This window comes from Moschus berezovskii, chromosome 20 (genome assembly GCF_049115385.1).
Source record: "Moschus berezovskii isolate FMDL1 chromosome 20, NW_MosBer_1.0, whole genome shotgun sequence".
Taxonomy (NCBI): domain Eukaryota; kingdom Metazoa; phylum Chordata; class Mammalia; order Artiodactyla; family Moschidae; genus Moschus; species Moschus berezovskii.
Window position 1 is genome coordinate 26,310,053 of NC_142479.1, and position 72,089 is coordinate 26,382,141.

At 44.1% G+C, this 72,089-nt stretch overlaps 2 protein-coding genes across 2 annotated transcripts; one reads left to right on the forward strand and one right to left on the reverse strand.

Moving 5' to 3' along the window:
• Positions 1 to 15,468: 15,468 nt before the first annotated feature.
• Positions 15,469 to 17,425, forward strand: LOC129536689 (C-C motif chemokine 3). The gene is made up of 3 exons (XM_055395742.2): positions 15,469 to 15,638; positions 16,497 to 16,611; positions 16,913 to 17,425. Exons 1-3 carry the CDS (start codon positions 15,563 to 15,565, stop codon positions 17,001 to 17,003), a joined length of 282 nt encoding a protein of 93 aa, XP_055251717.2. The 5' UTR covers positions 15,469 to 15,562; the 3' UTR covers positions 17,004 to 17,425.
• A 28,981-nt stretch (positions 17,426 to 46,406) lies between these two features.
• LOC129536697 (C-C motif chemokine 3-like) lies at positions 46,407 to 48,381 on the reverse strand. The gene is made up of 3 exons (XM_055395752.2): positions 48,066 to 48,381; positions 47,495 to 47,609; positions 46,407 to 47,084 (listed from the first exon to the last, which is right to left on the reverse strand). Exons 1-3 carry the CDS (start codon positions 48,139 to 48,141, stop codon positions 46,994 to 46,996), a joined length of 282 nt encoding a protein of 93 aa, XP_055251727.2. The 5' UTR covers positions 48,142 to 48,381; the 3' UTR covers positions 46,407 to 46,993.
• Between the last annotated feature and the right edge of the window lie 23,708 nt (positions 48,382 to 72,089).

Sequence of the window (72,089 nt, forward strand, 5' to 3'; positions counted from 1 at the left end):
CCACATGCCGCAACTAAGACCTGGGGCAGCCAAGTAAATAAATAAATAAATATTTTTTAAATACATAAAAAGCTTTTAAAAGAATATTCCTACATTATAAAAAAGGAATTGGATATACTTGGCAATGAATTCATCTATGTTACAGATTAAGTATATAATCTAATTGTGTGGTGTTCCACAGTCATCCAATTCCTGGCATTCATGTAAAGCCCTGCCTGGTGCAGCAGCTGCTGTGGGCCTGAAAGTGACTATGTGAAGTTTCCAAAGGCCAGGAATACAGTAGTGCATGAATTGGGAAAGTTAGAGTCATAGGATCAAGACCACTACCCACCTTTAGCTCAATCACCTCTGACCCCCTGCTCACCCCCTCTTCCACATTGCCACCTGACTCCCTCTGCTTTGAAAAACAATGAAGAGTGAAAAGAGGGAGCCAGGCCTCCTGGGAACTGTAGCAATATAGCAGAGAAGGAGTCAGAGCATCTTGGAGAATCTGAGTCACTAAATACGGTTCAATGTCACCCTACTTCATCACTCTCCCTGCTCCCTGTCCCCACCACCTACACAGGCACCCAGGCTGTACTTCTTTCCTTTAACCTTTCTGTCCTCTCCCCTTTCTTTCTGTGAGTCTTGCTTCAAATGTTCTGATCTTCACCAAGACCCCCATCCCCAGCTCTAACAGTCTATGATCCCTGATATCTATTGTAAGTATCTCTCAAGGTCTCTCCTGGTTGATGGAGTTTCAACTTCACCCATCTTTTTTGCTTCAAGAACAGGCAGATGTGTCTTATAGCACCTGGAATCTACACAGACTTTGTTATCCGTGGCATTTCCATTCACCCCAAGTCACCTGCTCTCTGTCAGGGCAGACAGAGCTGAATGAAGCTCCATCCCCGCCCTCAAAGAGTTCTTAGCCAATAAGTGATGGTGACAGTGAAGAAATAACTATCTCTTAAGACAGAATATGGTACATCTCATGTCAGAGGTAGAAGCAAAATGTCAGAGAGCCCAAAGTGTGGAGAAGACCACCCCTTGGGTATAAATGAATCATTCCAAGTCAAGGCTAAATCCACAGTGCACTAAGGAAGAGCCCTTGACGTGGAGACCTCAGTCTAAATGAGTGGGGGAATGCTAGTCTTCAAGCCATGGAAGGCTTATGAAGATGCATAAGAAGAATGATAAGAATAGGTGATTAGCCACACAATGAATTTGACTGTTGATTTTTGCCTCCTAGCCTTGATTTGATCTTTGGCTAATGCAGGTAAAAATGTTTTTATTCATTAATACTGCGTTCACACCAGTGAAAGCTTCACACAGAGCATACAAAGGCTTGTGTCAACATGTTTAGCTAAATTAATGGCCTCCAAGATTTATACACTGAGGTCTTTTTTAAGTAATAATCGACTACACAGTCCATGGAATTCTCCAGGCCAGAATACTGGAGTGGGTAGTCTTTTCCTTTTCCAGGGGATCTTCCCAACCCAAGGATCGAACCCAGGTCTCCAATACTGCAGCCGGATTCTTTACCAGCTGAGCCACAAGGGAAGCCCAATAATCAATAGAGAATGATAACAAATGCCTTTTGTATGCACAACCAAAAAATTGCTCTTCTCTCGAGAACCTTCCCTGACCTCTCTTGCAACTGATTTCTGTATCTCCCTCTGTGCTCCTCCATTGCATCATCTATAATATGTCTGTCTACTTGATTGTCTCCTCCCCTATAAAGGGAGCTCCTTGAGGCAGAAATTGTGTTCTGCTTTTCTCTGTGTATACAGCAGGTGTTTAATAAACACTTGGTTAATAAGTGCCCAAAGGTGCCCAAACTTTTAATTTAAGGGGGTGTGATGGGTAACATGAACTCAGGATGTGAACTCAAAGTAGCCAAATGAACTGGGCATTTGACACTTTAACCAGAATGTTTCTGGTGGGGGGGGGGTTGTTTTGTTTTCTAATTTTATTTATTTATTTTTGGCTGTGCTGGGTCTTCACTGCTGGGAGGGCTTTTTACTTCTAGTTGTGGCGCGTGGGTTTCTCTTGTCGCGGAGCACAGGCTCTAGGCTTCAGTAGTTGCAGCTCCCGGCTCTAGAGCACAGGCTCAGTAGTTGAGGGGCACAGGCTCAGTGGCTCCGCGACACGTGGGATCCTCCAGGATCAGGGATCAAACCCGTGTCTCCTGCATTGGCAGGTGGATTCTTTACCACTCAGCCACCAGGGCAGCCCCTATTCAGAATGTTTTGATGGAATAGTAACTCTCCTGCTCGCCCTCCCTCAACCCACATGCCCAGTGGTTTTATGGTGAGGGATCCTATTCCAGGACTCAACTCTTCCCAGGTCAGGCATGTCAGAAGTGACAGTGAGAGTCAACCACGGTTCCGGGGGACCACGTCCTCGGTATGCGCCCACAGTGCATACCGTGAGCTGCCCCCTCACTCCTGAGCAGGGAAGCTCTCCACTTCCCCCTCACTGGTGCTGATAAGAGGTTTCCCCTCCCACGCCCCCCACTGCTTCCCTTCACTGCCACAGCTCTCGAAACTCCATCCGGGGAACTTTCACATCTGTTTTGTCATTTTGTCCTCCCAGCTTCCCAAGGCTGAAAGCAAGACCTCGGACCACAGCCATCACATGACCTTACAAAAGTCCTAGTACTTTTAGTGTGGATTTCCCTCAACACTTTTGATTTCCCTCAACACTTCTATGTCTGATTTTATCTGAGTCCAATCTGTTTCTCTATGCCTCAGATTAGGAAGGAAGACCTAGAGAAGTAAAAAAAAAAAAAAAGAAACAACTTGATTAAGGTTACATAGGATATATGTCAAGACTCAGTTTCTTATAACTCCTGGTCCGGAGATGACCAAACCTCTTTGGCAGGTGTGGCCTTCTGAGACACTTGTGGCAAGTCTCTGTAGGTGCCAGACTCTCAGGAGAAATTACAAAAGCTCCTTCCTGCTGAGGAGCCAAAAGCAGAGGTGGTCAATCCCAACATTCTCAGCTTTTGTTAAAGGGGAGGGCCGAGATGCGAGTGTAGGGGAGACCACTGGGTGCCAAGACCAAGATCACTAGCTGCTAGGAGGCAGAGTGTCCAGAACTAGAGAAATCCTTGTGAGTGAATGTTGAGACTGCAAAGCCATGCTGAGCTAGGATATGTGATCATTCCGCCAAGATCATAAACCAAGAAGAGGTGAATCCTTTGGTCTGGCCAACATGGTAGCCCAACTCCTTGGTGGGAATGGGAGCAGAAAAGGGATTGTAGATTGAAAAAGTAGGGACACAATTATCCCAAGTGCAGGGTTCAGGGTGGAGTCCACAGAATAGTAGCTGGTTGAAGCTGTCCATCAGTGCCTCTTCTTAAAGTAGAAAAGTGCCTTCACAACTATCCGCAGCCTGCTGTTTAGCTGTCAGAGGTGAACGGCAGTGACTTCAGGCGATGTCAGCTTCCTGAGAGGAGTTTATTTGGCGATTTCACGAAGAAAACTTTCAGAATTCCTTCTGAAGCATCTTTCTTCCTTCAGATGACACTTCTACATCTGTTTCAAGTTCTTTCCAGGCTGGTCACGGGGCACATCCAGAAATAGAATAAAATGATTTAGTAAAACTGTGTTGGGGACCTACTATGTGACAGGCATTGGGTATACACGTTAAAGGATTTCAAAAAAGATAATGCTTAATTTTTCAAAAATTCATTTCAGTTTGCTTTTCTTTTTCACGGTATATACATGGTTACTGTACAAAATTTAGAAAATATTGGAAGGCAGAAATAAGAAAACAAAAATTATCCAGCATTCTGTATGTGGTTTTGCATGTTATTATTGTTACTTAATATCCTTTATGGAACCAGTGTATCTTATTGTTGTTACTCTACATTCTTCCATGTTATTAAAGTTATTCAAAGTTAGCATTCATGATGTTTCATTGTGTGAGAATATCAAACTTTTATACCAAAATTTATATTTAACCATTCTGTTACTTAGCCCCCTCAGGTTGTTCTAACTTTATTCTAGATGTAGCTGAGACTTGAAGGATGATTAACCAGGAAAAAAGTGTGAGAGTGGGGTCATTCAGGAAAAGAACAAGAGACTTGTACTTTTTAAAATATATAAAATAGATTACTTGAAGTATTTCAGTTATAATGATAATAGTAACGAACACATAGCACTTAACATGAGCCAGTCATGCTCCAAGCCTTTATACATACTCATGTATCTCACTAATTTCAATCCTAAAAGAAATTAGTCCTGAAAATTCATTGGAAGGACTGATACGAGAGCTGTAACTCCAATATTTTGGCCACCTGATGTAAAGAACTGACTCATTGGAAAAGACCCTAATGCTGGGAAAGATTGAAGGCAGGAGGAGAAGGGGACGACAGAGGATGGGATGGTTGAGTGGCATCACCGACTCGATGGACATGAGTTTGAGAAAGGTCTGGGAGTTGGTGATGGACAGGGAGGCCTGGCGTGCTGCGGGCCATGGGGTCGCAAAGAGTCAGACACAACTGAGCGACTGAACTGAATGTAGTTCATCCTCACAGCAGTCCTCTGAAATAGGTACTGTTATTATCCCCTTTCACACATGAGAAAACTGACGCTCAAAGAGGTAAGGAACCCACCAAAGAACACAGAGCTCATACAAGATAAATTTGGAAATGACTCCAGAGCATAAATAAATCAAAATGAGTATGTGCTTATTATAAACTGGTGTCAAAAGCTTAACTGCCAGAGTTGTGTTATTATGATGTAAAATTTCTTTCAGTTTTGCATTTTGCATGTCTTTAAACAGTGCAAGTCATGGATTTCTCTCTTTTCCATAGAAAATTAAGGGAGTTAAATAGTGGTTTCCTTTATCTGTTCTAAATACTAAGCTCTGCAGCTGTCATGGGATATAATAGAACTTATAGTATTTCACTCTGCCCTGTGATCTACAGGAAGGGGAAATTGTGCTTTACTGAGTGACACTTCATTCATAAAAAGCAGAGCGGAGACCTGCACTTTTAAGGAATCGCCTGCAGTTCAAGAGTACTGAGTCTTTGTTTCCAGGAAGTCTGAAGGTGGCAAGATATGAGGCAAGGGGAAAGAGAAGTCAGGTCAGAGAGGGGAAGCTTCCATTTCATGCTGGAAACAGTGTAGACTCTTTGAAGGGTTTTCAACAGAGACAGAGGCTGACTTGAACAAAATCATTTTAAATGCCTTGTGATGGACAGATTGAACAGAGGCAAAAACTGGAGGGGAAAAAACAATTGACAGGACACTCTTACAGCTGTCATGGCAAGAAGTGATGAGGGCCTGCCTAACACAGAGGCCATGGGAAAGTGAGAAGCAGATACACTCAGTTTCAAGTATACAGCAGAGTCTGTGGCTGAATAGATGCGGGAGATGAGGAGGAGGGAGGAGTCAAGGGTGACTGCCAGGTTTCTGGTTTGGAAGCTTGGTAAGAGGGCATGGTCTTTACTGAGTTACAGAGGGAGGAGCAGGCGGACAGGTGGAAGGATCTAATCCAGTACCAAGATGTGCGCCCCGCTTTCTCTGCATGTGCAGACACACACCACACACACACAAACACACGAAGGCCAGAGGCAAATGACAAGAGGAACTCAAGACAGGATAGGGTCTGGCTGCAGAAAGAAGGGACTGCATTGATGAGATACTGTCTCTCCAGGATGCTAGAAAGGGGCCCTCAGGATACTGTCTCTGCCCGTGTGAAAGGCAGGGCCAAGCCTGCTGCAGTGTGACTCTGAACCACAGCTGAAAACAGCAGACCAAGGCTGGGCAGAACAAGGGTGTCGTTATCAGTGAGCCCCTCCATGGAGCCACTGCTGCCAGAGGGAAAGAGCTGAGATTGATATCTGGGGATGTAGAGCTGCGGGGCTGGAAACCGGAAGGAAACCAATCCGTCGGGGCCAGGGCACAGGAAGCATGGAGGAGGTGAGCAGAGAAGGACGAGGCAGAGTGTTGCAGAGCCTGGATTATTCAGCCAGAATTCCCTGTACTCTTGGCTGGGGATGTTCTGCTGGACCGAAGTGGGGCCTCAAAGAGGCTGGAATGAGCTAGAAACTTTGCACTCAAATCAAACCCCTCCATGCTGAAAGATCCACCAGGTTGACTGTTGGCTACTTTCTGGCTTCACCACCTATGAGATCTTGGGTAGCCCCCAAAATCAAGACCTTGACACCACGGCCTTTCTGAGCCTTTATATCAGTATTTCAATTCCATAGTAAGACTTTGGGCATAATACATGCTGTCAGTCAAATCAATGAATCATTTGTTCACCAAATACTTATTAAGGCATTGTGGTTATTGCTGGAGATGCACTGTTAATTAATGCAGGTACTGAAATGTAAGGGCTTACTGGTGGCTCATTGGTAAAGAATCTGCCTGCCAATGCAGAAGACGTGTGTTTGATCCCTAGGTCAGGAAGATCCCCTAGAGAAGGAAATGGCAACTCACTCCAGTATTCTTGCCTGGAAAACCCGATGGACAGCGGAGCCTGGAGGGCTACAGCCCATGGGGTTGCGAAAGAGTTGGACACGACTTAGCAACTAAACAATAAAAACAGCTGAAATGTGAAGCGGACTAATTCTAACTCTGTGATCCTGGACAAGTCATTTCACCTGGGAACATCAATTTACCAACTAGGAAATTTCTGAGACCCTTCCAGCTCAATCACCCTACAGCTTCCTTACATTATTCATTCAATATGTACATATGAAGCATGCACTTTGTATACAAGTATATTTTTTTCTGATTCACATAAAAACATATATGACCAAGAACTGTTACCTAAGAATTGGTGTTTTTGAACTGTGGTGCTGAAGAAGACTCTTGAGAGTCCCTTGCACTGCAAGGAGATCCAACCAGTCCATTCTAAAGGAGATCAATCCTGGGTGTTCATTGGAAGGACTGATGCTAAAGCTGAAACTGCAATACTTTGGCCACCTCATGCAATGAGCTGACTCACTGGAAAAGACTCTGATGCTGGGAGGGATTGTGGGCAAGAGGAGAAGGGGACGACAGAGAATGAGATGGTTGGATGGCATCACCGGCTCTATGGACATGAGTTTGAGTGAACTCCGGAAGTTGGTGATGGACAGGGAGGCCTGGCGTGCTGTGATTCATGGGGTTGCAAAGAGTCGGACACAACTGAGCGACTGAACTGAACTGAGGACTGGTATGAAAAATCTTACAAACATATAATCACTAAGATAGAATTTTATATTCAATAAATCACCTTTATTAAAAAGAACAAAATTATAAGAATTAGAGGTTATGTCAGAAAATTAACCATTTTATAATCACCGTGTGCTAGAATTTTATTTAAATCCACAAAGACATGGCATGAATTTGGTTTAAAATCAACAGGACATGCAATAGGCGCATGAAAAGATTCTCAACATCACTTATTTTTAGAGAAATGCAAATCAAAATCACAATGAGGTATCACCTCACACTGATCAGAATGGTCATAATTAAAATGTCTACAAATAATAAATGCTGAGGGAGTATGGAGAAAAGGGAACCCTCCTATACTGCTGGTGGATATAAACTGGTACACCACCATGGAAAACAATATGGAGTTTCCTTAAATAATGAAAAATAGAGCTATCACATGATCCAGCCATCCCATTCCTGGACATAAATCTGGAAAAGATGAGAACTCTAATTTGAAAAGATATATAAACCCCAGTGTTTAAGCAGCACTGTTTACAATAGCCGGGACACAAGAGCAACCTAAATGTCCATTGACAGATGCATGGATAAAGAAATAATGCCATTTGCAGCAACATGGATGGACCTAGAGATTGTCACACTAAGTCAAGTAAGTCAGAGAAAGACAAATATCATATGATATTACAGACATGTGGAATCTAGATACTTGTTGACAAAATAGAAACAGAGTCACAGACGTAGAAAACAAATTTATGATTACCAAAAGGGAACAGGAAGAGGGACAGATTAAGAGTTTTGGATTAGCAGAAACAAACTCTATAAAATAGATAAACAACAAGGACCTACTTACAGCACAGGAAACTATATGCAACATCTTGGAGTGAACCTTAATGGAAAAGAATATGGAAGAATATAAATAACTGAATCACTTGGCTGTACATCAGAAATGAATGCAACATTGTAAGTCAACTATACTTCAATAAAAAAAAATATTTTTAATTTTTCAATAAAATTTTTTTAATTTTAAATTAAAATTAAAGAAGACATTCCAAAGAAGACATACAGATGAAAAGATGCTCAACATCACTCATTATCAGAGAAATGCAAATCAAAACCACAATGAGGTACCATCTCACGCCAGTCAGGATGGCTGCTATCCAAAAGTCTACAAGCAATAAATGCTGGGGAGGGTGTGGAGAAAAGGGAACCCTCTTACACTGTTGGTAGGAATGCAAACTAGTACAGCCACTATAGAGAATGGTGTGGAGATTCCTTTAAAAATCGGAAATAGAACTGCCATATGACCCTGCAATCCCACTTCTGGGCATACACACCGAGGAAACCAGAATCGAAAGAGACACATGTACTCCAATGTTCATCGCAGCACTGTTTATAATAGCGAGGACATGGAAGCAACCTAGATGTCCATCTGCAGACGAATGGATAAGAAAGCTGTGGTACATATACACAATGGAGTATTACTGAGCCATTAAAAAGACTGCATTTGAATCAGTTCTAATGAGGTGGATGAAACTGGAGCCTGTTATACAGAGTAAAGTAAGCCAGAAAGAAAAACACCAATAAAATTATACTAATGCATATATATGGAATTTAGAAAGATAGTAATGATAACCCTGTTTGCGAGACAGCAAAAGACACACAGATGTATAGAACAGTCTTTTCGACTCTGTGGGAGAGGGCGAGGGTGGGATGATATGGGAGAATGGCACTGAAACATGTGTATTATCATATGTGAAACGAATCGCCAGTCCAGGTTCAATGCATGATACAGGTTGCTCGGGGCTGGTGCACTGGGATAACTCAGAGGGATGGGATGGGGAGGGAGGTGGAAGGGGGGTTCAGAATGGGGGACACATGTACACCCATGGCTGATTCATGTCAATGTATGGCAAAACCAATACAATATTGTAAAGTAAAAATATATAAATAAATTAATTAAATTAAGTAAATGAAAATAAATTTGCTTTAAAATAAAAAATAAGTAAAATCAACAGAACATCTTCTAAGTTTGTGAAGGGACAGCTTCCTAGATAACTAATTATTGCCCAATGTGGAAAGTGCAGTAATGGTAGAGGGAGATAATCAGAAATGTGATTGATTCAGCAGTTTCCATTTCCTCCTTCTCACCCTCCTCAACTCAAATTCGTCCACTTTCAGAAACTGAATCACGAGTGTGAAGGGGGTTCCCCAAAGAGTAAAGAAGGGAATGAAATTCGAGGAATCGATTGAGGACTGGGGCAGAGCGGGGAAGGTGTGAGGAGGAGGCATTGTCTATGACTAGAGTTTCCAATGAAGCTCTAGATAGACGTCATTGGTGATAGACTCCATTTTTTTTTAATTGACAGTAACAAAGAAAGACAGCTGCATGCTACAGCCCCAGTGAAATCTGATATTGCCCCAAATCTTGCCTTTGCTTCACCTCCCTCAGGACCAGCATCAGGAATCATAGCGATGGATGGAAACACAGCTCATGTGTTTTAAGAGTTAACTGTACAGACATAGGAAGGACAGAATTCCTAAGGTGTGGTCTCAATTGGCTTATGTCTTATTTCCTCCATTATTCTAGCTCCTTTGGGAGAATTCAAAGCCCTCTTGGACTGACCCAAATTTAACTTCTTCACTCATATTTGCTCCTCCATCCTGCAACTGAATCAAAACAACTCACTGCTCTCTCTGACCCAGCAATTTCACACCTGTGGCTCTGCATCAGCTGGTCAAGTCATCTATAGTCACATTGTCTATATATGTTCAAATCCTGTGTCACTTTCAAGACCCAATAATTCTATCCCTTCGGTGACACCTTTCCCTATCCTCTCAAGGAAGCCTATGACTCCCTCCTCCTCTTGTTCTGAGCTTTCTTATATTTATCTCCTAAGAATTTTAGCACTTTCTGCTAAGTGCTATGGTTGCCTGTTTATACTCTACCTGCTCCTATTAGACTGGGGGCATCTAGAGGATAAAGATTGTTAAAAAATATAAACCATAATTTAAAAGAAAAAATATATATACAGTGTATATGCTATATATGCATATATATATTTGTATATATAGTCAGCAAAAACAAGATCAGTTCAGTTAGTCAGTCAGTTCAGTCGCTCAGTCGTGTTCGACTCTCCACAACCCCATGAATCACAGCACGCCAGGCCTCCCTGTCCATCACCAACTCCTGGAGTTCACTCAAACTCATGTCCACAGAGTTGGTGATGCCATCCAGCCATCTCATTCTCTGTCGTCCCCTTCTCCTCCCGCCCCCAACCTTTCCCAGCATCAGACTCTTTTCCAGTGAGTCAACTCGTCGCATGAGGTGGCCAAAGTATTGGAGTTTCAGCTTTACCATCAGTCCTTCCAATGAACACCCAGGATCGATCTCCCTTAGAATGGACTGGTTGGATCTCCTTGTGGTACAAGGGACTCTCAAGAGTCTTCTCCAACACCACAGTTCAAAAGCATCAATTCTTCGGCAATGAGCTTTCTTCACAGTCCAACTCTCACATCCATACATGACCACGGGAAAAACCATAGCCTTGACTAGACGGACCTTGGTTGGCAAAGTAATGTCTCTGCTTTTTAATATATTATCAAGGTTGGTCATAACTTTCCTTCCAAGGAGTAAGCGTCTTTTAATTTCATGGCTGCAATCAGCATCCGTAGTGATTTTGGAGCCCCCAAAAATAAAGTCTGACACTGTTTCCACTGTTTTTCCACCTATTTCCCATGAAGCGATGGGACCAGATGCCATGATCTTTGTTTTCTGAATGTTGAGCTTCAAGCCAACCTTTTCACTCTCCTCTTTCACTTTCATCAAGAGGCTCTTTAGTTCTTCTTCTCTTTCTGCCACAAGGGTGGTGTCATTTGCATATCTGAGATTATTGATATTTCTCCTGGCAATCTTGATTCCAGCTTGTGCTTCTTCCAGCCCAGCGTTCCTCATGATGATATCAGGAGCTGACTATTGCTCAGATCATGAACTTGTTATTACAAAATTCAACTGACTTAAACTGAAGAAAGTAGGAAAAATCACTAGGACATTCGGGTATGACCTAAATCAAATTCCTTACGATTATACAGTGGAAGTAACAAATAGATTCAAGGGATTAGATTTGATAGAGTGCCTGAAGAGCTATGGACGGAGGTTCATAACGTTCTATAGGAGTTGGTGATCAAAAACATCGCCAAGAAAAAGAAATGCAAAAAGTCAAAATGGTTGTCAGAGGAGGCCTTACAAATAGTTGAGAGAAGAAGAAAAGTGAAAGGCAAAGGAGAAAAGGAAAGGTACACCCATCTGAATGGAGAGTTACAAAGAATAGCAAGAAGAGATAAGAAAGCCTTCCTCAGTGATCAGTGCAAAGAAATACAGGAGAACAACAGAATGGAAAAAACTAGAGATCTCTTCAGGAAAATTAGAGATAAAATACCAAGGGGACATTTCATGCAAAGATGGGTACAATAAAGGACAGAAACGGCATGGACCTAACAGAAGCAGAGGATATTAAGAAGAGGTGGCAAGAATACACAGAAGAACTGTACACAAAAAATCTTCATGACCCAGATAGTCACGATGGTGTGATCACTCACCTAGAGCCAGACATCTTGGAATGTGAAGTCAAGTGGGCCTTAGGAAGCATCACTACGAATAAAGCTAGTGGAGGTGATGAAATTTCAGCTGAGCTATTTCAAATCCGAGAAGATGATGCTGTGAAAGTGCTGCACTCAATATGCCAGCAAATTTGGAAACTTTAGCAGTGGCCACAGGACTGGAAAAGGTCAGTTTTCATTCCAATCCCAAAGAAAGGCAATGCCAAAGAATGCTCAAACTACTGCACAATTGCACTCATCTCACACGCTGGTAAAGTCATGCTCAAAATTCTCCAAGCCAGGCTTTAGCAATACGTGAACCGTGAACCAGATGTTCAAGCTGGTTTTAGAAAAGGCAGAGGAACCAGAGATCAAATTGCCAACATCTGTTGGATCATAGAAAAAGCAAGAGAGTTCCAGAAAAACTACTTCTGCTTCATTGACTATGCCAAAGCCTTTGACTGTGTGGATCACAGCAAGCTAGAAAATTCTTAAAGAGATTGGAATAGCAGATCACCTTACTGGCCTCCTGAGAAACCTGTATGCAGGTCAAGAAGCAACAGTTAGAACAAGACATGCAACAATGGACTAGCTCCAAATTGAGAAAGGAGTATGTCAAGTCTATATATTGTCACCCTGCTTATTTAACTTAGATGCAAAGTACATCATGCGAAATGCTGGGCTGGATGAAGTGCAAGCTGGAATCAAGATTTCTGGAAAAAACATCAATAATCTCAGATATGCAGATGACACCCCCTTTATGGCAGAAAGTGAAGAAGAACTAAAGAGCCCCTTAATGAAAGTGGAAGAGGAGAGTGAAAAATCTGGCTTAAATCTCAGCATTAAAAAAACTAAGATCATGGCATCCAGTCCCATTACTTTATGGCAAATAGATGGGGAAACAATGGAAATAGTGACAGACTTTATTTTGGGGGGCTCCAAAATCACTTCAGATGGTGACTACAGCCATGAAATTAAAAGACGCTTGCTCCTTAGAAGAAAAGCTATCACAAACTTAGACAGCATATTAAAAAGCAGAGACATTACTTTGCTGACAAAGGTCTGTATAGTCAAAGCTATGGTTTTTCCAGTTGTCATATATGGATGTGAGAGTTGGACCATAAATAAGGCTGAGCACTGAAGAATTGATGCTTTTCAACTGTGGTGTTGAAGAAGAGTCTTGAGAGTCCCTTGGACAGCAAGGAGATCAAACTAGTCAATTCTAAAGGAAATCAATCCTGAATATTCATTGGAGGGACTGATACTGAGGCTGAAGCTCCAATAGTTCGGCCTGCTGCTGCTGCTGCTAAGTCGCTTCAGTCGTGTCCGACTCTGTGCGACCCCATAGACAGAAGCCCACCAGGCTCCCTGTCCCTGGGATTCTCCAGGCAAGAGTTTGGCCACCTAATGTGAAGAACTGACTCACTGGAAAAGACCCTGATGCTGGGAATGATTGAAGGCAGGAGGAGTAGGGGATGACAGGGGACAAGATGGTTGGATGGCATCACCAACTCAATGGACACGAGTCTGAGCAAGTTCTGGGAGATGGTGAAGGACAGGGAAGACTGGCGTGCTACAGTCTATGGGGTTGCAAAGAGTTGGACATGACTGAGTGACTAAACAACAATGATATACATGTCTGTATCAGTGGGCTTACCAGGTGGCTCAGTGGGAAAGAATCTGCTACCAAGCAGGAGATGTGGGTCTGATCTTTGGGTCAGAAAGATCCCCTGGAGAAGAAAATGGCAACCCACTCCAGTATTCTTGCCTGGGAATTTCCATGGACAGATGAGCCTGGCGGGCTTACAGTCCATGAGATCACAAAAGAGTCGAATAGAACTTAGCAGCTAAAGGACAGCATATGTATAACTGAGTCACTTTCTGAGTACAGCAGAAATTAACACAATATTGTAAAGCAATTATATCAGTAACATGTTTCAAAAGATCATTGGAAAGAACTAAATCTATCTCTCAATGTAAAAATGTGATTTATACAGTAAGTGCCCATTAGTTATCCATTTTATGTGCATGCGTGTGTGCTCCGTCGTTTCAGTCATCTCTGCTCCAGGGGATCTTCCCAGTCCAGGAATCGAACCTGCATCTCCTGCATCCCCTGTGTTGCAGACAGATTCTTCACCATCTGAACCATCAGAGGTGGCCTATGCCCACTAATAATAATAAAATAATACAGGACAGAAAAGAAAATATATGTCTGGCTGAGAAAGTAGACCCTTTCACACCACTGAAAGTATGAGTTGAAAAGAATAGGAAAGGAAAACTGCTCTGAATTTGGCATTACTGATGTTCCTCAAGGAATGCCAAATTCAGACTTATATTCCTGAAGGGCTTCCCAAGTGGTGCTAGTAGTAAAGAACCCCCCTTCAAAGAGTCGGACAAGACTGAAGCGACTTAGCATGAGCACGATGTTCCTCAAAATAATTTGGAGAAATGGAAATCAAGACTTCATTTCAGCAAAGGTATTAGAAAGAAACCTTAGTATATTTATCCAAAAATTCTTTCAAGTTGAACAACTGACAACAACCTACTTTCCAACTGATTGTACTGTAAATGCTTTAAGACAGAATGTGTCCATAAATCTGTGGGCTGACCAGGAAGGCAATACATTTTTACTACCAAAAAATATGAGAAAATTCCAGAAAAAGAGGAAAACAAAATTAATCATCCATTCATCTGTCACACAACTATAAGTACTATTGATGCTTTGAGCATTTATTTCTAATGCTTTTTGTTCTTTCCATGCCTAGATCATATATATGTGTGTGTCTGCACATATTTGTATGATTCTGTATATGATTAGTACTAATGTATTGAGTACTAATTAGTACATTTAATATAACTAGTACATTTTTTATCATACTTTTTGACAACTGAGGTTTTGATTATGTTTTTGCTACTTTATTTAGTTTAATGGTTTAGTAAGAAACATTCCAGTGGACATAGCCTAACTTACTTTATCATCCCCTGATAGAGAAAAATTTATGTTTCCTTATTTTGAGTTGTGACACTGGGGTCAGCACCTTCCTCTCTGAAGACACCTCCGTATTTGGGCTTGTTTCTTCAGAATGCTTTCTTAGAAATGTGATCTCTAGATTAGTGGGCATAAATATTTTTAGGCTCCTGACATATTAACGCCCACATCTAATTTTCCTCTCTGATTTTCAACTAGCGCTTAACCCAGTGGCCCTGGTCACTCAGTGACTGCTTGATGAATGGACAAATGACAGAAACATGACCTCAGACCTCCTGGTCCTCTGGCGGGAATTCCTTAATTCAGTTCCTTCCATCCAAAGAGGCTTGTGCCACCTTCCAGGGCAACATCGCACCTGCCCTATTGGTGTGGTTAGAGCAACTGAAGAAGCACAGCACTTGCAGTTCTGTGGAAAGGTCTGGGATGGAGAATTCATTAGAGGCAGGGACCAGATAGGAATAGCCCTGGGTGGACATACACCCTCTCCGGATGCTCACAGGGGAAACCATTTCCTCACATGAAACCAGAACAAGTCATGCGTTGCGGGCTGACACTTATAGCTGAGAGAAGCTATTCTTGGATATCCTGAGGCCCTGTGGTTGTCGGGGACCCTGAGTTGTGCAACACTCCGCGTGAAAGCACCGCTATGTTTAAAATTTTCCCTCCTCACCCCCAGATTCCACTTCCCCATCTGCCAGGGCTGCCTTTATAAAGAGCCAGGGAGATGGCCTCCCACTGCAGAAGGACAGAGGCAGCAGCAAGCACCGAGTCCCACCTCGGCTCCACTGACGCTCAAGCCCACACTCCATCTCTCAGCATCATGAAGGCGCCCGTGGCTGCTCTCGCCGTTCTCCTCTGCGCCATGGCCCTCTGCAGCCAGGTCTTCTCGGCACCATGTGAGTCTGGGTGGTAGTTGAGGGGGTCCCCACGCCAATCTTGTGGCCTTGAGAGCCCCCAAGAAAAGACAGAGAGCCTCTTTAAGGGTTGCAAAACATCTTGGCTATTCTCTTCAAGATTTTTAATCTTTTTAAAGGGAACCTCAGATCTAGAGCCAGGGTGAGGGAGTTATAGTCCCATTTTACAGATGGCAAAACTGAGACCTAAACAAATGAACTTGTAAGAGGCAGAGTCCAAATCTGGTTACTGCCCAGTGGTGTTAGTTTTCCACTAACCCTTCCTAGGTCTCCCCAAGAATTTGTTCTTTGGATGTCTTATGAGAGACATCCAAAAGCTTTTTTCTTTTGCTGGGATGTGACTTCTTATTTAGGCATTAAGTAGTGTCTAATTCTTTTGCGACCCTGTAGACTGTAGCCCAACAGGCTCCTCTGTCCTGGCAATTCCCAGGCAAAAAATACCGGAGTGGGGTGCCATTTCCTTTTCCAGAGGATCTTCCCAACCCAGGGATCGAACTCGCATCTCTTGTGTTTCCTGCATTGGCAGGTGGGTTCTTTACCACTGGGCCAAAGGCTAAATGATTTCCTGACCCAGACACAAATTCCTGAAGGGAGATGTGGTAAGAGAGAGCCCACAGTGAAGAGTCAAAAAGGAAGAAGCGTTCAGACAGAAATGAAAGACAGAGAAAGGGAAATTTCTAGGCAAAAATCCCCAGCACCTCCCAATGACCGGTCTCCCAGTCTGCACCCTGAGCGGGGCTGTTTCTCTCCCTGTGAGTCTTCCTCACCCTCTCACAGATCACGGGTCCCGCCTTTTCATCTGAACTATGACTCAAGCTCATTCTGTCCCTTCCTCCACAGTTGGCGCTGACACCCCAACGGCCTGCTGCTTCTCCTATACTGCCCGGCAGCTTCCTCGCAAATTCGTAGCTGACTATTTTGAGACCAGCAGCCAGTGCTCCAAGCCTGGCGTCATGTACGTGCCAGTCTTCCTGCCCACCTCTGGGGAGAGGGGGGATTTGGGGGTGGAGAGTGGGGGCGGGGGTCAGCAGCCAAAGCCACAGACAGGCCAAGGGGGCCATCTTGGGAGGCCCAGCCCTCCAGGGCTTATCAAATATATAGGACCTGCGTCTCTGAGGGGTGACCTGACCTGGCCAGGCTTACAGAGTCTGGGAGGGCTGAGCTGCTCAGGACAGAGAGTTGGGGGTGAGGGGGGCCCAGGATCCCCACCCCCTGCTGCATTCCACAGTGTGTAATCCTTCAACTCCTCTCTACAGCTTCCAGACCAAAAGAGGCCGGGAGCTCTGTGCCGACCCCAGTGAGGACTGGGTCCAGGAATACATCACCGACCTGGAGCTGAATCTCTGAGTGGCCCGGAAGCTTTGAGGAGCCCAGTGACCTCAGGGGCCCGACTGAGCAGCAGGGGTCTGAGCCTTGGGAGCACCCCTGTCACCTCCATAGCTACCTCTCCTGTATGCTGGTTGTTGTCAAACAGCCACACTCTGGGACTTGTCCCTAATTTAAATTGCAACTTATTTATATATACTATTTAATATTTGTAATTTACTGGGGTCTGGGACTGTTTGCTCCAAGAGGTCCCGAGATACCTTTTCACCAGCCTTCCCGCCGCCCCTTCACTTGCACTGTGGAGACAGCTGAGCGACTGTCACCAGCTTGTTCTAGACAGAGATGGCACCAATGCCTCCAGACCAACATTGTGCACTGGATGTTTCTGTTCAGTGCTGTGTTCAGCCCAGCGAAATAATAAAGATGCTCTTTTGGAAAGTAAACTAGCTTCGAGTTTGGTTTTGTTTATCTGGAAAATTAGAATCATTGGTTGACTTTCTCTGAAAGACAAACATCATATGATATCATTCATATATGGAATCTAAAAAATATGGTACACATGAACCTACTTACAAAACATGAACTGAGCCACAGATACAGAAAACAAACATGATTACCAAGGGGGAAAGGGGTGGGGGATAAATTGGGAGACTGGTATTGATAAATGCATACTACTATATATAAAAGATAACTAGTAAGATCCTACTTTATAGCATCAGTTCAGTTCAGTTCAGTTCAGTCTCTCAGTCATGTCCGACTCTCCGCGACCCCATGAATCACAGCACGCCAGGCCTCCCTGTCCATCACCAACTCCCGGAGTTCACTCAAACTCCTGTCCACAGAGTTGGTGATGCCATCCAGCCATCTCATTCTCTGTCGTCCCCGTCTCCTCCCGCCCCCAACCTTTCCTAGCATCAGAGTCTTTTCCAGTGAGTCAACTCGTCGCATGAGATGGCCAAAGTATTGCAGTTTCAGCTTTAGCATCAGTCCTTCCAATGAACACCCAGGATTGATCTCCGCATAGAGAACTTTTATTCTGTGCTCTGTAATGACCTGTATCTGACTCTTTGCGACCCTATGGACCCATCAGGCTCCTCTGTACATGGGATTTTCCAGGCAAAAATACTGGAGTAGGTAGCTGTGCCCTCCTCCAGGGGAATCTTCCTGACCCAGGGATCAAACCCGCATCTTCTGTGGCTCCTGCATTGCAGGCAGATTCTTTATGGCTAGCACCGCCTGGGAAGCCTGGATATGTTTATATGTATGGCTAATTCACTTTGCTATACAGCAGAAACTAACACAACATTGTAAATCAAGTATACTCCAGTTAAAAAAATTCATTTTAAAAAAAGAATCACTGGTTGAAAGACATAGTAAGTTAAAGAATAGGAAGATGGGAAATGGAGGGAAGTTGAGAAAGATGGAGAGGGGGGCTATGTGCCATAGAGCTACTCTGTTTAACAGTTGTGTTGAACGATGGTGACTGCCATATAGATAAAAGAAGGATGCTGCAACCATCAAGCCGTCACTTTACAGCTGCCCTGACAGTGAGCCCTGAGGGAACTCAGGATAGAAGCATGATGCCCAGCATCTAGCCATCAACAACTGCAGTCACCCCAACAGTTCACCTTGAAGAGACTCAGACAGCAGAGGTGTACATCAAAGGAATGATTTCAGGGAGCCCACCCTCTTGCCTCTCCCCATACATACAAAAGGACTAAATTCCTTAACTTGAGATATCTGGTTTTCTTTCATTAGCAGTACTCTTTGGATGTCCCAGCTACCTGGTCTTTGCTGCAAAAACTCCTTTGTGTATATCCTCCTCACCTTGCCTCTGCAGAGCAGTCTCTCCCAGTTATCTGAGACACTGCACCCTGGGCTTAAGTGCTCAGTTTTGTCCACCAATAAATCTCAACTCTCCACTTGTAGATGGTGCATTTTTTTCAGTTAACACACTGGAGACACATTTCCAGAACACTGAAATTGTGAGTATTTTATGTATCAAATAGTAATGTACACTAATGGATGCCATTAAGAAGAGTCTCTGTAGTGCATATTACAGTGAATCAAACTTTCTCAATAACAACAGCTAACATATGAGACGTACTCCAGGCTGAGGGCTTTTTCTGCTGTGTTCATTTGATCCTCACAATGAAATAATATAGCATAAGTGCTGTTAAATTCTCATTTGACAGAACAGTAAACTGAGGCCGCGGGGTAGAGAGGTTAAGCAACTTGGACGAGATCACACAGCAAGTAAACAGCACCATTGAGTTCTAGATTCTGAGGTAACTAGAGACTTTGCTCTTCATCACTAACCAGGTTATTTCCCCAAATGCAATTCACCCGTATTCAAATTGCAAGCAATGACTGTTTAAGCCACTTACATCAGAATTTTCCAGGTATTTCCGAGAATTGCTACATTTACTAAGCTTATCAACCATCCCACATGCATGTTGACAGCTGAGAACCAAAGAAATAGTCAGTAGAATTCAGCTCTCTTTCCCAAATGTGCTGTATATCTGCATAGGGTAACAGATAGAGTGTACATTCTTTTCCTAGAATCCATGATCCACAAAACAAATGACTAATGTTAGAGAAGGAAAAGACAACCAGCCTACATGTGGAACAGAATTCTGTTTATAGGTGAAAGCTCAGTTATCTAATAGATTGCCGGTTTTATAGTTACAGCTACAAGAAATGTACCCTGAACTACAGTCCTGTTTGTAGAAGGAGAAATTCAGAAGACTTGTGTGAAAATCAAACAGATATCAATTTTTATGACCCACAATCATTTCATTTTACTGAAAATAATCTAATTTTCATACCCAAATTAACTTAGAACTGTAGTGATCAAACTTTAGAGTACAATTCAACATTACTATTAAGCAAACATTAAGATGCCTATACTATTGGAACAAAACATTGTTTATGCTGATTCCATTTCTAAGAATCTATTTTGAAGCAACACAACCAGAGGTCAGGAATATACAGAAACAATGATATTCTTTGCAGCATGGTTTGCAAACATCAAACAAATGGAAACAACCACTAAACCAGCAGAAGATAAAATCAGTAGAGAAATTAGATGTCCACCAATACAATATTCAGTGGTTAGTAAAAAAGATAACACACGTCTATATCTGTGGAAATTGTCTATAATATTAGGTGCAAAAGATATCTGTTTACCTCTAGTAAACGCAAGGGTACTCTACACATATGCTACAAAACTAAACATATAGGACAACATTATTTTTACTTTTAGCAACCGTAAGCACATATTTGCAAAGGCATATTTGGAAAGATACATATCAAATAGCTAACTATGGTGGTTTCTTAGAGGAAATGGAATTTTCATTTTCTGTACTTTTTTCATGTAGAAATTTTTATTTTTTTATTTTAAAGTTTTTATTTAATTTGTTACAAATTGCTTCTGTTTTACGTTTTGGTTTTATGGCTGTGAGACATGGGGGATCTTAACTCCCTGACCAGGGATCGAACAAACCCACACCCCTGTACTGAAAGGCGAAGTCTTAACCACTGGACCACCAGTCTGTCATTTTTAATTTGGTTTATTTTTTGATACACATGTATTGCTCACCTTTCCAGTCTCATTTTTGATCATCAGCTACCCTTTTAGGTATCAAATCATAATGTCCATTAATGGATACCATTAATGGATACACCCATGGGTGGATGGAATATCATCCATCCATCAAAACTACTTTCTGGCTGGGACTCTAAGTTGACACAAAGAAAACAGAGCTCAGCTGAGCTCACAGTCTTGATGTCATAATGGTTTCTTTAAAAATTAATTAATGTAAATATTTATTTATTTTGGTTGCACTGGGTCTTCATTGCTGCCCACAGGCTTTTCCCTCGTTGCAGTAGGTGGGGGCTACCTCTTCGTTAAAGTTCATGGCTTCTCACTGCAGTTGCAGAGCACAAGCTCTAGGCGCACAGGCTTCAGCAGTTGTGGCCCATGGGTTTGGTGGCTTGGTGGTGTGTGAAATCTTCCTGGACTAGGGATCAAACCTATGTCCCTTCTTAGACAGGTGGATTCTTATCCACTGTATCACCAGGGAAGTCTTCATAATGGCTTTAACCAAATGAGAACAATGCAAGGAACAAGCCCTTTCACCCAAGGCTTTCCTATGACACACACACACACATACACACACGTGCACACACATGGAGCTCCTCTCAGAAAACCTTTTACAATCCCCTTCCTTTAAGAAATGCCCCGTTCCCCTAAAACGGAACTGGCCAACCCATGACAAGTGTGAAGATTCTGTCAGGAGAGCAGGAGGAACACCTTTGTCCCCAGAGAAGCAGTGGAGGTGTCACCATTTCTTTTCCATTGGCTTCCAGCATCTGAGGACAAACAAAATCTGCTTGTTTATGCTGAACTGCTTCTCACGGTCTGGAAGCCCAAAGGCAAACAGAAGCACAGTTGTGCCCACTATTCCCTCAATACAAGTGTTGTGAGCAAAGATTCTAAGGACAACAAGGAAAGCTGAGAGCATGAGAACTGCACTGTTAACCGACTCATAGGGCATTTCAGAGTCCAAGGCTTGACTGAGACCCTTGGTCAGCCTTTCTGGTTGACCTCCCTGGGAACTGTCCTCCTTGGACACACATGTGTGCTGAAGAAGAGCCCTTTCCTGGGGACAGCCAACTTCTTGACCATGTGAGTTAGGAGCCTAGAGTTTGCCCTAGGTGTTGAATAGCTATTTTGGAGTGATCTTGTAGTTTCTCTGGCAAGTAACACCCTTCTAGTAACAGCAGGCTTCTGATCTCTTTGCTTCTGATCAATTCCATGAGCTCAATAACCCAAAAGACAGAGCTTGTCTAGTCATATATCTTTCATTTTACCTGGGGTTGAGAACGTGTGTCTCCTAGCACGGCCCTCAAAACTACAGTCACCCCTACACCCCTACCTCTAGCCATGGGCTGGGAGACCTCTGCCTCTATCTTGGCCCCTGCAGAAATGGGGCAACATGCAGAAGTGATGAATATTTGATGCCCAAAGCTACCTCTTACCTGCTCCTTTACAAGCAGGTGATTGTCTACTTCAAATAAGCAAATGTTTCACAGGTTTCAGAGGTGAGGAGGGGGACTTAGGACCCAATCAGAGCCCAGATTTCTCTCCTGTTAAGTCTCTCACCTCCTTGTCTCTATTCACATTAACTTTTTTTAAACATTTATTTTGTATCGGGGTAATGGATGTGAGAGTTGGACTGTGAAGAAAGCTGAGCGCCGAAGAATTGATGCTTTTGAACTGTGGTGCTGGAGAAGACGCTTGAGAGTCCCTTGGACTGCAAGGAGATCCAACCAGTCCATTCTAGAAGAGATCAATCCTGGGTGTTCATTGGAAGGACTGATGTTAAAACTGAAACTCCAATACTTTGACCACCTCATGCGACGAGTTGACTCACTGGAAAAGACTCTGATGCTGGGAGGGATTGGAGGCGGGAGGAGACGGGGACGACAGAGAATGAGATGGCTGGATGGCATCACCGACTCGATGGACATGAGTTTGAGTGAACTCCGGGAGCTGGTGATGGACAGGGAGGCCTGGCGTGCTGTGATTCATGGTGTCACAGAGAGTCGGACACGACTGAGCGACTGAACTGAACTGAACTGAACTGAAAGCCTATTAATAATGTTGTGATAGATTCAGGTGCACTAGAGTCAGCAGAGGGACTAATGTGTTCATTCTCCCAAATTCCCTTCCATCCAGGCTGCCACAAAACACTGAGAAGTGTCCTCTGTGCCTCACAGTATGTCCTTGTTCGTTATCCACTTTAAATAAAACAGTCTAATCACATTGATTTTAGATTGAAGTAGAAATATCTGCATTCACAGCCCTTTGAGACTCCAGATTACTGACAACAGTTGTCAGGCTTTAAAGCCCTTTCTGGGCTTCCCACTTGGCACTAGAGGTAAACAACCTGCCTGCCAAAGCAAGAGACGTAGGAGCCATGGTTCGATCCCTGAGTCAGAAAGATTCCCCTGGAGGAGGAAATGGCAACCAACTCCAGTATTCTTGCCTGGAGAATCCCCATGGACAGAGGAGCCTGGCGGGCAGCAGTCCATGAGGCCACAAAGAGTCGGACACTGAGCAACTAAGCACAGCACAGCAGAGCACATACATAGAAATCACTGGGTTCTCTCGGTTTGACTGACATGTCAGAAATCCAACTCCTAACCAGCTGCTGTGGCTGAGGGGATGGGTTTCATTGATCTGCTTAAGCTGATTAAGGTTGTTGTTCAGTCACTAACTCAGGTCCAACTCTTTGCGATCCCAAGGACTGCAGCACGCCAGGCTTCCCTGTCCTTCACTGTCTCTAGGAGTTTGCTCAATCAAACTCATGTCCATTGAGTCAGTGATGCCATCCAACCATCTCATCCTCTGTTGCCTGCTTCTCCTGTCCTCAATCTTTCCCAGCATCAGGGTCCTTTCTAATGAGTTGGATCTTCATATCAGGTGGTAAAAGTACTGGAGCTTCAGCTTCAGCATCAGTCCTTCCAATGAATATTCAGAACTGATTTCCTTTAGGATGGACTGGTTGGATGTCTTTGCAGTCCAAGGGACTCTCAAGAGTCTTCTCCAGCACCACAACTTGAAAGCATTAATTCTTCAGTGCTCAGCCTTCTCTTCCCAACTCTCATATCCATACATGACTACTGGAAAAACCATACCCTGGACTGCGGCTGAATTTCACATAAACTTAAAACCTGAGAACTTTGAGGTAGAGTGGCTTCCCAAAGGAACCGTGGGCTTCTGGTATCAAGAAGGATGTAGAGTAGATGGTGGTCAGGAAAAACATGTCTTTTGTCTTTTTCCTGTCTTTTTTTTTTCTCTTTCTTGAGATAACAACACTAACACTTAAGGTGTGATAAATATTTTTCCCTTTGCTGTCTAGATTAGAAACTGTTAGTCTTCCCCCTTCCTGAATGACTTAATTTTTAACAAGATGCTGATTTGTGTATTTCCTGTTGCTCTGTAAATGACTATTGCCCAAATCTGAGACGTTAAGTTCTTCATGGTGGCAAAGTCACAACCCCAAAATAGGCCTAGTGTTCATTCCAGAACATGCTAAGAGGGTTAGAACTGGTCCTGCCACAAACACTGCCCACCCTGCTTTGTAAAAGCAGAAGATGGGGGAAGGTGGCAAACAAGAGAACTCTCAGAATAATGAGTCATCATTACTGAAATTGCCCATATTGAGGAAGAGAGAAGAATCCTTTATTATTAAATCAACCAAGGGGTAGATGACTGGAGACACATTATCCTTGCTGCTTCTATTCTCCCTCCTTCCTGGGAACAGCATCCACAAAAAATGTTAAATGGAACTGACCACCTCCCCAGACCCAACATGGGTTCTGATTAAAATAAGTCAATTTGCATCTTGGGTATTTTTTTAAGCTTATCATTAGAATGTAAGTATTTCCCGTGTCATCATATTGTTTGAAAAGGTTGCCTAATAGCAAACCAAGTGAAGATACCATAATTTTCTTTACCATCTTTGTATTGTAAACATCTTAAATTATGCCTGTTTCTTTTTCTTTTTCTCCTTTCAAACTTCTTTTTAAATTTATTTTTAACTGGTGGATAATTGCTTTACGGTGTTGCATTGGTTTCTGCCTTACGACAATGTGAATCAGCCATAAGTCTACATATACCCCCTCCCTCTTCAGCCTCCTTCCTGCCCCACCCCCATCTTACCCCTCAGGTCACAGAGCACCAGGCTGAGCCCCTTGTGCTGTTCAGCAGCTTCTCACCAGCTACCTATTTCACACATGGCAGTGCATATATGTCAATGCTAGTCTCTCAATTCGTCCCACCCTCTCCTTTCTCTGCTTTGACCACAAGTCCATTCTCTACCTCTGTGTCTATATTCCTGCCCTGCAAACAGGTTCATCAGTACCATTTTTCTAGATTCCATATATATGCATTAACATATGATGTTTTTCTCTTTCTGACTAGGTCTAATTTTAAGTTGTCATGAATATGCTGGGGACAAAATATTCTTATGCATAAACCTTTCTTCCATATTTAAATGTGTTTTTACATTTTTTAAATTAATTTATTTATTTTAATTGGAGGATAATTACTTTACAATATTGTGACGTTTTTTGTCATCCATCCACATGAATCAAAAGAGAAATTAACAGTAACACAATAATAGTTGGGGACTTTAAAACCCCACTCACACCTATGGACAGATCAACCAAACAAAAAAATTAACAAGGAAACACAAGCTTTAAATGATACAGTGGACCAGTTGGACCTAATTGATATCTACAGGGTTTTTCACTCCGAAATATTGGATGTCACCTTTTTCTCAAGTGCACCCGGGACATTGTCCAGGATAGATCACATCCTGGAGTACAAATCTAGCCTTGGTAAATTTAAAAAATTAAATGTGTTTACACAGGAAATTTATTCCTCAACATGGATTATCTTGGTCAAAGGTTAAGATCATTTTAAGGTTCCTTATGTACGTTAGCACCATTCCCAGATGATGCTAGTGGTAAAGAAATTCACCTGCCAAAGCAGGAGATGCAAGAAAAGCAGGTTGGATCCCTGGGTCAGGAAGATCCCCTGGAGGAGGAAATGGCAACCCACTCCAGGATTCTTGCCTGAAAACTTCCATGGACAGAGGAGCCTGGCAGGCTACAGTCCATGGGGTCACAGAAAGTCGGACATGACTGAGTGACTGAACATACACACATACATAACATGTCTTTGCTCTCTGTGTATTGAGGCCCTGGATAAATCTCTCTTGAACTAGAGGATGTCTGAAAGGCGTCCCACCCTCTCATTCCTGCAGCCCAGTTTTGGATCATACAACTCTGCCTACCTGGGTGTGGTTTAAAGTGAGGTGCGTTGCTCGAGACTCATGGCGTCACTGCAAATGCCACGTCTTTGCCATGAGAACAGCTGTGGAACAACAAAAGTTTCTGCTGGGGGAAACTATGACTGCAGGGCTTCTAATGAGAAGGAACCAACTAAGTGTGGTCCCAGGATGACACGCATATCTCACCTCCTCTCGCTGTGGAAACCACTTCCCTGTAAACAGCCCCAATTAAGTGAGCACTTGAACTATTCTTGCAAATACCCTGAGCCCTGTGGTTACCCAAGACCCCTCTTGCGTATACAAGTCAACAAGGCACCACTGTGCTTAATAACTTCCTCTCTCGTCACCCCCAGTTTCTATCTCCCCATGGCCCGTGGCTTAGGTCTTAAGAGTAGGGGACATCGCTTGGACCCCAGAAGGGGGCAATAGCGAGTAGTTCTGGCCCTCACTGCCCTCCTCCCCATGGCCCTCTGCTCTCAGGCCTCCTCTTGTGGGTGTCTTCTCGCTGCCTTTTGCTGTTGACCCCCGAGTCCTGGCTCAGGTCAGAGCACATCACCAAAGCTCTACGTACAGAGGTACCAAATGAAATACAGGATGTCCCAGTGGATTTTCAAAATGCTTTGGGCTATCTGTTTAGGGGGGCGTTTCTTTCTGGAGGAGCTGTAGATTTCTATTCTATACAATTCTATTCACCCAGAAGATGGGGTGGGGGCTTGTCCTATTGTGGGACAAGGAAAATTGAGTGGGTTTTCTACAGGAGGCAGAATCCAGGCTCAGTTGCTTCCCAGGCATCAGCTGAGTAGTAAAGTCACCTCATTGCTACTTTATAGGTGATTTACAGAGTTAGCCTCTCGCTGGAAAAATCTTTTCTTAGATCAGATTGAAAGTGAAAGTGGCAGTCACTCAGTCCGTGCCCAACTCTTTGGGACCCCATGGACTATAGCTCACCAGGCTCCCCTGTCCATGGGATCCTCCAGTCAAGCATACTGGAGTCGGTTGCCATTCCCTTCTCCAGGGTATCTTCCTGACCCAGGGATCGAACTCAGACCTCCTGCACTGCAGGAAGATTCTTTACCATCTGAGCCACCAGGGAAGCCCAAACAGAACTGAAACAAGAGGCAGACCATTCAGTTAGCTACCTTCCCTGCAGAGGGAGATAGAGACCAAACCTAAGATTAGAGTAAAACTAAGTGATCGAGGAATTCATCCAAGATGGTGACTCAGGGAGATCCTGAATGCACCTCTTCCCACAGACACACTGAATCTATAGGTACATATTGAACAATTTCCTCTGCAAAAAGACCTGAAAACTAGCTGAGCAGCTACTTCACATCAGCAAACAAGAGCCACAGTGAAGAGCACAGCAAGATGGCAGACTAAAAAGACCTTGTGCTTACCTCCTCTCACGGGAACACCAAAATTACAACTACTTACAGAACACCTATCAATGAAAGAGACTGGAACTTACCAGAAAAGATCTTCTCCAACTAAATACATAAAGAAGGAATAGCAAGACAGGAAGTGAGGAGTCACGGCATAGTCAAGGGCCACACACCCAGGTGGGCAACCCACAAACAGGAGAAGAATTACAAGCACAGAGGTTCTCCCCAAGGAGGGAAGGGTCTGAGCCCCACATCAGGCTCCCCAGGCCAGCGGTCCTGGGCCGGGAAGACGAGACCCCAGAACGTTTGTCTTTGAAGGCCTGTGGGGCTTACTTTTGGGAGTCCCAGAGAGTTGTGGGAAATAGAGTCTCCACTTTTAAAGGGTGCACGCAAAAATCTCACCTGCTCCAGGATCACAGCAGAAGCAGTCGTTTGACAGTAGCCTGAGGCAGACCTACCTGCTGATCTTGGAGAGTCTCCCAGAGACGCAGGAGGCAACTGCAGCTCATCCTGGGGACACAGACACTGGCAGCAGCCATTGTGGGGGAGTCCATTCTACCTGGACTGCTGCTGGTAAGCACCATTTGGAATCTTCCCCTCCAGCCTATTAGCCTTAGGATCCAGCCCCATCCATGCCCACCAGCCCATAGGCACCAATACTGGGACATCTCAGGCCAAGCTACTAATTGGGCAGGGACACAGCCCCACTTACCACCAGATAGGCTGCCTTAAGACTGCCTGAGCACATGGCCTTCTCTGAACATGGCCCTGCCCACCAGAGGGCCCAGGACCCAGCCCTACACACCAGTGAGCAGGCGTCAAGTCTGGGACCCCCAGAGTCCTATAGCCAGAGACCCCGGAACCCAGCTCCACCCCAAGGTGGGCAGGCAATAGCCTCAGAACCCCCGGTCCCTCCCTCTAGTAAGCCCGCTCTAGACCTGTCTCACCCACCAGTGGGTTAACACAAGCCCCCGGAAAACCTCAGCCCTGGGCCTGTGGGTCCAGCCCACTCACCAGCAGGCCAGCAACAGACCTCAGACCAGCTGGGCCCCAGTCCCGCCCACCAGAGAGCCGGCTCTAAACTCAGCACCAGCCTCCCCTACCAGTGGGCCAACATTGGCCCTGGGACTGACCAGGCTCAGGCCCTGCCACCAGCATGGCAACACTAGCTTCAGGATACCCTAGACCCCACAACCAGCTGTGTCAGAATTCTGTCCTGCCCACCAGCAGTCAGACTCCAGTTCTGGAACTCTTGGACCCTGCAGCCAGACCCTAGGACCCAACTCTGTCCACTTGTGGGCAACCACTAGCCCTAGGACCTGAATTCACCCTCTGGTGGGTGGGCACCAGCCTGGGGATCTCCTGCACCCCAACTTTGCCCACCAGTGAGCCAGCATTAACACCAGGGTCCCCCAGGGTTCTGCAGCCAGCCTGACACTTGACTCTGCCCTATGACTGGGCCCCACCAAGAACTGACTGTCAGCCTCTACACAAGGCAGGGCATGGCAATCAACAGACCAAGAGCCAGCTAAGCCTGCTGGACTACCACTGCTACTGACTACTAGCAGCCCACCGCGACAGAAGGATCCAAGCAGCCCACAGAGGGGAAATGCCTATAGAACATAGCTCTAGTGACCAGGGGGGACGTGCTGTTGGGACTCCTGGGACATCTACAAAAGGCCACTTCTTCAAGGTCAGGAAACATAACCAACTTACCAGATACATAGAAACAAGAACAGCAAGGTAGACAAAATGAGATGACAATGGAACATATTCCAAACAAAGGAACAAGATAAAATTTCAGAAGAAAGTGAAGTGGAGATAGCCGATCTACTCAAGAAATAGTTCAAGGTCATGATTGTAAAGATGATCAGAGAACTTAGGAGAAGAAGGGACAAACAGGGAGAAGTTAGAAGTTTTAACAAAGAGAAAATATAAACAACAACCAGAGATAAAGAATACAATAGCTGAAGTGAAAACTACACTAGAAGGAAGCGGCAATAGACTAAATGATACACAGGAATGAGTCAGCCATCCAGAAGAGAGTGGTGGAAATCACTGAAGATTAAAAAAAAGAATAAAGAGAAGAGAGTTTAAGAGACCTCTGGAACAACATCAAGCATAATCACACGTGCATTATATGGGTCCCACAAGGAGACCAGAGAAAGAAAAGGGCAGAGAACATTTGTGTTCGGTTACTCGGTCGTGTCTGACTCTTTGTGACCCCAGGGACTATAGCCTGTCAGGCTCTTCTGTCCATGGGATTCTCCAAGCAAGAATACTGGAATGTGTTGCCATTTCCTTCTCCAGGGGAACTTCCTGAACCAGGGTTCACACCTGTGTCTCTTGCATTGTCAGGTGGGTTTGTTACCACTAGCACCACCCAGGAAGTACTGCAGATAACATATCTGAAGACATAATAGCTGAAAACTTCCACAGCCTGGGAAAGGAAATGGACACCCGAGTCTAGGAATCACAGATCTCAAACAGGATCAGCCCAAAGAGAACCACATCATCAGTTCAGTACAGTTCAGTTCAGTCACTCAGTCGTGTCCAACTCTTTGCGACCCCATGAATCACAGCACGCCAGGCCTCCCTGTCCATCACCAACTCCCGGAGTTCACTCAAACTCATGTCCATCGAGTTGGTGATGCCATCCAGCCATCTCATTCTCTGTCATCCCCGTTTCCTCCCGCCCCCAATCCCTCCCAGCATCAGAGTCTTTTCTAGTGAGTCAACTCGTTGCATGAGGTGGCCAAAGTATTGCAGTTTCAGCTTTAGCATAAGTCCTTCCAATGAACACCCAGGATTGGTCTCCTCTAGAATGGACTGGTTGGATCTCCTTGCAGTGCAAGGGACTCTCAAGAGTCTTATCCAGCACCACAGTTCAAAAGCATCAATTCTTTGGCGATCAGCTTTCTTCACAGTCCAACCCTCACATCCATACATGACCACGGGAAAAGCCTTGACTAGATGGACCTTTGTTGGCAAAGTAATGTCTCTGCTTTTTAATATGCTATCTAGGTTGGTCATAACTTTCCTTCCAAGGAGTAAGCGTCTTTTAATTTCATGGCTGCAATCACCATCTGCACTGATTTTGGATCCCAAAAAACTAAAGTCTGATACTGCTTCCACTGTTTCCCCATCTATTTCCCATGAAGTGATGGGACCAGATGCCATGATCTTTGTTTTCTGAATGTTGAGCCTCAAGTCAACCTTTTCACTCTCCTCTTTCACTTTCATCAAGAGGCTTTTGAGTTCCTCTTCACTTTCTGCCATAAGGGTGGTGTCATCTGCATATCTGAGGTGATTGATATTTCTCCCGGCAATCTTGATTCCAGCTTGTGCTTCTTCCAGCCCAGCGTTCCTCATGATGTACTCTGCATACAAGTTAAATAAACAGGGTGACAGTATACAACCTTGACATACTCCTTTTCCTATTGGAACCAGTCTGTCGTTCCATGTCCAGTTCTAACTGTTGCTTCCTGACCTGCATACAGATTTCTCAAGAGGCAGGTCAGGTGGTCTGGTATTCCCATCTCTTTCAGAATTATCCACAGTTTATTGTGATCCACACAGTCAAAGGCTTTGGCATAGTCAATGAAGCAGAAATAGATGTTTTTCTGGAACTCTCTTGCTTTCTCCATGATCCAGCGGATGTTGGCAATTTGATCTCTGGTTCCTCTGCCTTTTCTAAAACCTCCCTGAACATCTGGGAGCTCACGGTTCACATATTGCTGAAGTCTGGCTTGGAGAATTTTGAGCATGACTTTACTAGTGTGTGAGATGAGTGCAATTGTGCGGTAGTTTCAGCATTCTTTGGCATTCCCTTTCTTTGGGATTTGAATGAAGACTGACCTTTTCCAGTCCTGTGGCCACTACTGAGTTTTCCAAATTTGCTGGCATATTGAGTGCAGCACTTTCACAGCATCATCTTTCAGGATTTGAAATAGCTCAACTGGAATTCCATCACCTCCACTAGCTTTGTTTGTAGTGATGCTCTCTAAGGCCCACTTGACTTCACATTCCAAGATGTCTGACTCCAGGTGAGTGATCACGCCATTGTGATTATCTTGGTCGTGAAGATCTTTTTTGTACAGTTCTTCTGTGTATTCTTGCCACCTCTTCTTAATATCTTCTGCTTCTGTTAGGTCCATACCATTTCTGTCCTTTATCGAGCCCATCTTTGCATGAAATGTTCCCTTGGAATCTCTAATTTTCTTGAAGAGATCTCTTGTTTTTCCTGTTCTGTTGTTTTCCTCTATTTCTTTGCATTGATCACTGAGGAAGGCTTTCTTATCTCTCCTTGCTATTCTTTGGAACTCTGCATTCAGATGCTTATATCTTTCCTTTTCTCCTTTGCTTTTCGCTTCTCTTCTTTTCACAGCTATTTGTCAGGCCTCCTCAGACAGCCATTTTGCTTTTTTGCATTTCTTTTCCCTGAAGATGGTCTTGGTCCCTGTCTCCTGTACAATGTCATGAACCTCCGTCCAGAGTTCATCAGGCACTCTATCAGATCTAGTCCCTTAAATCTATTTCTCACTTCCACTGTATAATCATAAGGGATTTGATTTAGGTCATATCTGAATGGTCTAGTGGTTTTCCCTACTTTCTTCAATTTCAGTCTGAATTTGGCAATAAGGAGTTCATGATCTGAGCCACAGTCAGCTCCTGGTCTTGTTTTTGCTAACTGTATAGAGCTTCTCCATCTTTGGCTGCAAAGAATATAATCAATCTGATTTCGGTGTTGACCATCTGGTGATGTCCATGTGTAGAGTCTTCTCTTCTGTTGTTGGAAGAGGGTGTTTGCTATGACCAGTGTGTTCTCTTGGCAAAACTCTATTAGCCTTTGCCCTGCTTCATTTTGTGCTCCAAGGCCCAATTTGCCTGTTACTCCAGGTGTTTCTTAACTTCCTACTTTTGCATTCCAGTCCCCTATTATGGAAAGGACATCTTTTTTGGGTGTTAGTTCTAAAAGGTCTTGTAGGTCTTCATAGAACCGTTCAACTTCGGCTTCTTCAGCATAACACATTGTAATTAAAATGGCAAAAATTAAAGAGAATATTAAAAGCTGCATTGACAAAGCAATATGTTATACACAAAGGAACTCCCATAGGCTTTCAGTGGACTTCTCAGCAGAAACTCCACAGGCCAGAAGGGAGTGGAATAATATATTTAAAATGATGAAAGGGGAAAATCTACAACCAAGAATCACTCTACCTGAAAGTCTTTCATTTCGATTTGATGCAGAGATCAAGTTTTACAGACAAGCAAAATCTAAAAGAGTTTAATGCCACCAAACCGGCTTTACAAGAAATGTTAAAGCGACATCTGTAAGCAAAAAAGCCATAAATAGAAACATGAAAACTGTGAAAGGAAAAGGCTCATCAGTAAAAGCAAATATATAGCAAAGGTAGTAAATTAACCATGTACAAAGCTAGTTATTGTTGTTTAGTTACTATATTGTGTCGGACTCTTTTGCAGTGCCATAGATTGTAGCCCACCAGGCTCTTCTGTCTATGGGATTTCCCAGGCAAGAATACTGGAGTGGGTTGCCATTTCCTTCTCCAAGGGATCTTCCCAACCCAGAGACTGAACCCATGTCTCTTGCACTGGCAGGTGGATTCTTTACCACCAAGCCACCAGGAAGCCTGTACTAAGCTAGTAGGAAGGTTAAAAGACAGAAGTAGTAAAATCATCCATATCTACAATAAGCAGTTTAAGGCATAAACAAAACAATTAGATGTAAACTATGATATCAAGATCAGTAATCATGAAGGGAAGAGAGTAAAAATGGAGGGTTGCTAAAATGTGCTTAAAACTGAGAGATCGGCAACTTAAAATATAATATATATATATAGATTGCTATTTATAAACCTCAGAGTAACCACAAACCAAAAATCTATAATACACACACACACACAAACTACTAGCGTTCATCACTGAATTCAGTAAAGTTGCAGGATACAAAATTAATATACAGAAATCTGTTGCATTTCTATACACTAATAGTGAACTATTAGAAAGAAATTAAGGAAGCAATTCCACTTACAATCCATCAGAAAGAATACGATACCTAGGAATAAACCTACCTAAGAAAGTAGAAGATCTGTATTTGGAAAACTGTAAGACACTGATGAAAGACATCGAACACAAACAGATGAAAAGATACCATGTTATTGATGATTAATTGGAAAAATTAATATTGTTACAATGACCATGTTCCCCAAGGCAATATGCAGATTCAAGGCAATCCCTATGAAAACACCAATGACAATTTTGACAGAACTAGAACAAATATTTTTTAAATTATATGGAAAAAATTAAGTCTCTGAATAGCCAAAGGAATCTTGAGAAAGAACAGAGCTGAAGGACTATACTACATCACTACAATAATCAAAACAATATGATACTGGTCAAGTGAAGGTGAGCATCTGTCCAAAGGCCAGCTCTCCCCTCACTGGCAACCAGTGGGGCAAGAGCTCTCATAGACAGGAGAGGGCTACATGCAGGAGCAGCACCGTCAGCTCTAACAGTCATCTTCAAATTGCTCATCAGTGGTCTGCCCAGCATCATCTTGGTTGTTTCAGGTACACTTCACCTTCAGTTCCAAGGTTTGCTCTTTCCCGTTTCTCTGAGGCCAGTTCTCGGAACTGTGGCAGTTTATGTCACAGTCTGGTCATCATGTAGTTAACTTCTTTACCTGCTGTTTTGGAATCTATAGGACAGCTCCCAGGATACGGCTCAGAATATTATCTACAGCCCTTGAGAAGGAACCAAAGATCCTTGACTATGCTCGAGGACTACGTTATTAATTTTTGGTCTCCTTTGACTGTTTTCCTTTGTTTCTGCATTTCCCACTTCTCTGATTAAACTTATTCTTTGCCTAAAATTTTCCACAGACTAAAGGCAGGCAGGGGACACGGCAGGGTGACGGGGGAGGGGAAGGGCAAAGGCCATAGGGCCCTGCTGTTTCCCTACAGGAAGAGAACAAGAACGCTCTTTGACATAAATCGTAGCAATATTTTTTTTTGGATCTGTCTCCTTCAGCCAAGGAAACAAAACCAAAAATAAACAAGTGGGACTTGATTAAACTTAGAAGTTTTTACACAGCAAAGGAAACTATCAGAAGAATGAAAGGATAACCTACTGAATGGGAGAAAGTATTTGCAAGTGATTTGACTACTCGGTAAAGAGTTAATATCCAAAATATATAAACAGCCCATGCAACTCAACAATGAACGAACAATCCAATTAAAAAATGAGCAGAAAACATTTTTCCAAGAAGACATCAGATGGCCAACAGGAACATAAAAAGATGTTCAACACTGCCAGTTATCAGGAATGTGAATTGAAACCACAGTGAGTTATAACCTCGCACTGGTCAGAATGGCTGTCTTCAAATAGACCACAAGTAACAGATTTTGGTAAGGATATGGAGAAAAGGAAACTCTTGAACACTGTTGCTGGGATTGAACATTGATGCAGTCACTGTGGAAAATAGTATGGGGGTTCCTCAAAAAACAAAACTAGAACTACCACATGATCCAACAATTCCACTCCTGGGTATACATCAGGAAAAAGAGAAAACACTAATCTGAAAAGATACATGCAACCCAGTGTTCATAGCAGCTTTATTTACAATAGACAAGGTATGAAAACCGGAGAAGGCAATGGCAAGCCACTCCAGTACTATTGCCTAGAAAGTCCCATGGATGGAGGAGCCTGGTGGGCTGCAGTCCGTGGGGTCGCTAAGGGTCGGACATGACTGAACGACTTCACTTTCACTTTTCACTTTCATGCATTGGAGAAGGAAATGGCAACCCACTCCAGTGTTCTTGCCTGGAGAATCCCAGGGACGGGGGAGCCTGGTGGGCTGCCGTCTATGGGGTCACACAGAGTCAGACACGACTGAAGTGACTTAGCAGCAGCAGCAGCAGGTATGAAAACAACCTAACTGTCTTCAGTCTTTAAATAGATGAATGGATAAGAGTATGTGGTTATATGCATACAATGAAATGTTACTCAGTCATTAAAAAAGAATGAAATTTTCTCAATTGCAATAACAAGGATGAACTTGGAGGGCATTATGTTTAGTAAAATAAGTCAGATAAAGAAAAACAAATACTGTGTGTTATCTCTTATGTATCGGATATAACAAATAAATTAGTCAATAGCAAGGAAAGGAATCAGACTCACAGATATAAAGAACTAACTAGTGGTTACCAGTAGGGAGTGGGAACAGAGGAGCAAGATGAGGGAGACAATGAAGAGATGCAAGTATATGTAAAATAAATAAGCTACAGGTATATACAGCATAGAGAATGCAATCAATATGTTACAATAGCTATGTGCATGCTAGGTTGCTTCAGTCATGTCCGACTCTGTGCAACCCTATGGACTGTAGCCGGCCAGGCTCCTCTGTCCATGGGATTCTCCAGGCAAGAATACTGGAGTGGGTTGCCAAGTCCTCCTCCAGGGGATCTTCCCAACCCTGGGATCAAACCTGCGTCTCTTATATTTCCTGCATTGGTAGGCAGATTCTTTAGAACTAGCACAGCCTAGGAAGCCCCATAATAGCTATAAATGGAGTATAATTTATAAAAATTTTGAATCACCACATTGCTCACCTGAAACTAATGCAGTCTTGTAAAAATATCTCAATTATTTTTCAAGTGCCTCATGAGAGGGGGATAGGAGAGTCTGAAATGTGGTCTGGCCATTAACCTCGACCTCAGCGTGACCACCCACAGTCAGGAGGGAACACACAAACTAGGAGCTTCTCCCCAAGAAGCAAAAGACTTGCAACTCAACAACTGAGAACTTTAACCTGAAACGTTCTTAGCCTGACTTTTAAGAACTGCCCTTGAGAAATGAGGTCTCTAAACATCTGGCTTCGAAAACCAAGGGGGCATGTGTCCACGAGACCCAAAGCGCTGTAGCAGACTGAGAGATGCCTCTTAAGGGGCTCCTGAGGCAAACTCACTCACCCCAGGACCCAGCACAGAAGCACCAGGCTTGATGACAAAACCACAGGGTCATTCATCGTGAAGCAGCGGCCTGAGGGGCCGGCCGCCGGGATAGTCTCCAGGACAGGGCATGGTGAAACCACTTTGCTCTCTTCCTGCTCTCTGCCAAAGCCAGTCGTCAGCACTGGGTTTTTTGTGGTGGTGGCGGTGGTTCTGTTTTTCCCTCGGCCGATGACGTCTTTACCCTCCAACCAGTGGGCGCCATCTTTGTGCTCATCCCCGCCACACTCCAGGACACGTGAGTCCCCCCAGAGAAGGGCTTTTACACACACACCTGGTGCCCAAGTTTTTCCATCTGGTGTCCGGGCTTTGCAGCTGCTTCTGGGGGATGCCCCATGAACACCTGACTCCAGTGGCCACAGGGGCTTGCATTCCTGGGTCCCTCCAGACGATAACAATCAGGGGAAACAGGCTGCCAGCCTCAGGGCACAGCATGAACAGTTCGCTGAAACAGAGCAGCCTCTCTGTGAAAGTGCCCTGCTGGCTTCCCCTCAGGCCTCGGCCCGAGGGCCGGGCTTTAGGTTTGAAACACATCTAGAGGCAACATCAGAGAAGGCAATGGCAAGCCACTCCAGTACTCTTGCCTAGAAAATCCCATGGACTGAGGAGCCTGGTAGTCTGCAGTCCATGGGGTCGCAAAGAGTCTGACATGGCTGAGCAACTTTACTTTCACTTTTCACTTTCACACATTGGAGAAGGAGATGGCAACCCACTCCAGTGTTCTTGCCTGGAGAATCCCAGGGAAGGGGGAGCCTGGTGGGCTTCCGTCTATGGGGTCGCTACGAGTCAGACATGACTGAGCGACTTCACTTTTCACTTTCACACATTGGAGAAGGAAATGGCAACCCACTCCAGTGTTCTTGCCTGGAGAATTCCAGGGAAGGGGGAGCCTGGTGGGCTTCCGTCTATGGGGTCACACAGAGTCGGACATGACTGAAGTGACTTAGCAGCAGCAGCAGCAGTGCATCATCTGTATGATTCGGGTAAATTCATTCTTGTTATACATTCATGCACTGGAGTCTGTGCTGTGTGCTGTGCGGAGTGGCTCAGTCGAGTCTGACTCTCTGTGTCCCTGTGGAAGGTAGCCAGCCAGGCTCCTCCATCCATGGGATTCTCCAGGCAAAGATACTGGAGTGGATTGCCATTCCCTTCTCTGGGGGATCTTCCTGACCCAGGGATCGAACCCAGGTCTCCTGCATTGCAGGCAGATTCTTTATCATCTGAGTCACTAGGGAAGCCCAAGAATTATATATCGTTCTTTAAATCCTAACAATTCCACCAAGAGCTAAGTATCCCCATTTGATAGAGGTCGGGAAGATCCCCTGGAGAAGGAAATTGTAACCCACTCCAGTATTCTTGCCTGGAGAATCCCATGGACGGAGAAGCCTGGTAGGCTACAGTCCACGGGGTCGCAAAGAATCGGACACAACTGAGCGACGGGATGGACGGACGGAAACATGTTGCTGGATCAGAGAATTGAAACAATTCACCCACTGTCATATAGCTAATAAATAATATAACTGAAATGCAAGCCAATATCAGCATTTCTCCAAGCAGCCCAGAACCATCTGGCAGGGTTTAAAATAGTCACAATCGAATTTCTTGAATTTGGATCTGGGGAATCTAGATTTTTTTCCCAAATTCCCAAGTGATTTACATGAAGCCAAAAGACCAAAAATCACAGAATCAGTCAATAGAATTTACCACTCTTCTTAATAAGATGCACGTGGCAATAGACATGTTCAGTTCAGTTCAGTCGCTCAGTCGTGTCCGACTCTTTGCGACCCCATGAATCACAGCACACCAGGCCTCCCTGTCCATCACCAACTCCCAGAGTTCACTCAAACTCATGTCCATCGAGTTGGTGATGCCATCCAGCCATCTCATTCTCTGTCGTCCCCGTCTCCTCCCACCCCCAATCCTTCCTAGCATCAGACTCTTTTCCAGTGAGTCAACTCTCACATGAGGTGGCCAAAGTATTGGAGTTTCAGCTTTAGCATCAGTCCTTCCAATGAACACCCAGGATTGATTTCCTTTAGAATGGACTGGTTGGATCTCCTTGCAGTCCAAGGGACTCTCATGTTACCTGAATATAATTTTCTTAGAATCCATGGATCCACAAAATCAATGGCTAACATTAGAGAAGAAAAAAATAATCAGCTGATATATGCAACAAGACTTCTATGATGAAGGACAGATGATTTATTAGATCAATTATCTAGATCAGGTTTAGCAGACTACAATCCTCAGAACAAATCCAGCACAAAGCCATGACTTCTCTGGTGGTCCAGTGGTTAAGACTCCAAGCTTCAGGGTGCAGAGGCCACCAGCTTGATTCCTGGTTGGGGAACTAAGATCCCTATATGCCATGTGTCGTGGCCAAAAAAAAGTTTGAAAATCCAACACGATTTCTGTGTTTACAAATAGAGTTTCAGAGGAACACAACCATGCCCATTTCATCCCATAGAGTCTGTGGGTGCTTTCCCATTACTATGGCTGCTGCAATGGCAAGCCACTCCAGTACTATTGCCTAGAAAATCCCATGGATGGAGGAGCCTGGTAGGCTGCAGTCCGTGGGGTCGCTAAGGGTCGGACACGACTGAGCGACTTCACTTTCACTTTTCACTTTCACACGTTGGAGAAGGAAATGGCAACCCACTCCAGTGTTCTTGCCTGGAGAATCCCAGGGATGGGGGAGCCTGGTGGGCTTCCGTCTATGGGGTCACACAGAGTCGGACACGACTGAAGTGACTTAGCAGCAGCAGCAGCAGCAGAGCTGAATAATTGCTACTGAGTCTGTATGCCTGCAAAGCCCAAAACATTAATCATCTGACCCTTCATGGAAAACTCTCCTGAGTCCTGGCCTAGATTATGTTTTTAAGAATAAGAAAGTTAGACTAAATCAGAGTCTGTTATAAAATTCAAGAGGGAGAAATTCTGCATGCTTATGAGAAATGCAAATGTACATTACTTTTTGTTAAGCCCTACTCACTTTGTTTTGTTTTAAAATCTCTATTTTCCCAGGTGGCATGAGTGGTTTAAAAAAACAAAACAAAACCCACCCACTTGCCAATGCAGGAGACACAAGAGACGAGGGTTCAACCCCTGGGTCAGGAAGATCCTCTGGAGGAGGGCGTGGCAAACCCACTCTGGTATTCTTGCCTGGAGATTCTCGTGAACAGACAAACCTGGTGGGCTACAGTCCCCAGGTTCACAGAGTCAGACATGACTGAAGCGACTTAACACTAGCACTTTATTTTTTTAGTATTAAAAAGTGGAATTTTTATGTGAAGCATTTTTGAAGCATAGTGACAATTTCTAGCAAATTTTAAAATGTACAAAGTCTTCAATCTATTTCAGGGAATCTATTTCAAGAAACACTATGTAAAGATATAAAGGTGTAGGCACACAGGTCTTTGCAGACCTGTTAGTGAAAGCAAGGAAAGAGAAACAAATTCATCAAAAAAAAAAAAGAGAGAGAGACAGAACAGTTTAAAACATCACAGCACATGCACTTCCCTAGTGGCACAGTGGATAAGAATCCGACCACCAATGCAGGGGACAAGGGTTCGATCCTGGTCTGGGAGGACCCCACATGCCAAGGAGCAGCAAAGCCCACGAGCCACAACTCCTGAGCCTGTCTGCTACACCTACTGAAGCCCATAAGCTTCGCCCATAAGCCTAGAGCCCACGCGCCTCAACAAGAGAAGCCACTGCAATGAGAAGCCTATGCACCGTGATGAAGAGAAGCCCCCGATGGCTCCAACTAGAGAAAGCCTGCTCTCAGCAGCAAAGACCCAGGGCAGCCAAAAACAAACTAACAAACAGTGCACAGCGTTCTAAATTTTAAAAATACAGTACACCCACATAGTAAGTATGAAACCACTGAGAAGGATGAAGTATTGATAGAAATGTGCTGAGTGAAAAGATGTCAATGATATTAATTTAAAACTCTGAATATGGAGTATGCCTTTCATATGGGCAGCTGTAAATTCCTGCATAGACTGCAGGTTCACATTGGTGGAGTTCCCTGGTGGCCCAGTGGTTGGGACTCAGTTCTTACTGCCAAGAACATAGGTTCAGTCTCTGACTGGAGAACTAAGATCCCGCTAGCCACCTGGTGTATCCGAAAAAAAGTTCACCTTGGAAGGTCCCCTTTCACTGGTTAACCTCTTGTTGAAAGTAACTGGCAGAGATGTTCAGTTCAGTTCAGTTCAGTTCACTTCAGTCGCTCAGTCGTGTCCGACTCTCCGCAACCCCATGAATCACAGCACACCAGGCCTCCCTGTCCATCACCAACTCCCAGAGTTCACTCAAACTCATGTCCACAGAGTCGGTGATGCGATGTTAGCACTCCCTAAACATTAACAGCCTACATGTTTCCCTACACTGCAGATGCATTGGTCTCCTGTGACTACTTCTGGTCAATGGACTGTAAGCAGAGGTGATGTGTGTCACTTCTGGGCCAGGACAGTTAAAAGGAGCATTCCTTTTCTGTCTCCTTCTTTCTCATTCCAGAATCAATAGTTGCAAGATGTAAGCAGCCTGGATTCCTGAGTCTACCTAGAGGCAAGCCACTCTAGGGTCAGTACTACTCAAATATGGTTCATGGACCAGCAGCATCAGCGTCACCTCAAAGTCCATGAGAAAAGCAGAGTTGAGCCGGACCCAGACACGTAGCATCAGAGTCTCCCGCGTGGGACCAGGACTCGGTGCTTAGACAGGCCCTCCAGGTGGCTCTGGTGCACACTCAGTTTTGAGAACCAGTGGCCTGACCTACGTCAGATCTGGTGCCAGCGAGAAGCTTTTATATTGTTAATCCATCAGGGAATGGTTTGACTCAGCTATAGTCTGTCCTATCCTAACTGTCTTATCTTATATTTTGGCCACCTGATATGAAGAACTGACTCATGGGAAAAGACCCTGATGTTGGGAAAGATTAAAGGCAGGAGGAGAAGGGGATGACAGAGGATGAGATGGCTGGATGGAATCACCAACTTGATTGATATGAGTTTGAGCAGTCTTCGGGAGTTGGTGATGGACAGGGAGGCCTGGTGTGCTGCAGTCCATGGGGTTGCAAAGAGTCAGACATGACTGAGCGACTGGACTGAACTGAACTGAACTGATCCTAACGGTTACAGAAAATAAGCATAAAATGCTGAACTTTTCTTCCACCATCCTTAACATCATTTGGGCAGATCCCATAACCTTCTGGCCACATTCAGTAATTAAAATTCTTTCAGTTTAAAACCCCAAATTTGATCTCATTTCCACTTCTCACCCCTTCCACTCCTCCCACTGGTGCAAATCAGGCTTAGAGGTTTTGGAGCAAGATAAGACTTTAGGTGGTCCTGGACCCCTTCCCCTCCTTTCTTTTAAAGGCCTAATTCTTCTGGTGTGTTGGGGAGAAGGCAGTCTACATGGGATGATAATGGAATAAAGAGAACTTCTTGTAAATGCACACAGATATAGTCCCTGTTCCCTTCTGCTTGTTTTCTCTGCCTCTCTTTTTAATACCAACAAGCCACTGATGCTCTCTTGGGCAGCACATGCATTTCTTTGCATGGAGGTGTTCCGTGGGTCCTTTCTTTGCCTAGTTCCCTGATGTCAGCACCCCACTCTTGCCTGCATCCTTCACCTCTCCCTCTGCCCACACCACTGGCAGCACAGCTGGGCCTTTGCTAGCCTGAGGACATTTAAAAAAAGGCTCCCTCTTGGAGCACACCTGGCCCTGTGTTGGGTGTAAGACTATACAGGTGACGTGCAGGCTGGATTTCAGCGTCCTTTGCCCACACAGTCTGGGACCTTTATGGCTATCAACCCTGAGACCATCTCACCAGCACATGTCATTAAAGACCCTTCAAGCAGTAGACCTACGATTGTTAGGATGACCATTTTGAGAGTCAAAGAGTATACTATTAGTAATATTCCGGCATAACCAGCAAAAACGGGGTCTTCTTCAGACAAGGTGGGATATATAATTCCCCAATCTGTGTGGTGTCAATGAGAAGAAGGCTCAAGCTCCAGAACCTTCCATCAGTTCAGTTCAGTTCAGTCGCTCAGTCATGTCCAACTCTCTGCGACCCCATGAATCACAGCACACCAGGCCTCCCTGTCCATCACCAACTCCCGGAGTACACTCAAACTCATGTCCACAGAGTCGGTGATGCCATCCAGCCATCTCATTCTCTGTCGTCCCCTTCTCCTCCCGCCCCCAACATTTCCCAGCATCAGAGTCTTTTCCAGTGAGTCAACTCGTCGCATGAGGTGGCCAAAGTATTGCAGTTTCAGCTTTAGCATCAGTCTTTCCAATGAACACCCAGGATTGATCTCCTTTAGAATGGACTGGTTGGATCTCCTTGCAGTCCAAGGGACTCTCAAGAGTCTTCTCCAACACCACAGTTCAAAAGCATCAATTCTTCGGCGATCAGCTTTCTTCACAGTCCAACTCTCACATCCATACATGACCACGGGAAAAACCATTGCCTTGACTAGACGCACTGCCATATTTAAAACGGATAACCACAAAAGACCGACTGTATGGCCCAGGGAATTCTGCTCAATGTTATGTGGCAGGCAAGATGGGAGGGTGGTTTGGGGCAGAATGGATACATGCATGTATGTATGGCTGAATCCTTTTGCTGTCTGCCCGAAACCATCACAACACTGTTAATCAGCTATAGCCCAATAAAGAATTCAGAGTGTTTTTTGAAAAAAAAAACAAAAAGTTCCAGAACCTTCCACAAGTTGGTTTGACAAGAGGAAGTTCACTCCATGTGATGGGAGCATAGCTGCCGCCACACTCCTTTCTCTCCCTGTCTCTTATGTCAGTCTCTTTTCTCCTGCTCAGTCTGGCTCAGGAAGTGGACAAGCTCATTCTACATCTGCAGGAAGAAGAAAGAGTGGCCCATCTGCTGGGTTCCACCTTTGTGAGGAGAGATCATTACCTCTTCTCTTGAAACCCCACAAAGGCATTTCGAGGGGGGGTGGGGACTGCAAGCAAGCCCACTACGGTTGATGTCCTAGGATGAAGCCCTCAAATTGAAGGGAGATCAGAAGTTCAGAAAGAAACATGGTTTATGGTGATGCTTTAAAGACCACTGGATCAAGTTTGCTGTTTTTTCTTTTTATTCTGGATCAAGTTTTGCCTGAAGATAATCTACTTCTTGAAACTTTAGTTATGAGAACTATTAATAACAAGTTCCCTTTATCATTAGTTAAGTCAGACTGAGCCAGCTTTTCTGATTTGTTGTTGTTCAATACCTCAGTCATGTTCGACTTTTTGCAACCCTATGGACTGCAGCACCCCAGACCTCCCTGTCCTTCATTAATTCCCAGAGCTTGCTCAGACTCATGTCCATTGAGTTGGTGATGCAACCCAACCATATCATCCTCTGTCATCCCAAACTGACAAAGGTCCGTCTAGTCAAGGCTATGGTTTTTCCTGTGGTCATGTATGGATGTGAGAGTTGGACTATGAAGAAAGCTGATCACCGAAAAATTGATGCTTTTGAACTGTGGTGCTGGATAAGACTCTTGAGAGTCCCTTGGACTGCAAGGAGATCCAACCAGTCCATTCTAAAGGAGATCAATCCTGGGTGTTCATTGGAAGGACTGATGCTAAAGATGAAACTCCAATACTCTGGCCACCTCATGGGACGAGTTGACTCACTGGAAAAGAGTCTGATGCTAGGAGGGATTGGGGGTGGGAGGAGACGGGGACGACAGAGAATGAGATGGCTGGATGGCATCACCGACCCGATGGACATGAGTCTGAGTGAACTCCGGGAGTTGGTGATGGACAGAGAGGCCTGGCGTGCTGTGATTCATGGGGTCGCAAAGAGTCGGACACGACTGAGTGACTGAACTGAACTGAACAGTGCTGTAGGCAGCAGATCCCAAAAGTGGCCTTGGCTGAGGGCAGTAGCTGAAGTCAAAGTCAGGGAGGACATCTCCAACCAGCATAACAGCTGGTCACCCCCATGACTTCTTTTATATTCTCACCAAGGTGAGAATCTGCCTACCAAGTTTGCATCATAAAGGAAAATGCAGAATGTTGAGGACTGATTGCTTCATGCATACATCAGCAAAGCCCTTTAAGAAAGAGACTAATTCACCTTGAAACTGACTCCTCCGATAGCAGAGAAGGAAAAAAAAATTAGTTTGCTTAAGAGAAACCTTTTCTGCTTGCTGACTGAGAATCAGTCAGCAGAATTCTGGAAAAGCAGAATTCTCCCGTCCAAGCTAATGTTAGTAGAAGCAGAAATGACAGGATGGGAGACTAGAAAGGAACAAAAGTGGAATCCATAAACAGCCCTGTTCATCCTGTTCCCAGAGCCCTCATCCTGTGAACAAAATGAACCCTCCTGTTCCCTGTGAGGAGGCAGGGAGCTGATTAGGGCAAACTCCACGCCTGTGGCATCATTTCATCAGCAGAGGGCAGTGTGGAGCCCAGAGCCAATTACATTGGGGAGAGGGCTGTGGTGGGGAAACGGGGCGCCCAGAGCTCCCAGCACTGTGCTATGAGAAAGGAGGAGTCCTAAATCCCTGTTCTAAAAGTAACAGTAGCTGACTGATTTTCTGCTAATTAACCATCCAACGGACTTTACCAAAAAACAGATCAGAAGCCTTGAAAAACTGGAAGGGAGTTGTATTTCCTCTGAAACCCCAAGACCAGCCTATGACTACACCCCAACATCAGTTCTCAAACTAGCTGTACATTAACATTTTAAAATTACTGATGCCCAGGTTTCACCTAGATCTCACTAAATCCTTAACTTTAGAGGCGAGCTCCTGGCAATGAAGTTTTTAGAAAGCGCCCCCTGGACTTGTCTGGTAGTCCAGTGGTTTAGAATCCAGCTGCCAATGCAGGGAACACAGGCTTGATCCCTGCTTCAGAAAGATTCCACATGCTGAGGAGCAACTGAGCCTGTTTGCCACAACTATTGAGTACAAGGTCTAGAGCCTACATGCCACAACGAGTGAAGCCCGTGCACGAAAGTAGGAGAAGCCGCCCCAATGAGAGGAGCTTCCCAGTGGCGCTAGTGGTAAAGAACCCTCTTGGCAATGCAGAAGACATAAGAGACGAGGGTTCAATCCCTGGGTCAGGAAGATCCCCTGGAGGAGGGCATGGCAACCCACTCCAGAATTCTTACCAGGAGCCTGGCGGGCTACAGTCCATGGGGTTGCAAAGAGTCGGACATGACTGAGTGACTTAGCAGGAGGCAGGCACCTCTGTGAGAAGCCTGTGCACTGCATCAAAGACCCAGGGCAGCTAAAATCAATTAATTTGTTAAAAACTAAAAAGCTCCCCCAAATGATTCTAATGTGAATTCAAGGTTGAAAAGCACTACTCTGCCTTCAAACCAGTCCTGGGTTACTCAACTCCAACAGGAAATAGGCAGCCTTTATGAGAAATGTGCACCCCAAGTAGTGTTAGCAGGTAAAATACAGGAATCCCAGTTAAAACTGAATCTCAGATACACAACAAATAATTTTTGTACAAGCATGTCTCCGCAATTGCATGGGAGATCCTTATACTAAAGAATTCTTCCCCTATAATTAGATTTAACTCTGACTACTCTAGCTCCCAAACCTCAGCTCAGATGTGGCTTGAAGAACATTCCCCCACAAAGCAGAGTGTGAACAATGGAGAAGGCGAACAAAGCTCTCAGTCAACTGGCGGCCAGGGGATCCTTGCTAGACTGCAGGTAGGGTTAGCTAGACTATCACCAAGGCAAGCACTCAGCACAGCACTACTGTAAGCACTTAGCATCAAACCCAGCACTCAATAAAGCCTCAACAAGAGTTAGCCATCATTTTGAGGAAATCATTCATGAAAACACATTTGTGTGTACAAATACACATCACCTTGGTATTCATTTAAGTAGGAAAACTTCCTAGACCATATCAATTATGATTTGGTTGTAAAATAATGTGTTAGGGCTTCCCTGGTGGTTCAGTGGTTAAGAATCTGCCTTCCAATTCAGGGGCCACAAGTTCGTTCCCTAGTCAGGGAACTAAGATGGCACATGCCAGGGGTTAACTAAGCCCTGGAACCTCAACTAAAGAGCCCTTGTGCTGCAACTAAGACCCAACACAGTTAAAAATATAAACAATTTTTAATATAGATACATGAAAATCTTTTTACTTAAAATTATTTTTTAATTTTAACAAAAAAGTGTCAGTTTCAACTTTCCAGGACAGCATCTCCAGGGGAATGTCTGGTGTTCTTGTTCTAGGATGCTTTTTCTCTCTCATGGTTTCTGCCTCTTTTCATACTCCCCTACTTTCCCCCAGTATTAGTCTCAATCTGTGATTCTGGCTGCTAGAAAAGCAAAATCAAGAGTCACCACAAGGAAACGGCTGGTTTACCTTCCATGTTTTGAATCACAGTCCTGGGCAAAACCATTCACCAGCATTATGATACGGCTGCTGCCAGGAGAGCGCCAATCACACCGAGTGATCCGCGTGCGGACAGTTACGGAGGAAAGGGAGGGGTGGTGGGGAGAGGGCGACGGGGGCCAGAGCAGATGTTCACGACGTCACACGCTTCCACGGTGGAAAGAAATGCAAAAGTTAAATAGGAGACATTAAAGTGAGGGAGGGCCCCAGTGAGTGGCCGGGGGTGGGCTGAGACCCACAGAAGAGGTGCCTTTTGGAGTCCCAGGGTCATTGCCCTGCTTCCCCGACTGTCCATAGACGGAACATCTTCCCTGCCGCGCCCAGGCCACTCAGGGATTCAGCTCCAGGTCGGTGATGTATTCCTGGACCCAGTCCTCACTGGGGTCGGCACAGACCTGCCGGCCTCTTTTGGTCTTGAAGCTGTGGAGAGGAGTGGAAGGGTTACACACCGGTGAGTGCAGCTGGTGGGGGGATCCTGGGCCCCCAAGGACCCGTCCCTCCTTCTGCCCCGGACATCTCAGGGCCTGCCCACATGCTCAAATCATGTCTCCTTCACCCTGGGGTTCACAGACCATCCTGGGTCTCCTATGGGGGTCCCCTCGGAAATCTAGCATCGTTGTTTGGCAAATGAGAGAGAGGATGGCTTCCTGCTGTCACCCCTTCCCTCTCCTCCCTCTGCCCAAGGGCAGAACCCCCAGGACCCTCTGCAGGCACCAAACCAGGTGAGAAAACACGGCAGGGGGCCCCCTGGTGTCCTGAGCTCCAAGGAGGTGCCTCAGGCCAGACCCCCAGGCTCCTTCCCCAGGGCGGGCAGGAAGGCTGACTCTTACATGACGCCAGGCTTGGAGCACTGGCTGCTGGTCTCATAATAGTCATCCACGAATTTGCGTGGGATCTGTCGGGAGACGAAGGAGAAGCAGCAGGCAGTTGGGGTGTTGGCACCAACTGTGAGAGATGAAACAGACCATGGTAAGTCCTTGTTCAGGGGGAAAGGCAGCCAGCTGCCCCTCGAGGGTCAGGCAGACCTGCAGGAGACAGCGCTGGGGTGGGGGGATGGGGGCGGGGGAATCCAGGAGGAAGTGGTGTTATTTCAACTGGATTCCAGAGGAGAGCAAAGGCTACACTGGGAGACCACTGGACACAGATTCCAGCTTTTGTCAGAATCCCACCTGGGCCTCATTTTCCCAGGAATCCATAAAATGGGCCTCCCCACCACTCTCTTCGAGCCAGAGAATAGAATTGCTAAAAACACCCTGGGAAGGAAAGTTCTGCCCAGTAAATAGTGGCTAAAATCTCTCCAAAGCTCTCTACTTAAGGGCTCAGGTAAAAGACTTTGGCTCCTGGCCCAAGCCCCGGCCAGAGAGTGGGGGACGGGCCTAAAGGAAGGGAAGACGAACTCACGGGTGGCAGAGCAGGTGTGGGCTGAGAGGGCCACGGTGAGCAGCAGGACAGCCAGGGCGGCCCCGGGGACCTCCATGACGCCGGGGAGGTGAGAGGGTCAGGTGGGGCCAGTGGAGCTGGACTCGGAGACTTGAAGTTGCAGCCTCCTGCTGGGGTCTGAGCTGTCTCCTCTCTTTATAGGCAGCCTTGGGACACTAGAGGACGGAAACTTGTGGAGGCCGAGGCGGGGGCTGTATTTTTTATCACAGCGTTGGTATCATGCTGTGAGTGGCAGAAGCCGGGAAAGCTTTGGGTCACCACAAAGGCTCAGCATATTTGCAAGAACTGTCGTGTTGCTTACTTGATGGGGAAATGGTTTCCCCAGTGAGAGGAGGTGTGAGGCTGGTGTGACCCTGTGACAAGGTTATGTGGTGCTTTTTCACAAGAGCAGGTCAGTACACCAAGCATCTCCCCACAGAACTGAACCTTCTGGGACCCCCCCCTCAGCTGCCCCCACAACACAGCTCTGACCTAGACGATAATACCACGGAGTCTTGAGAAGTCCCCCCTCAAGCTAAAAACACACCCTGGGTGGGGACAGCAGATCTGGGGAATACTCAGCTGCAGAAGGGGTCGGAGTGAGGCTGGCCTTTCAGACTTTGGCTCATTCCTCAAACATTCTACCTTAAGCTTTTGATTGTGAGGCATCCATTTCAAAGATATCTACCTTGAATAAGCACATCACCCAATACAGAACTTGACAATGAGCCAGACTGCCCTACCCATGAAGTTCCCCTTTTAGAAAGTTCTGAATGACCTAGATAACTGACCATTTGCGTGGCTTCACTTTTCCCTTCCACACTTTATCTCTTATCTTTTAAATTCACCAATAAAGAGTGAACCTGCAAAACCCTGGGCACCCCACCCTCACCCCAGCAAAGGCAGAGCCCCAGGTCTGAGCTCTCTTTCTGTGAGACCTTGCTGTGTGGCCTCAGCAGTTCCATGCACCCTCCAGGACAGTGAGTAACAAACCTTGTCTTTTCAAAGTCCCCTGATGGTTGTTGCTGAGGTGTGTGTTGCAATCATAATAAGAACCACAATGGCTGATGCAGCTTCAACATTGGCTCCAGTTGTGAAATGTCAGTGGGGCTCCCACAAAAAATACAGCCCAGGTAAGTGTCTGCAGACGTCACCATCAACAGACTGAGACTAACAGAAGACCGCTGCTCTCTGGGTTAGCTGGACTAACTGGGAGCTAATATACTGAGCTTTAAAATGTTGTTACTCTTTGAACAGCAAAGCTCTCTGCCAGGGAGCTATCCTATGGACATAAGCACAGTGATGAGGTTGTATGCATAATAGTGTTTGTCACAGCTTATTTATAATAGTTAAAAGATGGCTTACAAATAAGTAATGGTTTCACCTCTTGTAATAATAATTCAGCTTTAGAAACTGTGAAAGCAAAGAAATTTTACTTTCTTTAAATAACCAGGACATTTCCTATTTCCTTATCAAGGAAAATCAAGGAGAAATTTCCAGGGTTTGTCTGGTAGCTCACTGGCATCATTAAAGACTCTTTAACATCTCCCCTTCCCACATTATTTTGTCAGATTTTCTTCTTTGGGCTTTCACCTCATGGTGGTAACATGGCTGCTGTGTTCAGGCATCAGTTCAGTTCAGTTGGGTCGCTCAGCTGTCTCTGACTCTTTGTGACCCCATGAACTACAGCATGCCAGCCTTCCCTGTCCATCACCAACTCCTAGAGCTTGCTCAAACTCATGTTCATCAAGTCGGTGATGCCAACCATCTCATCCTCTGTCATCCCCTTCTCCCCTCGCCTTCAATCTTTCCCAGCATCAGGGTCTTTTCCAAGGAGTCAGTTCTTCACATCAGGTGGCCAAAGTATTGGAGTTTCAGCTTCACCATCAGTCCTTCCAATGAATATTTAGGATTGATTTCCTTTAGGATGGACTGGTTGGATCTCCTTGCAATCCCAGGGACTCTCAAGAGTCTCCTCCAACACCACACTTTGAAAGCATCAGTTCTCCGGTTCTCAGCTTTCTTTCTCGTCCAACTCTCACATCCATACATGACTACTGAGAAAACCATAGCTTTGACTAGAGGGAACTTTGTTGGCAAAGTAAGGTCTCTGCTTTTTAATATTCTGTCTAGGTTGGTCATAGCTTTTCTTCCAAGGAGTAAGTGTCTTTTTATTTCATGGCTGCAGTCACCATCTGCACTGATTTTGGAGCCCAAAAATATAAAGTCATGGTTTCCACTGCTTCCCCATCTATTTGCCATGAAGTGATGGGACCAGATGCCATGATCTTAGTTTTCTGAATGTTGAGTTTTAAGCCAACTCTTTCACTCTCCTCTTTCACCTTCATCAAGAGGCTCTTTAGTTCTTCACTTTCTGCCATAAGGGTGGTGTCATCTGCATATCTGAGGTTGATATTTCTCTCAGCAATCTTGATTCCAGCTTGTGCTTCTTCCAGCCCAGCATTTCTCATGATGTACTCTGCATATAAGTTAAATAAGCAGGGTGACCATATACAGCCTTGACATACTCCTTTCCCTATTTGGAACTAGTCTGTTTCTCCATGTCCAGTTCTAACTGTTGCTTCCCAACCTGCATACAGATTTCCCAAGAGTCAGATCAGGTGGTCTGGTATTCCCATCTCTTGAATTTTCCAGAGTTTGTTCTGATCCACACAGTTAAAACTGGACATGGAACAACAGACTGGTTCAAAATAGGAAAAGGAGTATGTTAAGGCTGTATAGTGTCACCCTGCTTATTTAACTTATATGCAGAGTACATCATGAGAAACGCTGGGCTGGATGAAGCACAAGCTGGAATCAAGATTGCTGGGAGAAATATCAATAACCTCAGATATGCAGATGACACCACCCTTATGGCAGAAAGTGAAGAGGAACTAAAGAACCTCTTGATGAAAGTGAAAGAGGAGAGTGAAAAAGTTGGCTTAAAGCTCAACATTCAGAAAACTAAGATCACGGCATCTGGTCCCATCATTTCATGGCAAATAGATGGGGAAACAGTGGAAACAGGAGCTGACTCTATTTTTGGGGGCTCCAAAATCAGTGCAGATGTTGATTGCAGCCATGAAATTAAAAGATGCTTACTCCTTGAAAGGAAAATTATGACCAACCTAGACAGCGTATTAAAAAGCAGAGACATTACTTTGCCAACTTTGTCCGTCTAGTCAGGGCTATGGTTTTTCCAGTAGTCATGCGTGGATGTGAGAGTTGAACTATAAAGAAAGCTGAGTGGCAAAGAATTGATGCTTTTGAACTGTGGTGTTAGAGAAGGCTCTTGAGAGTCCCTTGGACTGCAAGGAGATCCAACCAGTCCATTCTAAAGGAGATCAGTCCTGGGTGTTCATTGGAAGGACTGATGTTGAAGCTGAAACTCCAATATTTTGGCCACCTGATGCAAAGAGCTAACTCATTTGAAAAGACCCTGATGTTGAGAAAGATTGAAGGCAGGAGGAGAAGGGGACGACAGAGGATGAGATGGTTGGGTGGCATCACCGACTCAATGGACATGAATTTGGGTAAACTCCGGGAGTTGGTGATAGACAGGGAAGCCTGGCGTGCTGTGGTTCACGGGGTCGCCAAGAGTTGTACATGACTGAGCGACTGAACTGACACAGTCAAAGGTTTTGGTGTAGTCAATAAAGCAAAAGTAGATGATTTTCTTGAACTCTCTTGCTTTTTCAATGATCCAGCGCATGTTGGCAATTTGATCTCTGGTTCCTCTGCCTTTTCTAAATCCAGCTTGAACATCTGGAAGTTCTCGGTTCATATACTATTGAAGCCTCGCTTGGAGAATTTTGAGCATTACTTTGCTAGTGTGTGAGATGAGTGCAATTGTGCAGTAGTTTGAGCATTTTTGTCATTCACTTTCTTTGGGATTGGAATGCAAACTGACCTTTTCCAGTCCTGTGGCCACAACTGAGTTTTCCAAATTTGCTGGCATATTGAGTGCAGCACTTTCACAGCATCAACTTTTAAAATTTGAAATAACGACTGGAATTCCATTACCTCCACTATCTTTGTTTACAGTGATGCTTCCTAAGGCCCACTTGACTTCACATTCCAGGATGTCTGGCTCTGATTGATCATACCATCATGATTATCTTTTGGGGGGTTCATGAAGATCTTTTTTGTACAGTGCTTCTGTTCTGTGTATTCTTGCCACCTCATCTTAATATCTTCTGCTTCTATTAGGTTCATACCATTTCTGTCCTTTATTGTGCCCATCTTTGCATGAAATGTTCCCTTGGTATTTCTAATTCTCTCGAAGAGATCTTTAGTCTTTTCCATTCTGTTGTTTTCCTCTATTTCTTTGCACTGATCACTGAGAAAGGCTTTCTTATTTCTCCTTGTTATTCTTTGGAACTCTGCATTCACATGGGCATATCTTTCCTTTTCTCCTTTGCCTTTCACTTCTCTTCTTCTCTCAGCTGTTTGTAAGGCCTCCTCAGACAACCATTTTGCCTTTTTGTATTTCTTTTTCTTGGGGATGGTCTTGATCCCTGCCTCCTGTTCAATGTCATGAACCTCCATCCATAGTTCATCATGCACTCTATCAGATCTAATCCCTTGAATCTGTTTCTCACTTCTACTATATAATTGTAAGAGATTTGATTTAGGTCATACTTGAATGGTCTAGTGGTTTTCCCTACTTTCTTCAATTTAAGTCTGAATCTGGCAATAAGGAGTTCATGATCTGAGCCACAGTAAGCTCCTGGTCTTGTTTTTGCTAACTGTATACAGCTTCTCCATCTTTGGCTGCAAAGAATATAACCAGTCTGATTTCAGTGTTGACCATCTGGTGATGTCCATGTGTAGAGTCTTCTCTTGTGTTGCTCAGGCATCAGGTCTTCACAAAAAGTCTCATCCACAGGTATAGGAGGGAGTCTCAGAGAAGTAGAGAAAAGGCAGTGTTACTACTGCTTTTAATTTTTTTTAACATAATTTGTGATGCTAGCTATAGTTTACCCTCAAAGTAGTAAAAATTAATTTTAAGTATATAGAAAATACAAAACTATTGTTTCATTTCTGAAAGTTGGGTAGGCAGCATGGCAACTGTAAGAATGTGTTTTCATCTACATTCTTCCTGTCTTATTGTGGCATAAATGAATTCTGAGGCATAATCTAAATGCAATGTCTTTGCCTAAAGGTAGGAAAAGTTCTGTTACCCAAACTTAACCACTACTAACTTGGTTTATTTCTTTCAAGTGCAGTTTTCCCTAGGCTTTTGATAGTTTCATTTACTTGCTTTTTACCAGGGGAAGGGACATAATTGTAGTCATGATATGGATGCAATTTTGTAGTTTTCTTATTTATACTTAACATTATGAGACTTTTCCAAATCATTCCAGTATTTTTAAGAGCTGCTTAATTTACTCATCCATCAGCATAGTGCATTAATATTATCATGTGCTACTGTAGCGCATTTGGACTGTTTTATATTTTTATTTACTATAAATACACTGCACCAAATATCTATATGCATAAAACTTTTCGACAAATGAGGTGTTTTCCAATAGGATATTTTTCTAGTTGTAGACTTTCTGAGCCAAAAAATAAAGACATTTAGGGCACCTGATCTATAGAGACACCCTATGTCTAATGTGCATCCATTTCTATACCCAGCTGTTAAACAAGATGATGGCATATTGTGGGGACTGGTGAATGTTTGATGAATGGAAAGAGTGGATTTAAAAGCTGACTTCATCTACCATGGTCATGTCTGTAGCCCAGACTTCCCCAATTCCGTTCTGTCCATCTGAGTCTGGATCAAACACGGCTCAGGCTACTGAAGACTCTACAGCATCAGTAGAAATGTCACAGTCAAAACACCTGTAAAGAACATTAGAAATGTCTGCTCCGAGAAAGGCAAAAGGGAATGGTATGATCCATAAAGCTCTGTTCGTGGTAGAAGACCAGCTAAGCTTGGTCCCTTAAAGATAGCAACTCCTGGCTCCCCCACCTTCTTTTTTGTGAATCATTTCCTCAGAAGTGGTCCGAGCAACATGATGTCATGGTCCCTTTCACCCAGGATGCGGTTTTCAGTGGTACTTGTGTGCTCAGGGTGCTGTGGCATCACCCGTGGGTGTCACCCTCTGTGATCAGAACAGCTGCAGCAGAGCATCAGATCTGCCCTGTGGGAGGAACTATTAATCTGTAGATCTTTCCATGTCCTTACGGCTCTGACACTAACATCATCTCACTTCCTGTCACTGGCCAAAACTTTTCCAGCCAATCAGCCCCAACAAATGAGCAACTGGGCTCTTCTTGGATGCTCTGAACATCTGTATGACCCCAGGGACACCAACATGTGCAACTCATAACAAGACACCGTGCAGCAACTTCCCCTCTGGTCACGCCCAGCCTCCAGCTTCTCATGCTCTAGAGTTGCCTATAAAGGGACAAGGATACAGGATGGACTCCGAAAGGATGGAGGCAACAGCACTTACCCCATTCCATCTGACTTTGCCCTCTTCCTGCACATCATCAATGATTTCCCCACGCAAGTTCCTACACTGCCCTAGTCAACCATCTCCTCACCACAAGCCTCAGTTCACGAGTCTTGTCTGTATCACAAGACTCAACCCTCACCCTTTCTTCCTTTTCGAATTGCTCTGGACAGATATCTAAACCACATCACTTAAGCCTATGGTTGAGATTCCCCACATGAAAGCAAAAAACTTCACAGAAGATTTCAAAATGCTCCGAGCTATTTCCCAAACTTCACAAGAACTTGTAGCTAGCGTAGATAGGCAGAAGAGGACTAACACCCACTTTTAGTGGAGAAAATTGAGGTCTAATGCATTTATTCAGTTCAGTTCAGTCACTCAATAATGTCCGACTCTTTGTGACCCATCGACTGCAGCATGCCAGGCTTCCCTGTCCATCACCAACTCCCAAAGCTTGCTCAAACTCATGTCCATCAAGTTGGTGATGCCGTCCAACCATCTCAACCTCTGTTGTCCCCTTCTCCTGCTTTCAATCTTTCCCAGCATCAGGGTCTTTTCCAAAGAGTCAGTTCTTTGCATCAGGTGGCCAAAGTATAGTTTCAGCATTCATTAACAAGATGCAAATGCGAGGTCCGTTGGCTCCCAGGATGAGCCAAATGACAGAGTCCCTCGATTCTCACAAGGAGCTCCACCCTTTGGATGATGTACAGAAGGTGGTATCTTGCTGGCAATTGTCTCTGTGGACCAGATGAAGTTCCCCCGAAAGAGACGAAACAAGGGCTCCCTGCTCCAATAGCTGTATTCCCTGAAGAGGGAGCCAGAGACTGAGAACAAGACAGGCAGAGATTCAAAACAGGAATTCAAATTAAAGAAGAAATGCTGTTTCCTTGGTTCATTTTGTGCCCTACTCTGCAGCCCTGAGCACTAACATCTCCACCAAGTTCTGGCTGGCCGCCCTCCTGGGGGGAAGAAATCGACCTGGCTTTGCTGGGGCTCTTGACTGCCACTTCCTCAGGGTTAGGGTAGTCACCTCAGTGCTGCTGTTTCTCTTATTTCTGTCCAGATTCGCCACAAATTTGTTGATGATCATGGTAGTACCCACAGCCAGTGCTGCTACCCTGGTATCATGTCAGGATCATGCCTGCTTCCTAGAGACAGGCAAGGCTTGTGGAGGAAGACAACCCATGGGACATGGGATGAAGAGCAGATAAGCACAGATAGCAAGTCTATTTCTTTCTGTTTTTTCCTCTTCCCAGGATGTTTTCTGCATCTTGCTTTTTAATATTTAATATTAAAAATCAAGTCTGTAATGGGCCTAGGGAACAAACATATGGTACCACAGAGGAAAGGAGAATGGGATGGATTGGGAGACTGGGATGGACATATATACACTGCTATGTATAAAATAGATAACTATTCCAAATCTACTGTATAGCACAGGGAAATCTACTCGATGCTCTGTGGTGACCTAAATGGGAAGGAAATTAAAAAAGAGGGCACATATGTAAACACATAGGAGATTCACTTTGCTATACAGTAGAAGCTAACACAACATTGTAAAGAAACTATAGTCCCATAAAAATTAATGCTAAAAAAATTAAGCCTATTCTTGTCATTCTATCTGTTTAAGAGGCTGGCATTAGGATCCTATACATTAGCCTTTATGTCTATCAGTGGGTTTACTCTATTATTCCAACACCGCAGAGTATGTAGTTTAGTGTCAATTATTTTATCATAGATAAGCTACCCCAAATAACACTGTCTTTAAATTTTTCCCCATTTATGAGTTCATTTCCATGAGATAGATTCTGAAAAACAGAATTTCTGGTTCAGAGTATAGACATTTTTACATCTGCTGACCCTCATCCAGCGTTAAATCCAGACTTCATTGTAGGGCTGCAATGATTATTTGACAAATAGACCAGTTACAGGAAAGCTAATCTTGACTTTCACCATCCTTGTACCTCCAGGCTTTCCAATTCTGTTCTTTCCATCTAGGAAGTGGTTAAGCTCAGCGTATCCTTCTTGAGGCCCAGTGGAACTTTTACACGTCACATTTAGACACTTAGGACAATTGTGGGAGTCTATCAGGGCACCCTGCTCTGTGGAAGAAGGCTGTGATCACTCACTTCAGAGAGACATCTGTCACATGGAAAGGAAACAGCTAAGACTGATCCCTGGGCGATGCCAACTTCTGGTCCCCCACCTGAAGAAACAACTTTCTCATAAACACCAAGCAAATGGGTAACTGAACGATGTGGTACGTGCTTCCTAAGCTCCTCTAGTAGTCAAAGGCAGCTCTGGGTGGTACAACTCACGTGACATGACTGCAGTTAAAATTCCACCATAGACACCTCTGACTTTTACATTCCCACAGCCCAGGGCATCTAGAAAAAGGAGAGAAGACAGCTCACATCCCAGAAGGAGACAGGCAGAAGTGAGTTCCCAAGCCCCTTCTCAGCTCTGCCCACTCTCTTCCGCCTGCCTGTCCAGCATCCTGAAGGTCCTCGTGGCTGCTGTCTTTGTCCCTCTCTGCACTGTGGCCCTCCGCTCCTATGCACGAGCTAAGTCTGCTATCTGCTCTCCATTATCAGTTGCTACTCATATCTAGTCCAAAGTCCAGCCCGAGTGCTGTGGCTTAAGAACCCTCATGTGAAATTAAAGAACATTGAATGGGGTTTCAAAAAGGACATGGTTGCTTTTTTCAAGAAGCTTTCAAAGGAGTGTATTGATTTGCACTGCAGGTTGGAGTTAAGAGAGGTTTTATCCTACTTTTTAGGTGAGAAACTTGAAGTCTAACATGTTTGCTTGTTAGCATGAGGTAGAAGGGGCTTCCTCGGTGGCTCCGTGGTAAAGAACCTTGCCTGCAATGCAGGAGATGCTTGAGATGCTGGTTTGATCCCTGGGTTGGAAAGATCCCCTGGAGAAGGGCATGGCAACCCACTCCAGGATTCTTGCCTGGAGAATCCCGTGCACTGAGGAGCCTGGCAGGCTACAGTCCACAGGGTCGCAAAGAGTCAGACACTACTGAAGGGACTGAGCACGCACAGAATCCAGGTCTACTGCTGTTGGTAAGTTTCAGAATCCCACTTCAGTGATTCCCAAGTTGTGAAAATCAGCCCTACTTTAACTCAACTATCTTATGCTTTGGGCTTCCCTGGTGGCTCAGTGGTAAAGAATCCACCTGCAATGCCTCAGTCACAGGAGACTTGGGTTCGATCCCTGGGTTGGGAATTTCCCCTGGAGGAGGGCATAGCAACCCACTTCAGTAGTTTTGCCTGGAGAATCCCACAGACAAAGGATCCCGTTGGGCTATAGTCTATGGGGTCACGAAGAGTCAGATATGACAGAAGTGACTTAGCATGCACTTATGCTTTAATTGATCAGGAAAACATTTCCACAAAGGAAGCTGGGAGTAGGGAGTAGACTATCTAGGGTTTAGCTCCCTACAGAGAAAGATAAGACCAAATGAAGAGACAAGTCCAAAGACAAGACTAGGGATATTAATGAGAAACTAGCAAATGAAAGAATCAAATTATTTCTAGTTTCCTTCGCCCAGCATGTATTCCTGACCCTCTGGGGCTTGCCTTTGCTCCTGAGTAACTGTTATTCTTGTTCCTGTACAGAAAGGGTTTACACCCCACCCACTTGCTGCTTCACCTACATCTCCGGGAAAATCCCCCACGGAAACGTGGTTAACTATTTTAAGACCAGCAGCAACTGCCCCAGACCTGGTATCATGGAAGTGTCAGTCCTCTTGTTCAACCCTGTGGAGACTCAGGGTGTGGAGGCAGGGGTTAGGGGTATCCCTAGGGGTCAGAGCAGGGAGCAGACCTCAGGAGCACCAGTTCATGACAAAGGGTCATCCTGAGAAGGTGCTCAGCACTCTTGGGGCCTTTTGTGCATACAGGACACAGGGAGAGGTCACTGGGCTGTCTCCTGACATGGGATGAGGGCTGCAGGGAGCCAGGGAGGATGTGGCCAGAAGTAGAGGAAGAGAGGAAAGGAAGGAGCAGCAGAAAGGAGGTGGCCTGAGGTTATCTCCGTAAATCCTACAGGGATGAAGATGCAGAGGCCAAGGGTGGTCAAAACCATCCCTACTCATTCTCTGTATTATACGTCTGCCCTCTCCACAGCTTCCTCACCAGAAGGGGCCGATATGTCTGTCAATCCTGCTGACAGCTGGGTCCAGAAATACATCAGGGGCCTGAAAAAGAGCCTCTGAGTGGTCCAGAAGGAACCCGTTGAAATGTGGGTAGAGATTGGGCCTCAGGGACCTGAACCAGGGGACTGCAAGCCCCAAAGTTCCCTCTCCCATGAGTCCCTCTCCCCCCCACTCACCACATTCTGGAAACTTTCTTTACTTTAGTTAAACTACTGAAATGTTGTAAATCATTTTGTTCATTTGATGCTTTCTCTGAGAAATCCTGTGACGCCCTCTCATTCCCAAGCCCCTTCCCAGTCAATCACACGGAGGCTAATGGGTAATGATTTACACTATGTCTCTGGGTAGACCTTGAACCACATCCATCAACAGATGCTTATTGAGTTTTTCTGAGACTTTTCCTCTGTTAAAAATGTCAGAATAATAAAGATTCTTTTTGTTTCTTAAATATATTTTAAACTTCTGGCTTCACTTTTTCTTTTCCCCTTGACAAATCAGTTTCATTGGTTGGAAAGAATAAGAAAGAATGCTTAGAGGCATCTGAGCAGAAAGGGAAGTCAAGAGAATGAGGATAAGTGTCACTCCAACCACACCAGCTTTATACCAGAGAAATACTTCTTGAAGCCTTTGACTGTGTGGATCACAAGAAACTGTGGAAAATTCTGAAAGAGATGGGAATACCAGACCACCTGACCTGCCTCTTGAGAAACCTATATGCAGGTCAGGAAGCAACAGTTAGAACTGGACATGGAACAACAGACTGGTTCCAAATAGGAAAAGGAGTACGTCAGGCTGTATATTGTCACCCTGCTTATTTAACTTATATGCAGAGTACATCATGAGGAACGCTGGGCTGGAAGAAGCACAAGCTGGAATCAAGATTGCAGGGAGAAATATCAATAACCTCAGATATGCAGATGACACCACCCTTATGGCAGTAAGTAAAGAAGAACTAAAAAGCCTCTTGATAGAAGTCAAAGAGGGAGTGAAAAGGTTGGCTTAAAGCTCAACATTCAGAAAACTAAGATCATGGCATCTGGTCCCATTACTTCATGGGAAATAGATGGGGAAACAGTGGAAACAGTGGCAGACTTAATTTTGGGGGGCTCCAAAATCACTGCAGATGCTGATTGCAGCCATGGAATTAAAAGACGCTACTCCTTGGAAGGAAAGTTATGACCAACCTAGATAGCATATTAAAAAGCAGTGACATTACTTTGCCAACAAAGATCCGTCTAGTCAAGGCTATGGTTTTTCCAGTAGTCATGTATGGATGTGAGAGTTGGACTATAAAGAAAGCTGATCACCGAAGAACTGATGCTTTTGAACTGTGGTGTTGGAGAAGACTCTAGAGAGTCCCTTGGACTGCAAGGAGATCCAACCAGTCCATTCTAAAAGAGATCAGTCCTGGGTGTTCATTGGAAGGACTGATGCTAAAGCTGAAACTCCAATACTTTGGCCACCTCATGCGACGAGTTGACTCACTGGAAAAGACTCTGATGCTGGGAAAGGTTGGGGGCGGGAGGAGAAGGGGACGACAGAGAATGAGGTGGCTGGATGGCATCACCGACTCGATGGACATGAGTTTGAGTGAACTCCGGGAGTTGGTGATGGACAGGGAGGCCTGGCGTGCTGTGATTCATGGGGTCGCAAAGTGTTGGACACGATTGAGCGACTGAACTGAACTGAACTGAGTCCAGAAAAAAAGCAAAGGATTAAAAACAAATGCAAACTAACGTGCACCAAGGAAATTCATCACTTAAATAACACCAAAGCAAAACATTCAATCATGTGTATTTATGCATCTTCATAAATTCAGCTTTATTATGAACAAGGACTAAGAGCTTTTGAGGACTTACTATGAACCACGATCTATACTAAGGGATTTACATGCATAGTCTATTCTTCAAAATCACTGTGCTGTGTGTACTCTGAGTGTCTCCCTTTGACAATGAGAAACAGTTTCAGTGAGCTTGTCCAAAGTCACACAGCTAGTAATGCCGCGGTCAAACCTGCAGATGAAATCAAGACCCACACTCTCAACTTAACACTAAGAAATTGTCTCTCACAGTTCCACCTGAAGCATATTTACCAGGAATGCACAATTCCCTGGCAGGAGACAGACTACCTCAGTGAGCCAGAAGTGAGTTGTTGGTTAAAGAAAGGATAGAAATCCAGAGATAGCCTGAGACTGAGACCTCTTCTAGACTGAGGATGTTGGCAATTCAGAAGAGGTGGCTAAGAATGTGAGCTGAACCTTTCTCAGCCTTGCTGGACTGGTGGAGAACAAAGTGCAGGGTTGCCCAAATGAAGGGATTCTGGAGCTGTCCTGGCTGCAAAATTGCACCAACCTCTGGGACCCTTACCAGGAAGTATAGCCTACATCCAGAAAGAGTACTCCTATATCTATTAAGGAAATAACATCAGTAATTTAAATCCTTTGCAACAAAAAGAAATAATCTTCATACCTAGTTGGATTCAAAAGCACACATTTGGCTTCAAACATTTATTGCCAAGATAATGGAGAGAGAATAATCTTTTTACCAAATGATGCCAGAAAAACTAGACATCCACAGACCAAAGACAAATAAAACAAAGACATCTTGACCTTCACACCTTACACACAAGAATTAACTCAAAATGGATCATGGACTTAAATATAAAATATAAAACCACAAAACTTTTATGGAAAAAAAAATGAGAAAATCTTCTGGACCTAAGACAAAGCAAAAAGTTCTCAGATTTGACATCTAAAACATAACTCATAGAGGGAAATATCTTAAATTGGACCTCACCAATTTTAAACTTTTGTTCTTCAAAAGACCCTGTGAAGAAGATAAGACAAACTATAGAAAGGGAGAGAAGTCTGCAAACCACATGTTTAACAAAGCACTTATATTTGGAATATATAAAGAGCACTCAAATCTTAACATTAAACAAACAAATGAACAATCCAATTAGAAAATGGATCAAAGTCATGAACAGACATTTCAGTGAAGGATATATACAGATGGCAGATAAGCAGTGGTGGTGCGATTGTGTTTTTTTAATCTTTATTTTTTTAAGATATAGACTGAAGTAGTGCAGTAGACAGAATAATGACCCCTCTCTCAAAGAGGCCACTCTGGAATCTCTGGAAACTGTGAATATGTTACATTACACAGCACTGAGAAATCAAAATAGCCTTCAACTGATTTTGAGATAAGGAGATTAGCCTGGGTTATCTGTATGACCCAGTGTCATCACAAGGGTCCTCATAAGGATAGGAGTGTCAGTGTCTGAGTGATGCAATGTGAGGAAGACTTGAAGGGCCATTGCTGGCTACAGAGAAGGAACATGGCGCAACCTCTAGAAGTCTAAATAGGCAAGAAAGTAGATCATCCCTTGTGTGTGCATGCTAAGTTGCTTCAGTTGTGTCCAATTCTTTGCAACTCTATGGACTGTAGCCCGCCAGGCTCCTCTGTCCATGGGGATTCTCCAGGCAAGAATACTGGAGTGGACTGCCGTTTCCTTCTCCAGGGGATCTTCTCAATCCAGCGATCCAACACGCATCCTTCGTGTCTCCTGCATTGGCAGGCAGGTTCTTTAGCACTAGCGTCCCCTGGGAAGCCCCAAATAGCAGAGGAGGGCATCCCTCCAAAAGCGAAGGCAGCTTTGCAGATACCTTGATTTTAACCCAGTGAGACTCATTTCAGACTTCTGACCTCCAGAACTGTAACAGAATACATTTAAATTGTTTTAAACCACTAAGTTTGGGGTCATTTGTTACAGCAGCAACAAAAAGCAAATACAACTGAATCACTGTGCTGTACACTGAAACTTACGTGATACAGTAAATCAATTCTCCTTAAATTTTTTAAATAAATAAAAATAAAAAATAAGAAACTAATACAAATACTTGTAGATAAAATGATACTATAGTGGTTTTAAAACATGGCCAAGATTTCTTGGACACTCCTCTCATGCAGAAACAGAGATCTAGGTCCCCTCTCCTTGAATCTGATCAGGCTTGTGACCTGCTTTGACCAGTTGATTATGGTAGAAGAGATACAATAGGACTTCTGTGACTAAGTCATAAAAAGTCAGGCAGCTTCTACCTTATTCACCTGGAACACTCATCTTTGAGCCCTAAGACTGCCATCTAGAAGGGCCATATGTACACAGCTCCAGTGAAATTCCAAGCCCAGGCACCTCATGTGACCGAGGAAGCCGTCTTAGAAGTGGATATTCCAGCCCTGGACTGCTGGTGGCATCATCGTTGGTATCACATCTGTGTGGTCAGATCAGTTGTGAAAGAACATCAGCACCTTCTGCTCTGCGGGGGAGCAGCAGTTAGCACACACTTCACAGATCTATCTGTCCTTGAAGGAGGCCTGCTGCAATACCAGCTCCTGGCCTCCCTCTAACTAGGAAATCATTTCTTCAGAGGAACCTCAAAGAACAAGCAATTTCATCAGAAGTGTTTCCAGCCGATGGAGAAACTGAGCTATTCATGCAGATACTCTGAACATCCCTCTGTTAACCAAAGGGTGTTGACAGCCCTGGGTTGTGCAACTGACAGCATGACATCAACACTGCGATTAAAATATTCCCCTCCAGTCACCCCCGTTTCCATCTTTCAATGCAATGAGGCTTTCTCTCTATAAAGAAAAATGCCAATGGCTTGAACCCAAGAAGGAAGTCATTCTTTCCAGAGGGTCCAGGCTATCATATTCTACCAAGTGGTTCAGAAAGGAAGAGCAAGGGAGGTTAATTTTACTTTATAGATGAGATGATTGAGGCCAAATTCACTGAATAATTGGCAAGAGATATACTCCAGGTCTATTTATTTCTCATTGGGCCAGTTAAGTTCAGATTCATGTTAGTTACGCCCGAAAGCCCTGTTGTCTTGGTGACATAAGAGATAGCCCAGGTTTGATCCCTGTTATTTTTAGTGACATCATGGGCTAGATGAAATTCCCTCCCTGCAGAGATGGTAGGCCAGATAAGGCATTTACCTGTACTGGTTCATTTAGTCCTCAAAATATTACTAATGATGCAAATTTTATTGCACCCCCAGTTGATAGAGGAGGAAATGAAAGTTCAGAGAGTTTAGTTAACTTCCTTATGGCTTGTGCTGCTAGCAATGCTGTGTAGATAGCAATGTTGGATAAACCTGGGTCCATCCGTGTCCCATGGTCTTAACCATCAGATCCCTGTCTCTCAAGGTGTGGTTCCACCTGAAACAGTTTTAACCTGACATTCCCTGTTTCATGAACCCCTGTTTCAGTTGGTACTCTGCTTGCAGTTGGCCAAGAGATCATCCTCTTGGGTGGTCAAAGTAAGATGATTCAAGTCCCTCTCCCCACTATGGCAGCTTGGCTTTACGCTTGCTTATCAAACCAGTCAGAGTACAGGCGAAGTCTCTCTGTTTGCCATCCCTCTCCTTTCCCCTTACTCCTCCTCAGGTACCTTCAGGGCACATCAGCAAGTATACTGTCTATGTTGAATCTACCTAGGTTTTGAGACGACTCCCTCTATCCTTCATGGCACCTCCCATCTCTACAAACATTTCGCTTGGTCTTCTCTCATCTGCATTTTGGGAGTGGTGAAGCAATAACATTCCCTGCCCGGGGCAATGATTCTTTCCCCTCTCTTCAATCTCCAGCTCCAGTAGTCTGGAAGGATGAAAAGAGATACAGGGATAGTCCTGCCATCTCCAGGGGATGTTGTCTCTGGAAGGGATATATGGAATTGTCTTTTTGGGGTGAGACAACAGTTTTGTGCAGGATGAATTCCCAACCAACATCTTATTAAATTACATAGAAAATTTCAGGAAGATGGAGGCCAGTGACACTGCCTTGTCCTGGAAAATAAAGAAGAATTACTCATAAGGTTACAGTAGAACTCTGCAACTTAGGAAATCACAAGTATGGCCCCAGCTTTTGGAAAGATATACCCAACTTGTGTAATGGTTAATATTCTTCACATATCAAAAGTTTAGAAAAATAACAAACATATTACATACCTAAGTGTATAGAACACACAATTTTGCTTTTAAAAGAAATTAAAATATTTCCTTTTCCTTTTCTCATTATTTTTCCTTACTACTATTAGTCCATCTAGAGGAGGTTTGATGGCACTGAATATAGCAGGTAGCCAGGGAGCTTGAGGTGAAAATGAAGAGTGACCTCCATGCCAGTCTCCCATCTCCAGACAAGGTCATGGCTCCATCCACATCAGAACATTTACATTTACTTCCTCAGACATCTCACTATTTTTTCTCTTATGTCCAAAGGCTTGTACACAAATGTTTGTACAAGTTTCATTCAAATACCCCCAAATTTCATTCCAAATAGAACTCAAATATCTTTCAAGTGGTGGATGGATAAACAAATTGTGGTGCTGTTATTCTGCTACAACATACATTCTTAAAAATCACTGCAATATGAGAAATTGTGCAATAAAAACCATAGGGCTTCAGGGAAATGGGGTTGGGACACAACACTCAAATACTTCCTCAATGATACACTGGAAAAACTAGGACTCTAATAAAATAGTGGCACAACTTTATATATGTGAAATAGTTAACATAAATACTACAGTAAATATGACACTTTGAAAAAACCCCAAAGTTTGCTTGTGGAAGTGAGAGTCAGGGGATTGCAGCTCGTAAGCTATTGTGAAGTGGTAGAAGGAGGGTTGTCTACAATCAGAAGCTTGTAATTCGAGCTATGGATGGGTATGGCTCATAACATACACAATGAACTAAGGTAGATGGTAGGCATCTGAGTGTGTGTGTGTGTGTGTGTGTGCACATGCATGCTGTAGTAATATATACCTATGAGGCCTGTTCACCTAGTGTTTTTCACAGATAAAATCACATGTAAGCAAATGGAGTAACTTTTTTTATGCTCAAATTGTTTCCTAATGTGTCAATCATATTAGAATAAATTCACATTTTCTAAAGAAGTATTATAGCAGAACTGACTATCCATTCACACAGTGGTATATTACTCAGCAACAAAAAGGAGTCAACAACTGATTCATGCAAAAATGTGGATTCATGTCACCAGCATAACATTAAGAATGCAGACGGAAAAGGCTGCAGATTGAATTATTCCACTAGGATGAAACTATAAGGACAGAAATCTGATCAGTGAGCAGGATGAGTCAAGAGATGGGAATTTCATCAGAGACACTGAAAACCTTTAAAAAGTATCAAAGAGGAATGTTAAAAATGAAAAATAAGACCTTATAAGTGAAGGGTACGTTAGCTAGGCTGACACCAGACTAGACAGAGCAAAGAACCAGTAGAATTGAAGATAGAGCAATAGAAAATATCTAATTAAGATACCAAAAGTGAAAAAAATGTTGAAAATAAGAAGAGTGCATTCAAGATATGTAGAAAAATATCAAATAAAGAAATAAATATGTATGTTTGTTGGAGTATCAGAAAGGGTGAGAGAGTTAGGAAGCAAAGAGGTCGAAGACATTAAACTACAGATCCACAAAGCTCAGGAGTCCCGAGCAAGATAAATACAAAAAAGACAACAGCTAAGCACAATAGAATCAACTCCAGAAAATGCAAATACCGTATACGTATTCATGTGTACATGGGACATTAACCAAAACACACTATATCTGGGCCAAGAAACAAGTCTCAATAAATATCCAAGAATTAAAAAAACACAGAGTATATTCTCTGACCATAGTAGAATCAATTTGATCTAATTGATCTAATTAGAAATCAATAATAATAAAACATATAGAAAACACTCAAATATTTGGAAATAATGCAATTTTAAATTACTCATGGGGCAAAGATAAAAATCACAAGAGAAACAAGAAAATATTTTGAACTGAATGATGATAAAAACACATGATATAAAAACCTGTCATTTTGAAGCTAAAGCAGACCTACAAAAGAATTTAGAGCTTTTAATAGTCCTAGTCAAAAACCAGAAAGATATGGAAAAATTGAAATAAATCTTTCACCTTAAGAAGCTAGGAAGAACTCAGCAAGTTAAGCCCAAAGTAAGTTCATGGAAGAAAAGAATAAGATTGACAAGCAATGAAACAGAAATCAGAAAAGAGAAAAATCAGCGAAGTTAAAAATTGGTCATTTGGAAAGATTAATGAAATTGATAAATCTTGTTGTTTCTCATACTTTTCTCATTGGGTCCCTCATAAATTTCCCATTAGAGACCAGCAGCTTATCCTTCTATCCTGATGCTATGTCCGAGCCAGTCCTCCTGACTGTCCATGGGAGGGAGATCCTGAAGGACATGGAGTGGGCACAGTCCACAAAGCACAGACAGGTGGGCAAGGAAACATCCTGGAAAGGACCAGCCCCCTGGGGCCCTGCTAGGTGTGTAGGACACAGGAGAAGAAGCAGCTCGGAAGCTTCTTCACACTCCCTGGGGAGGTTCCGCTTAGGCCCAGGGCCTACAAGGGGTCAAGGAAGAGCTACCTTTGTGCAGAAGACAGGAAGTCAGTCCCCATGAGCAATGAAACAAATGTCTAGGGGATCTTGGGGATTGAGGAAATATTTCTCACTCTGAAATTAGACTGAATCTGAGCTCCCCAGCACAGAGAGAAACAGGGGGTTGAAAGGGAAAGAATCCCACAGATATTCTGCTCCTGAACTGTTTCTCTTTTATGCATTTTTTTTCCTTTTACCGCTGTTTCCTCCCTATAAGAGACAGTAAAGTCTGTGCCAACCCCAGCAAGGTATGAATCCAGGAATACATCAGCAATTGGAATTAGACCCCAGAGGGGTCTACAATCAGCAGGGAAAGAGCTAGAGACGTGAACAGATTGGCTACAGGGACCTGAGCCAGGTGAGGTCCCTGCAATCTCACGCTCCACTTCCCGACAAACTCTAGGGCTCAGTTTCCCTTTGTGTTAAATGTATGTATGCTATGTTCTGGTTGTAATTCCTTTCCAACTTCAAATTGCATTATTTACAAAATGTACTGAGAGATCATGGCCTGCTCTCACATCCCCTCATCTTGTCCCGTTCGGTCACACAGGGATTTCAGCGCCTGCGATCAGCTGGGTCCGGGGCAGACACTTAAGACATTTATCAAACCAGCAATATTTATTGACTATGTATACCCAGCTGTGGATTCTGGATTTGGAAAGAATAAAGTTGCCCTTCCTTCCATCCTCCTGTGTGTCTCCCTCTGAATTTAATTAAATATTAAATTTGAGAGTATTAGTATTAGAGAGGATGTAGAACGACTGATGATACCCACATGCTGCTGCCGTCACTGTGACTAGGTCCTGTGGCTTTGGAAAATGCTGCTGTCATCCTGTATAGTAAAAGTGTTACCAAAAGAGTGTGTGGGGTCCAGCTGCTCACTGCTCAAAAGCCAGTAAACAGGCCAGGTGGGTGGAAAGGAAAGCTTACTTTATTTCAGATCCTGGCAACTGCATGGAGGGAGGTGGGGCTAGGCAGACATCTGTCCAAAGGCTGACTCCCCATCACCAGGAACCAGTGGAGCAAGAGCTCTTATTCAGAAGGAGGGGACTCTTTGTAGAAACAGCACAGTCAGCTCTGACAGTCGTCTTCAAATTGGTCATCGGTGGTGTGACCAATGTCATCTTGGTTGTTTTAGGTACAGTTAATCTTCAGTTCCAGGGTTGGTTTGTTTCCACTTCTTTGAGGTCGGTTCTCAGAATTGTGGCAGCTTACGTGGTGGGTACAGTCTGGGTCATCATGTAATTGAAGTTTTCCACGTGGGGTTTCAGTATCCATAAGGTAGCTCACAAGATATGGTTCAAAATATTAGCTGCAGTCCTTGGGGAGGAACTGCTGCTGCTGCTAAGTCACTTCAGTCGTGTTCGACTCTGTGCGACCCCACAGAGGGCAGCCCACCAGGCTCTCCCATCCCTGGGATTCTCCAGGCAAGAACACTGGAGGGAGTTGCCGTTTCCTTCTCCAATGCATGAAAGTGAAAAGTGAAAGTGAAGTCACTCAGTCATGTCTGACTCTTAGTGACCCTGTGGACTGCGGCCTACCAGGCTCCTCTGTCCATGGGATTTTCCAGGCAAGAGTACTAGAGTGGGTTGCCACTGCCTTCTCCGAGTAGGAACTAAAGGTCCTTAACTATGCTTAATTACTACATTATTATTATTTGGTCTCCTTTGACAGTTTTCCTCTGTTTTTGTGTTTCTCATTTCTTGGATTAAACTCATTCTTTGACTAAAGTTTTCCACAAACAAAAGGCAGGCAAAGAACATGGGTGGGGGGCAATGACCATAGGGTCCTGCTCCATTTCAAAAGTGTATTTAGCCAAGGACCTAGCATATCTGCTCCTAAATACATCCCCCAAATACCCTTGCACATGTACACTGGGGAATACGCACAAGAATACTCACAGCAGCCCTGCTGGCATTAGCAGAAATAAATTAATAAAATCAATTATTAGCAAAAATTTAAATGGGAAAATGAAAAATACATCATGATATAGTCACATACTGAAATACTGCCAAGAGTGAAAGAAAATGTACTACAGCTAGTCACAGTAATATAGGTGAATTTTCAGAAGCATAATGTTGAGAAAAAATGCTATGAGAGAATACATATAATGATTCTACTCATATAAAGTTCAAAAATACACAAAACTACAAATAGATTGATTAAGATTCAAGTATACTTGGTGAAACTGCAATAGGGAAGAAAGTTTGTATTCTCACACAAGTTAACCACTAAAGGGATATTGCTTGTAAGCTTAAATTATTCACAATGACCCATCTTTGGGATCCTTGGCTCCCATGTCATGATCATCAAGCTAAAATACCTTTGTTTAGCTCATAGGAGACTTCCAGACCATGCCCCACCTGTGGACGGCTGCCAGACAGGAGAAATTAACACATCTCCTTCGGAATCTGACCAAAACCAGTACCTTATTCCCTCCTCTTTTAGTGTAAAAGAAGGCTGAATTCTAACTCAGGAAAGATGGTTCTTTGGGACGCTAGTCCACAATCTTCTCCTTCTGTGGGTTTTCTGCACAGAGTCACTATTCCTTGCCCCAGCAACTTATCTCTTGATTAATTGGCCCATTTTGGGGTGAGCAATACAAGCTTGGACTCGGTAACAAAATCACAGGAAAAGCAAGAGTATAGCATAGACTATGTTTGGGAGAGAGATTGGTTGGAGGAAAAGGGAAAAGGGACAGAATTGCAGAGGGGCACATAGGGTAGTGGGTGCAGGGATATTTGTTATGCTGTTTTTCTTCATTCTCAATCTTTGTTTTGTGCCTGTGTGTGTGTGTGTGTGACTCAGTTGTGTCTTACTATTTGAGACCCCATGGACTATAGCCTGCCAGACTCCTCTGAACATGGAATTTTCCAGGCAAGAATATATACTGGAGTGGGTAACCATTCCCTTCTCCAGGGGATCTTCCCAACCCAGGGATCAAACCCACATCTCCTGCATTGCGGGCAGATATCTGGAGCCACCAGGGAAGCCCTATTTAATGCCTACTCAATACTAAATAAAAGCAATCACAAAGCCATAACAATCAGGTTATAGAAAAGAACATTTAGTATGACCCCATTTTTCGTTTAAACGTATATGTGTTTAATATGTATAATGATTATATATAGAAAAATGACTAGAAAATTGCACATCAAAATATGAATAGTACTAAACAATTAGTTTTTTCTTATAGTTTGATTTTCTTAAAAAGTCTGTAAGAATTATACACCATTTTTGTTAAAAAGTTACTTTCAGTCACATATAGAATTTGATAATGAAGTGATATTGCTCATAATATGTCAAAGCATGGGATATGAAATTGATATTTTTGTGTATGATCCCAGCTCAGAGAAAGCATGCAGAGGCAAAAGAAAAAGATAACATCTAAAAGTGATACTGTGTGAACACATAGAATTTCTGTTTAATTCATTTTGATTAAGTATTTTCTATTGCTAAAGCTGAAACTGCAATACTTTGGCCACCTCATGCGACAAGTTGACTCACTGGAAAAGACTCTGATGCTGGGAAAGGTTGGGGGCGGGAGGAGAAGGGGACGACAGAGAATGAGATGGCTGGATGGCATCACTGACTCTGTGGACATGAGTTTGAGTGAACTCTGGGAGTTGGTGATGGACAGGGAGACCTGACGTGCTGTGATTCATTGGGTCGTGGAGAGTCGAACATGACTGAGCGACTGAACTGAACTGAACTGAACTGAATCTCCTTCATAGCACTACTTTTTCAATAATAAATCATGATGAAAGCTTTTTGTTTGTCTCGTTTTAAGAAGGATGAGCCAGGGAATTCCCTGGTGGTCCAGTGGTTAGGATTCTGCTCTCTCACTGTGGAGGCCCCGGGTTCAATAGTTGGTTGGGGAACTAAGATCCCACAAGCTGTGCAGTATGGCCCCAAAAAAGAAGAAGAATGTGCCAAAAGCCTACTGCTTACTTAAACTTTCAGAGGACTCTATGCATCTTGCTCATGGCTTAATCTCTGGCGCCTAGAAGTGCTCTACTCACAGGATGCATTCAATAATTATTTATAGAAAAAATGAAAGAGTAAATGAGAGAATTGATGAATAAACAAGTGGAAGGGATAAAGCACAACACTTGGTCTCCAATATTTATTTGTCCCTTCTCTGTCCATGACAGTCGAAAAGGGCATAATTTCCATGGATGAGAAGAAATTGAAGCCCAAGATGGGTAGGAGATTGTATGGTGTTTCATTCCTTGGCTTGGATGAAGTCCTTTCTAGCAGCCCAGACACCTTAGAGACTGATTATCTTGTGGATTCTTAGGAGGCAGGGAGGTTGTAAAATATAAGAGGAACAAACAGCAACTCAGTTTCCAAAAAAAAGGAAGTGGAAAGAAGAAGGATTCCATGAACTTGAGAGGGGTCATCCACCTCTGTCATGGGCAAGATTCTATGCCTTTGCAGTTCTTGGTAAGAAATCCTTTGTTGGCACTTTGAAAAGGAAGTGTACTCTGCAAGTCAGCATGAGTGCAGCTAGGGCAAGCGAGGCTGGACCAACTTCAATTCCTTCTCTGGCAGCAATGAACTGCTGAGGAACTGTGGGCTGGAAGAAGCTGTGAGCAAAGGCTCTGATCTCTAGGATTTAATAAACTTTCTCCAGCTGGGAAAACAATAAAACTCAGGAAACTAATGTACTGTCTACTGTGGGCTGGCACATTATCCCATGTGCCAGTGCAAAAAACAAAAACTTTACACCCCCAAATGTTACCCAGCCTTAATCCTCCCCAGACCTCCTGCCTCACTCCAGCCCTTCTTTTCTGAGGAGAGAAGTAGGGTCAGTTATGCAAGAATAAAGCTTCAGGAGGAGGGTGTATGCTGTTTACAAAAGCATGGAAGGTAGATAACTGAGCGTTACCAGGAACTTAGATTCAAGAGCT

Coding starts and splice junctions, on each gene's coding strand:
- LOC129536689 (XM_055395742.2), top strand. CDS start 15,563: ATGAAGGCGCCCGTGGCTGCTCTCGCCGTTCTCCTCTGCGCCATGGCC. Junction 15,639..16,496: donor CCAGGTCTTCTCGGCACCAT/GTGAGTCTGGGT, acceptor CTTCCTCCACAG/TTGGCGCTGACACCCCAACG. Junction 16,612..16,912: donor TGCTCCAAGCCTGGCGTCAT/GTACGTGCCAGT, acceptor TCCTCTCTACAG/CTTCCAGACCAAAAGAGGCC.
- LOC129536697 (XM_055395752.2), bottom strand. CDS start 48,141: ATGGAGGTCCCCGGGGCCGCCCTGGCTGTCCTGCTGCTCACCGTGGCC. Junction 47,610..48,065: donor CCACACCTGCTCTGCCACCC/GTGAGTTCGTCT, acceptor CATCTCTCACAG/TTGGTGCCAACACCCCAACT. Junction 47,085..47,494: donor TGCTCCAAGCCTGGCGTCAT/GTAAGAGTCAGC, acceptor TCCTCTCCACAG/CTTCAAGACCAAAAGAGGCC.